The sequence below is a fragment of the Chenopodium quinoa genome, unplaced genomic scaffold (genome assembly GCF_001683475.1).
Source record: "Chenopodium quinoa cultivar QQ74 unplaced genomic scaffold, ASM168347v1, whole genome shotgun sequence".
NCBI classification, from domain to species: Eukaryota; Viridiplantae; Streptophyta; class Magnoliopsida; order Caryophyllales; family Amaranthaceae; genus Chenopodium; species Chenopodium quinoa.
Window position 1 is genome coordinate 678,015 of NW_018742656.1, and position 72,089 is coordinate 750,103.

At 36.1% G+C, this 72,089-nt stretch overlaps 2 protein-coding genes across 2 annotated transcripts; one reads left to right on the top strand and one right to left on the bottom strand.

The window, feature by feature from the left end:
- The first annotated feature begins 6,473 nt into the window (after nt 1–6,473).
- LOC110722261 lies at nt 6,474–7,916 on the top strand. The gene has a single exon (XM_021901537.1). The coding sequence runs from the start codon at nt 6,474–6,476 to the stop codon at nt 7,914–7,916; it is 1,443 nt and encodes a 480-aa protein (XP_021757229.1).
- A 25,575-nt stretch (nt 7,917–33,491) lies between these two features.
- LOC110722242 (MADS-box protein CMB1-like) lies at nt 33,492–49,497 on the bottom strand. Its single transcript, XM_021901514.1, has 9 exons — nt 48,955–49,497; nt 46,886–46,964; nt 45,987–46,022; nt 35,769–35,794; nt 35,394–35,493; nt 34,811–34,852; nt 34,670–34,711; nt 34,133–34,281; nt 33,492–34,019 (listed from the first exon to the last, which is right to left on the bottom strand). The coding sequence occupies exons 1-9, from the start codon at nt 49,137–49,139 to the stop codon at nt 33,920–33,922; spliced, it is 759 nt and encodes a 252-aa protein (XP_021757206.1). The 5' UTR covers nt 49,140–49,497; the 3' UTR covers nt 33,492–33,919.
- Between the last annotated feature and the right edge of the window lie 22,592 nt (nt 49,498–72,089).

Here is a 72,089-nt window from a genome sequence, read left to right on the forward strand (position 1 = left end):
CGTCCCTTGGTCGTAATTAGTAGTGTTTTTGGCTCTTTAGAGCCACTTTTATTACTAATCGGTGTTTTCCAGTGTTTTCGTAGTTTTGGTTGAGTTTTGCAGGGAATTACACCTTTGGAGCATTTTCCCGGGATTTTTATGAAGCAACTACAAGCATTGGAGGAACACGACCGTCGTTGAAGCCCAAGGCCGGCTAGAGCCATCGAGCCGGTGACTAAGGGCTTGGTGATTTGGATCACGAGGCATTTGGACCATGTATTCGAGACCCGAGAGGAAATATGGATTGGGCCGAGAAATCTAGCCCAATCAAAGTCCAAGCCTCGAAGGAGAAGACCGGGCCCGATCGGGCAAGCATACGCCCGATCGGGCGGATGCACGCAAGGGCAAGATGCGTGCTGGTGCGCAGCAAACTAAGGCGCGCCCGATCGTGCAAGGCTTAGCACGATTGGGCAGTGCTGTGAGAAGACCTGTGCGAGAAAAAAGGCGGGCCCGATCGGGCGGTCTCTAGCCTGATCGGGCGCGTGTTTCTGGAAGGGTCTTTGTACGAGCAATTAGTTTCTAATTAGGAGTAGTTTTTAGTTTTGTTTAAGTACGTTTTTAGGACGCTTAATTTGGAATCTCTTCTTCTTCTTCTCTGAACCTCTCTTCTTTCTTAGAATTTCTCTCTCTACCTAGTTCTCTCTCTCTTAATCTCTCTCTAAACTTTTATTCTTAATTCTTTCATTAATTCCAGATTTATTTTGGTAACGATTTCTCTTCCCTTAATCTTAGTTATTTATTTCATTCCTTTCATCATGATTTATTTTATTACTTTGATTCGTTTAGTTTTTAATATGTGTGAGTAGTTTAATTTCTAGGGTTTATGGGGATCTAATAAATAATATGAAGGGGTAATTTATTGTTGTTGAATTATCAATGCTAGATTAATTTCCTAATGATTGGATTAATGCTCTGTGACTAGATTAGGCCTTTCTTTTATGCATGAGTTTGACAATATTGATTCAAGAATCGAGAGATGAGAATTAATGTTTAGGTCTAGTTTCAATAGGCAAGTTAATTTATAAATGGTTAAGTCAAGATTCGAGAGATGAGATTTAATACCGGTAAATTAATTGTGTGATTATAAGAAGTAGCGAGAGCCCTTTACAATCTGGTTAATTGATGCATTGATGATTGACTATTATTGATTATTGGTATTGCATGATAATTTCTTATTGGATTGTTTTAATGTTTTACAATTGCGGCTTGTAAAAGTATAGCAATATTAAATTGATGAATCGAGCAGATGTTAATTTGATATTAAAGGCTATTTTCAATAAGAACTTAGATCTAGTAAATTGCGAGAGCCTGTTAGATCTATGTTGATTAATAAATTGCGAGAGCCTGTTAATCATGTTATTTATGCAATGTCAATGATTGATTACTATGTTTTACCCTGGAGTATTATTTATTGGTGAACCTAAGCCCTAGATCCCTTTATATATCGTTCTCTCCCTACTCTTATTCTTTGTAGTTTAGTTTCATACTTAATTATAAATATTGGTCACTTAAATAATTTAGATTATAATAATTTGTTAGAAGTAAAAAGACTTGTTTCCCTGTGGAGATCGACCCTACTTCCCTATCTACCTTAGTTAGTGATTTAGGTAATTATTTTTGATTAGGGGATACGACTTTACCCTGTCAGTGATTTCAAAAGATCAAAATAAAAATAAGAAAAAATAAATAAATAAAAGTGTACAAAAGGGCAAGTGTTCCAATGTCTTTGATATGAAAATATCTTCGATAAGAACACGTCTCAGATTGCGTCTCTTATCGAGTGCTCGGTACCGTGCCTGAGAAACATGAATGCCAAGTGAGTGATAGACCGCATGATCGAGATTGCTCACACTTATAAAAATGAAATAAATGCTAAAGCAAAAGAAAGAGCTAAAAAAAGAGTAGAAAACCTCAAGCATGAAAATACAAATATTCAAAAGCAAGGTTGCACACCTTGGGGGCTTATCTAGGGTCTTGAGCCTTTATCCCTTTTTTATATACCCTTTAGCCTAACCACGTTACAACCCTTAAAATACATTTTTGAGGTATACACACTTGTGCGAGGTTCGGCTAGAGCTACGTTCGGCCTGATTCCTAACGGATACGTAGGCAACTTCACATCGAGGTGCGGCCGTAATAAACATGCATTCATATTCACATTCACACACTTGCACCATGATCATATTAAAGGATATCTTACGCTCATCCCTATTTACTTAGAGTTAGACTTGGGGGCTTGATCCCTACATCATAGCTTACCTAGCCTAAGAGTCACCACCATTTGACTCTTTTAACAAATAACATCTTTCCACACACTTAGCCCTTGCGGCCTAACTTTAGTGTCACTTTCACACACCGCACAGATACATGACCAAATACTTCCCCTAGGAACCCTTTGTCATGAAATCACAACGTTGAAGCATGCTTTGTCATATCAACATCACTCATCAATCATAATTGTCATTACATAGGAGTATGAAGTGCTTAGCCTCCGTGCCTAAGTTACCTAAATGCTTTCATCATTGAGTCAACAGTTGAGATAGCCTAGGATGGATTAATCCTTGCACCTTGAGAGATAGTATCAAATGACATTTGACTAAGCTCATTCAACATGCATCTTCAAAACTTTGCTTCTTTCTTTTCCGCGTCTTTCTTTTTTGGGAGAAAGTCGGTACCCTCCACAAAAATGACGGAATTTTTTTGTTTTTTTTGCATTTTCGAGTCGCACGATCACATTACAATGCACACACGAGTCATGAGTCACACGTGTCATTTCACTTCGAGTCGAGTCAACCTCGAGTCAATCAGCGAGTCAAGTTATACCTTGAGTCGTGTCAAGTCGTTGAGTCAAGCAACATTAAGCCTTAGGTCAACCCTAAGATAATTAAAGAAATTGGCAAAGTTCTATAGTCAAAAATAAATACAGGTGCAGCAGAATAAGGAAGACCCTACTCCAATTCTTGGCGCCAGAGATATCTCAGCAACGACAGAGCTCGAAGCCTCCTAGAAAGGTGATTTCGACCTCATGTAGCAATTTCGGGTTCCTTGGTACGCCAGTTAGCCTCTATAAGCAATTTGACATGATTAGTAGTCGGCTCGATTACAATCGTAGTAAGTGATTGACCTGACAAAAAATCGTCTCACTTAGCTTAAGCGCCTAAAACACTGGCTCATTACAATCGGTTCAAAAGCAAGCACTTAAACGACAATATTTCCAAATATGGATTGTCGCGCATTCTTATTAAACGACAAAGTTTTCCAAAAATTGGATTGTCATCCCCAACTGACAATATTTCCAAAAATGGATTGTCGTGCATCTTCTTCAATGACAATTTTTCCAAGATTGGATTGTCATCTATGGCAAAGTTTCCAAGCGTGGATTGTCGTGCTCCTTCTTTGTTTGGCAATTTTTTCCATGTTCGGATTGTCATCGCTGGCAAGTTTTCCGAAATTGGATTGTCATACTCCCAGTTCCCTATGGCAAAATTTCCCAAAGGATTGTCGTAGATCTCTACTCATCATAAATTTTGGCAAAAGTTCCTCTACGTGGATTGTCATTTATTTCAGCAAGTGGCAAATTTTCCCGAAGTGGATTGTCGGTCGACTCTTTTTTTGCAAATGTTCCAAGACGCAGATTGTCAATAGTGGCAATATTTTCCAAAAGGATTGTCGCATAGTGCTGGCAAGTTTCCAAGGTGGATTGCTTTCAAGAGTTATATTCCAAGATGTGGATTGTCGATCGTAGCAAAGTTCTTATGAAAGATTGTTACGAAGCATTGGCAACTTTTCTAAAGATTGGATTTTGGAAAATTTTCCGAGGTACGGATTGTCGCTTCATCGTGGCTACATTTCCCAAGATGGATTGTTACGAAGCATTGACAACTTTCCCTAAATCGGATTGTCATACATCATACAAGAGTTGTGTTGGCAACTATTTCCAAAGAAAAGAGGATTTTCATCTGATGTAGACATTCTATACCATATTTTACCCTCATTTTATAGCTATGTTCGTATGATTTCTAAGCTCTACGGAGCTATTTCTCGCTAATATCCTCCTCTCTAGTGTGGCTTGGTCTATTTGATTGATTTTGTAGGTATATGAAGATTTTCGAATGATTTGGACTTGTTTTGGATAACCACGAAAGCTTATTAAGATGGAGGAGAATTTTACCCGTGTCCGCCCTGGAGGGCAACATTGCCTTGGCAGCCAGGGCGAAGAAGAAAAGAAGTAAAAAGTTCAATTCCCATCCGCCCAGACCGGGCGGCATTGCCCTGGAAGACCGGGCGAGCAAGGTATTGTGCGAGGACACGAATTGTTTGTCGCACCCGACCGGGCGGCTTTGCCCGGTCTGAACGGGCGGAGTTTCGCAAGGCCCGTTTTTCTTGTTTTTCGGGATTTCTTAATTAAGGGATATAAATACCCATTGTAAACCCCGATAAAACATACTTAGTTATGATATTCTAGCTTTTAAGCCTTCATTAGAACCCTAATATTCTCTCTAGATCTAGATTAATTTGCACTTTCAAGTTTTGATCTTTGTTCATCAACAATTGGTACTTTTCTTCATTCAAGCAATTGGTATTCATCTTTATTTCTTCTTTTACTTTTTATTACTTATTAATCATGTTTTCTTCATTGAATATTGTTTTTGCTTTCGTTAATATGTGTGAGTAGTTTCTTTATTCCAAGATCTAGCGGTACTCGAATATGATTGATGCATGATTTAATTCTTTAAATTCTCTAATGATAATTGCAATTGAATTGATTAATTGATTGTGCTCATGCCAATGCTAGATTAGGGATAATTAGTATTGTTAATAATCCATTGTTTTAATCACAACGGGAGTTGGGTTTTGACGGGTTTGAATAAATCAATTAAGGGTTTGAAGTTCATCACGGGAGTAGTTGAACGGATGATTAGGAAGTTAGAGTAATGTGCTCAAAGTCTTTAATTTGCATGATTCCACGGAAGTAGGCTTGATTGTGATTAGAGAAGCCAATGATAACTCGGGAGAGACCATTGGTATTTACTCATGGATTACTTTTCCTTGTTAATCAATTGAAATATATGTTAGGGGTAGAACGACTATTGCATTAATTGTATTCGTGGTGATGCTTGATCTTGGATGTTTTTAGCATTGAATTGTCATTTTACTAGATTTTATCGTTTTAATTGGTTCTTTAGATATTGATTCCCATTTATTTGATTTGGCTACTTGCTTAGTAATTGCTTGAGTCTATTTAATTAGTTGAACCATAGTCTCTTGGGATCCGACCCTTGCTTGCCCGTCTACATAGTAGTGGTCTAGTTAGGTTTATTTTTGTTAGGTACGCGACACGCCTATCAAATTTTGGCGCCGTTGCCGGGGACTAACGGTTTCATTCTAGTTATTTGTGATTCGTTTTACTAAGCATATATTTTGTTGCTTCGGCTATGGTTCCTTGTGTCTTTGATCTCCCATTTTAGTTTCTTTGTTGCATGAAAACTCGAAGTTCAGGTTCAGATGATTTAACACCTTTTGATTCTGAGATCGAAGCTATTGCAAGAAGACGAAGAGGTAGAAGAAGGAGAAATCGAAATATAAGAAACATGGTCGACCCAGGAACAAAATCTCTTTTGGAGTATGGTATTCCGGATACAACAACCGGATTTCTCTCCAGTATTGTTAGACCACATGTCACCGCTCAGAATTTAGAGTTGAAGCCCCAATTCATACAGTTCATCTCCAATGATTCTTTTGCGGGCTCATCAAATGATTGCCCTGTGACTCACATTGATAGTTTCTTGGAGAAGTGTGACACTTTGAAGCTCAACGGTGTCACTGATGATGCTATTAGACTACGCCTTTTCCCTTTTTCACTAAGGGATAGGGCAAGGGAGTGGCTACGAGATGAAGGTATTGGTTCCTTTGATACGTGGGATAAGCTTGCTAAGGCCTTCCTAGTAAAGTTCTTGGGGCAAGAGAAAACCGCGAAATTAAGGAACGAGCTATCTACCTTCCATCAATATCATGAGGAGTCTTTATATGAGGCATGGAGAAGGTTTAAGCGATTGCAGAGACAATGCCCTCACCATGGTATTCTAGAATGGATGTTGATCCAAACATTCTATAACGGTTTAACCCATGAGTTTCTCATATACATTGATGTTGCGTCTGGAGGTTCTATCATGACGAAGAATCCAACCGATGCGAAGGAGCTGATTGAGAAGATGGCGGCTAATGATAATTACCATCCAAGAGGAAGAAATGCTATCAACACAGGTAATAAACATGATGTTGATGCTCTAACCATGTTGACTAGTTCTGTGCAGGCACTAACTCACAAAGTCAATCAACTCCAAGCTGAGTCCCCTCGATCCTCGTTGGAAACTTGTCAGATGTGTGGATTGTAAGGCCATACTGCACGGGAGTGTCAACCTAATTATGATGGAATGACAATTGAGCAAGCTAATGCTTTTTATACCACAACCTCCACAAGGCCATTTGATGAAGGGTGGAGAAAGAATCAAGGGCTCTCATATATGAACAATCAGGCTCAAGTGAATCCTCAACCACCACCTGCTTTTCAAGCAAGGGCACCTTTCAATCATCAATCCACACAACTACCACCACCCCAAACCTCAAAATTTGATCTTGAATCAATTATGAAGGCTTTTACTACCTCCCAAATTCAACAACAAGAGCTTATATCAAGGCAATTTGAGCTACAAGCAAAGCAAAATGAGTACTTTGAAAACTCAATCCAATTGCTCACCGCTCAAAATAAGAGGATAGAGACTCATCTTTCTCAACTTTCACAGCAAGTGAGTCATCTAACAACTCTTCAAGATCAAGCAAAAGTCCAGACGAAACAATGCAATGCAATTTTCGTTAAGAGTGATGAATTGTTTACGGGTGGATTAGAAGAGAAAGTGTGCAATGTGGAGTCAAGAACTGAGAAGCATGAGAGAGAAGGTCCCAAATATGTTTCTCCACAAGAATATGAGGAGCCGATGCCTTTCCTGCAAAGGTTATCAAAAGTTGTGCTCGATAAGCATTTTGGGAAGTATTCCGAGACTCTTAAGAAGGTATATGCTATCATTCCTTTTTCCGATCTTGTAGTTCAAATGCCTCAATTTGCAAATTTTGTGAAAGGAATTCTAGATCATGATCATAATGATAAGAAATTAGAAAGTGTGGTAGTAAAGAAGAAATGTTCTGATCTTTTACGTGATAGGTTACCACCTAAATTGCATGATCCTGGTAGTTTTACTATCCCTTGTATGATAAACGAAACATATTTTGATAGGGTCTTGTGTGATTTAGGTGCTAGTGTTAATTTAATGCCTTCTTTAGTATATGACAAATTAGGTTTGAAAAACCTTAAACTCTCTCCTATATCTCTTCATATGGCTGATAGAACTGTTAGACTCCCTAAGGGTGTAGTTAAAGATGTATTAGTTGGGATTGGTGAACTTGTATTTCCAGTTGACTTTGTTGTAGTGGATATGAAAGAAGACCTTAAGATCCCATTAATCTTTGGTCGTCCTTTTCTTGCTACAAGTCAAGCTTTAATAGATCTTCCTAAAGGACAAGTGACCATTAGAGCTCAGGATAAACAAGTTGTGTTTAAGCTTTTCAATGACCATAATTTTACTTTTGATGGTGGTACTTGTTTGAGAATTGATGCTACTAACCCTTTGGTTAATAAGTGTGTTTCTAATAGAAATCATGTGCGCAAAAAAGACAATATTCCACCACATGATGGGTTTAGCTACATCAAAATAAGCTCGGATACAAAGCACATCAACTCTAATTTGAAGGAGTCGTTTGGAGGTGGATATATTTATGAGAAATACCACAAAGTATCTTCTCCTTGTGGTGACCCAGGTTGAGCTACTAAAGAGGGGTCGAGCTAAAGACCTTAAATAAGCGCTAAATGGGAGGAAACCCATTCTGTTTTTTATTTATTTTATTTTTCCCTTTATTTATTTATTTATTTTAATTTTCTTCTTTTTTTTTATGCCTTGGGGTTATGATGCGATGTTATTTTGAGGGCGGTCCCAGCTTCGCCCTTAGGTATGATCCCTCCTCTGTCAGTAGGGCCTAGTTTTCTTTTTCCCTTGCTTGTTCTTATTCGATATATGTTCACATTGAGGACAATGTGAAGTTTAGCTTGGGGGAGGGATTACTTTTGGCTTTGGGTAGTTACTTTGTGAATCATGACGATGAATGGCTAGTAAACTACTTCTCTGTGCCCCTATCCTAGATGATTTAAAGGTTTTTGGCTTGATATTGATTGAAAGACTTGCAATGCAGATTAAATGATCATGATCTGATATTGGATTGTCTTGGCCTAATGGAAATCAACTTTGTGCAACTGTGTATGAATCTGGAGCTTGGCTGTGTTAACTGTGAGGCTTGAGCCTTTATTATTTATTCATGTGTGTTAGTTCCTGGTGTGACATTGATCTTAGTTTTGTCTTGAGACTTTTAGTAGTGTGTCATGATACATTGCACATGCACGATGAGGAGGACGAAGGCCATGTTCATTAGGTAGCCTCCAGATGAATTTAGAAACGTCTGTCCCCTTCTTGCTTACCCATGTTGTAGCCTTGTCCATGTTTTTCATCTAAGTCACAAAATTAACCTATCGGCCCCAATTAGTAACTTATCCCAAGTCCAGCTTGGGGGAGCCATCTATCTTGGTGTTCTCTATGGTTTGTGATGATGTTTTGGAGAAGATTAATTTTAAGCTTGAAGGTTATTTTTGCTATATGATCTATTTTTTTTAAGCTCTTATAGTTTGTTATAAAAATAAAAAAATAAAGAAAGAAAAAAGAAAGAAAAAAAGAAAGAAAAAAGAAAAAAAAATCAGCTTCTTGAATGATAAATAAAAGAGCTTCAAAAATAAGAATAGTGCGATGAATTGATATGTAGGGTGAATAAGGTGGTAATTGCTCTTAATTCAAGTTGTGTTTGGAGTGTGTATTCTTGTGATTTAGTTCGATGGGATTTTGATTTGTATTGTTCATTTTTGATGGCTTCCCTGAGGGACTATATTTGCCTACATTTTCCAAATTTTTCCTACCCATTTTCACCCGACTTACATTACAAGCTTGAAAAAGACCTTATGACCTTCGTGCATAGTATTGTGTTCATGTGAAATGAGTCTTTTGTCAAAATGCTGGAGTATGTGTCACATTTCGATTCGACTTTAGACTAGCTTGAGAGGCATTATCACCCTTAAAACACGCGAGTGTTGTGAGATAAGGGGGGTTATCATCATTAGTGGGGATGGAGAGAGATCGAGCTCATTTTTAGTTCGCCACATAAAATTGTGCGGAGTGACCACTAAATGAGATATTCTAGTCATCGATTCCTTATGTGTACATGGTTGACTCTGTTTGGTGGCCATTCAGGTTGATTGATAGTCTGAATGAGGTGATTGGTTGGCTAAAAAGCTTGTGTGTCCGATTTTGATTTTGAGTATGGTGTTTTCAAATGTATTATGGGATGAAGTATGTTTATTTGGTTGTTGCTAGTCATTGATTGTCTTGCTTGAGGGCAAGCAAGAAGCTAGCTTAGGGGAATTTGATATAGACATTCTATACCATATTTTACCCTCATTTTATAGCTATGTTCGTATGATTTCTAAGCTCAACGGAGCTATTTCTCGCTAATATCCTCCTCTTTAGTGTGGCTTGGTCTATTTGATTGATTTTGTAGGTATATGAATATTTTCGGATGATTTGGACTTGTTTTGGATAGCCACGAAAGCTTATTAAGATAGAGGAGAATTTTACCCGTGTCCGCCCTGGAGGGCAACATTGCCCTGGCAGCCAGGGCAAAGAAGAAAAGAAGTGAAAAGTTCAATTCCTATTCGCCCGGACCGGGCGGCATTGCCCTGGCAGACCGGGCGAGCAAGGTATTGTGCGAGGACACGAATTGTTTGTCGCGCCCGACCGGGCGGCTTTGCCCGGTCTGACCGGGCGGAGTTTCGCAAAGCCCGTTTTTCTTATTTTTCGGGATTTTTTAATTAAGGGATATAAATACCCATTGTAAACCCCGATAAAACATACTTAGTTATTATATTCTAGCTTTTAAGCCTTCATTAGAACCCTAATATTCTCTCTAGATCTAGATTAATTTGCACTTTCAAGTTTTGATCTTTGTTCATCAACAATTGGTACTTTTCTTCATTCAAGCAATTGGTATTCATCTTTATTTCTTCTTTTACTTTTTATTACTTATTAATCATGTTTTCTTCATTGAATATTGTTTTTGCTTTCGTTAATATGTGTGAGTAGTTTCTTTATTCCAAGATCTAGCAGAACTCGAATATGATTGATGCATGATTTAATTCTTTAAATTCTCTAATGATAATTGCAATTGAATTGATTAATTGATTGTACTCATGCCAAATGCTAGATTAGGGATAATTAGTATTGTTAATAATCCATTGTTTTAATCACAACGGAAGTTGGGTTTTGACGGGTTTGAATAAATCAATTAAGGGTTTGAAGTTCATCACGGGAGTAGTTGAACGGATGATTAGGAAGTTTGAGTAATGTGCTCAAAGTCTTTAATTTGCATGATTCCACAGAAGTAGGCTTGATTGTGATTGAGAAGCCAATGATAACTCGGGAGAGACCATTGGTATTTACTCATGGATTACTTTTCCTCATTAATCAATTGAATTATATGTTAGGGGTAGAACGACTATTGCATTAATTGTATTCGTGGTGATGCTTGATCTTGGATGTTTTTAGCATTGAATTGTCATTTTACTAGATTTTATCGTTTTAATTGGTTCTTTAGATATTGATTCCCATTTATTTGATTTGGCTACTTGCTTAGTAATTGCTTAAGTCTATTTAATTAGTTGAACCGTAGTCTCTTGGGATCCGACCCTTGCTTGCCCGTCTACATAGTAGTGGTCTAGTTAGGTTTATTTTTGTTAGGTACGCGACACGCCTATCATCATCACAGCAAAAGCACCGACATACAGGTTCAAAGCAACGTTCAGGCACAGCGGAAGCAAAGTTCAGGCGAACTTTTAAAGATCGACAGGCGTGGATATTCGGTAATTTCCTTTGGAAAATTATCGCATCAAATGAAGGTGATTTCAAGAGAAGATATCTTTGACAACATTCCCTAGCTTGCGGAAAGTTGTCACAAACAACTGGAGATTGTTTCAAGAGAAATAATCTTCGATAGTATTCCCTAGGATTTGGAATATTATCAATGCGGATGGAGATTGTTTCAAGAGAAATAATATTCGATAGTGTTCCCTAGGATGTGGAATATTATCAATGCGGATGGAGGTTGTTTCAAGAGGAATAATCTTCGATAGTGTTCCCTAAGATGTGGAATATTATCATTGCGGAGAGGATCGTTTCAGGCGAAGCAGTCTTCTAATTTGGAAGCAGTTACAGGCGTAGCGGTTTTCAAGCGGGATGGCATTCTCTAGCTTGCAGGAGGTCATCAAAACAAATTGGTTACTTTCAGAGACGTGTGCTCAACGGTGCAAGATACGCGTTTCTTAACTCTTCTATCTATTTAACTAATGCTAGTTTTGCAGGTATCGACATTACAAGAGTGATTTAGGATCGCAGAACGTTTTGAATCATTCTCCGTCCCTATCGATACTTTGACTTTTGTTTTTGAAACTTGCGTTTCTCCAAACTCAGTCAAAGTGAGGGCTTCTGTAGACACCTATTTGTGTCTCCCCAAAACCAAACCCAGTGATGAGTACCTTTCACGTCGAATCATAATCGAATGAAACGAAAGTATGGAAAGGTCTAGTGTTGCGGAAAGTTTTTATTTCTTTTCTCTTCTCTCTGTTTTATAACAACTTTATTTTAAGAAAAACAGCCAATCCAGTTTGGTTGGTCCATGATATGGGTCCAATAGTGGTGTAGTTGGATGGGTCTTGCAAAGACCTTTCCAACGATATATTATAAGCCCAATTTTGATGAATATTGAGGAAGTTATGACCAATTTACTAAACTGGGCCCGGTTTGAGCTTTATATGCGGCCCAATGATCTAGGGGAGGGCCTAATATAATTTATCATTCCTAATGCAATTAGGAATGGTTTTAGTCTTCTAGAATCTTCTAGAAGGTTCTTTTCATTCTTAATTCAATTAGCATTGATAAGTTGACTTTCTTGACTTTTCAGAGTTTTAATCAAAATCAAATAGCATTTTCGAAGAAATTATATTATTTTATCCTCCAGTACGGTAAACTTATCGGATTTTCGAAAACGCGTTAAAATCAAGACTGGCGTCCAACCCCAGGCCTTGGCGCCTGGGACCAGGCCTTGGCGCCAAGCGCTAGCCATTGGTGCCTGGCGCCAGCTAGCCAGGGCTTGCGCCAGCTCTGTTTCCTGAGCGTCAGACTCTGTTTTGTTAAATTATCTTTTTTGGCTGACTTTCTCTATAAATATCGTATTAAAAACTCCGTTTTCATTCATCATCTACATCTATCATTCACCAATTCTCCTCATTCACAAGTTTAATTAGCATTCTTTAATACATTCAATTCTTTCTTACTTTGTTTTCATACAAAATTCCGCATTCGCAAGATCTAGAAACACCTAGCCATATTCGAAGTTGCCTTCGCCCTAGACGTGAAAGGTTTAATTTCTGAGGATTTGGTCCCAAATCTCTCTTTCAATTATTTAATTTAATTGTTTGAATTATTATTTTCCTTGAAGTTACTAACGTGTGTATTTTGTAATTAGAAAGAGGTACGAGGCATCAAAGTAAGTACTTTAATGATTTTGATATTATGATGTAGAAATCATGTTTAGATTGTTATTATGATATTCCTAGTATCATGTCTAGGGTATTTTTAATATTGAATATGATTCCTGTGATGCTTCCTATGTTCTTCCTAATATTTATGATTGTTAGTATCATGTTAGGGTTAAAGATTTGATTTTTATAGCTTAGTGACATGCTAGGGTTTGTTATTAATCTTGTTAGTATCATGCCTAGGATCTTGCTATTTTTATTATGCTTTAATATTAACATGAACATGATTATTATTATTCATGATTATTATTATGATGATTATGATTATTATGTTGCTTGATGATATTTATTTTTATTGCTTGATCACACCTTTTATGCATGTTTGAAGGGAATTGATACTTGTAATCACGCTTAATAAGATATTTAATAATCTTGTTTACGGTTAATTATGATTATAATTTCAAGTGATCGCCAATAATAGGTTTATTTGTGCATTAAAATTCAACCAACATAGATAAACATGTTTAGGGTTAATCTTATTGATTGCATGTTAATTAAAAAGCGCACATGAATACGATCAGAATAAAGTAGAGGCTTATTATTAGGGCAGGTTCAATCTCTTTTAGGTTGGATTTGTACCTTCATCCCCGAACCCTTATTTGGTTCTAGACCTTATGGAGTTGACGATCTCTTGGATCGTTAAGGGGTGTAACCTTCATCCTGTGAACGGTTTACAAGTTCCTTAAAAACTTGTTGGCGACTCTTTTGCTCTATCTTCTTCCCTTTTGGATGCCATCGTACTTTAGTGTATGATCATAGTGGGGTTCAAGCTAGTGGGATTAAGGCTTGAAATTATTCCCTACAATGGCACATTACTTAATGATTCAATACTTTGAGAAAGGTTGATGAAATTAAGGTTTTGAGTGATGATCCTTATGCAATATGCAAAGGATGCATCATGCATGTCATGGACTATACTCATCTATTTGATCCACATGTTTTAGAACAAGTGATGATAGATTTCAATCGAAATCCAATATAACATTGGAATACAAATTAGAAATTCCAGAGTTCTTTACGAAAGGGCGAAGGAAAATTCTTAGCGTATGGAGATGAAAATGATTATAATATTTAGAAATTGCAAAATTCATGTTTATTAGAATGTCTCATGAACTCTACTTAGTAAACCCCTTCCATTTCCAAAGCATGAGAAACATGCTAATGAAACTGGATTGAGGCAAATGATGTAATTAGAAGTTGTATTTGTTTTTGGAGAAAAACAAGTTACATGTGTAATACATTCATTTGCAGAATTATGTTTATCAATTGAAACAAAGTTTAAATCTTATTTAATCGTGGTTTCAAGATTAAATAAAATGTCCAAAATAATTATGGATTGATGGGCTCATCAGGTTAATTTATTTAAATAACCTGGTGAATGAAACCCCACAGGTGAACAAAATCCATACATTATTTTAGTTCCTAGTCTAGAGTCATTAAAGTGGACATAAATGATCTCTTTGAATGGACTAGCATGTAAGATTGATTGGATAGTGCTGTTTCTTGGGCTATAGGAGCGTAGTGAAGCTCGGTCAATCACATGGGTATGCATGAATGATGCATGATCGAACCATAGACCTACTTTGAAGTTCAAGCATAGAACTTCCGGATATATTAGTGGCTTCCTTTGACATGAGTGGAACATTGATTTCATTCAATGATTGATGTAACTGTGTACTTTCAAACGTCTTCCCGTAACTGGAGATTATAAAGGGTTTTTCCTGGTTACCTCATGATTTGAGTGGGAGCCTTGATTGCCACTACATTGGATTGAGTCTGCTTATTTAATTAGAAATGTGTCTTGGCCCCTTGAGGAGGGAGAATTCAGAAAATGTATGGCCGTACTCAAATGGATTACAAAGTAATCATTTGTTTTGTAATTCTAACTCAGTTTCTCAAGAAAAGATTTGTAGATTAATATGATCACGACATGAGATGCAATCATATTATCAAATCGACACACATGGACTTAAGGAATTTGAATATTGTGCACTTATCTCAGACAAGTGGGAGATTGAAGGAGTTTTGTCTTCGATAAGTGCAATTACTAGATATATCAAGGATCACTATTATGGAGATAATAAGTTCGTTCTTTTGGGTCGTCATTATCTGTTGCTAGACTATGATCATTGACCTTTGGGCTAGTTAAATAGTCCAAATCCCACTAAAATGGATCCTATGAGGTCACACAACAAAGGTATTGGGTTAAGCAAGTTAGAGGCCCATTTATGGGCCTCATGAACAAGTAACCAATCATGAATTGGATTGGGCTAGTATAGTTAGATTAGAGTTAGGATTTGGGCTTTGTCATGGACTCTTATTTAGAGATGAGATCTATAAATAAAGTCCATGCCTAGGGTTGTATAAAACAACACAATTAACAGTTAATTGTGCACAAAGCAACCAGTAATCCAAACCTCTCTCTCTCTCTCTGTCTGTACCACACGCCCATCTCCTCCCTTCGTAGTGGTTCGTGATTTGTTCGTTGCTCGTTCTACTCCATAGAAGGTCAATTGAAGGGTTCAATTCCAACTAACTAGCATTAGTGGAGGACTTAATCTGTGCATGTGGACCAAGTAGAGGAATCACGCTTGAGGTTCTTTGTCTCCCTTGTTCTTGTTCGATCGCACGTGAAATCACGCTTCAAAGGTATTAATTCTAATTCTTTATGTGTTATGCATGATCTTGGGATTAGGTGCTACATGAATATGATTCATGTTTTCCGCATTCGTACCTATAAACTCCTACAAATAATTGACTACTTATATGTAAAAATATATTAGTTGGGTTTATATGGAGAGTTATTATTGTTAAGAATTTTAATTGGAAGAAAGATATTTTAAATTATTATAAAATGATTTCCTTAAAGAATCTGCGTAAAAATGGAAAATAAAATGGGCGGGAAAATTGTTAATGAGATTGTGACAAGTGTCATTTTAGATTCGCTTTTAGTATATGTTAATGATGAAACACTTCATTTTCTTCCTTAAATTTGCAAGTTATAGAATGCATAAAGACTACTTAAACGAAAATATTAAGGGAGGTGACATGTGGCATATGGGGTAACGAGTGACTTTTGATGACATGTGTCATGTCAAAAATATTTGGTTTGTGTTTTTAAATACTAAGTATAGATAAAGATATACCGATATAGATATGTCTAAGAAGTGCAATTACGAATGTCTAGAAATTAGCTCCTTTTCAGCCTTCTCTTAGGCCCATTGCTTCCGCTAGGAGAATTGAAGTGTTAAAATGTCTGGTTGGTTGATATATCTTTTTGAATCGAGCTAACTCATCAATGAAAAAGAGAAATGAGTAGTTTTTAATCTTTTCCCTTTGTAATCGCCATAAAAAAACACACGCGTTTCATAGAAAAACTATTATATTCAACGTAACAAGATTTAGGGAAAGATATACCTAAAGAATGAGATTGAGGAGGGACAATATTTTATGTGGCTGAGTCTTCATTTTTAGTGATAACAGTGTTCGTTACATAATGGCGATGCCACAAAGGAGGTGTTTTTCATGATGACCATGACCCAAATTACCCGACGAACTCCCCCTTGAGTCTTAAGGAGAGAAAAAATTGTTTCATCAATAATAGATTGCTCAACAACACTACGGGATTGCACATCGTCACCATGACCAACTAATGACCGCGAACCCCCAAGAACATCCCCTCATTGCTAACCAACCGCTGACCTGAATACGGATATCCAAGCTTGTGCTAGCTAAGCTCTGCTGCATGCTACGAACTGTTATGCTGGTGACTGCTGACTCCATATCGTTGGCCTTGCTGCTGTCGAGTAGGCTGGGCAGTGGCCTGCACTGGATGGCCAGCCCTGCTGCCAGGCGGTACTAGAAAACCAGTGGACAGAATAGGGGGGAAGTTCCCTCCGTAGCTTGGTTGTGGCAAGGCTCGGTCTCCCGCGGCTGGGTTGCAATCTGGATTTTGGATGAGTCCCCCTAATTTGCGTCATTGTAGACACATGATTTTGTTTCCCCAAAAATCAAACCCAGTGATGAGTGTCTTTCACGTCATTGATTATCGAGTTAGGTGAAATGTTAAAGAGTCTTGTGAATTTCTCCTTTTCTAATTCTTTCTAAAATGTTTTTAATCAAAATAATCCATAATCTGGGTTCAATAATTGTGTAGTTAGATATGTCTTGAAAAGATATTTCCAACAATATAATATAAGCCCAAACCGAGTTATAACGAGGAAGTTATGGCCAACATACTAAACTGAGCTTAAACAAAGTTTGATATGCAAACCCAATGATCATGTGGAGGATCCATTAATATTAATTATATTTCTAAATCCATTATGATTTATCTTAAGCTTCTAGAATTATCTAGAAAGTTGTTTTAAGTTCTAAAGGCATTAGGATGTTGTAGACACCCAAATGTGTCTCCCCAAATTTCAAACCCGGTGATGAATACTTTTCACGTCACTTGATTATCGAATGAAGTGAAAGTGTGAAAAGTCTTGTGATGCGGTCGTTTTAAATCTTTCTTCATGTTTTCAAAAATCTACTCTATTTATGAAAATAGCCAGTCCAATTTAGCTTCTTCCATGACAAGGTTCCAATAATAGTGTAGTTGGGTCGTCCTCGTAAAGAGCTTTCCAATGATATATTATAAGCCCAATTCCGATGAATAATGAGGAAGTTATGGCCAAAATACTAAATTGGGTCTGAGATGGTTTTATGGCCCAATGATCTAGAGGAGGGCCCATAAATTATTATTCCTAAAGTTATTAGGATTAATTCTAATTCTCTAGAGTAGTCTAGAAGGTTATTTTGAATTCTAATGGAGTTAGGATTGATACGTATCTTTTGAGAAATAATGAATTTGATTTGAAATAAAACAAGTGTTTTATTATGATAAATCTGATTTAAAATTGATAAACACGGAGTTTAATTACTTAGTTATATTAGGAAAAGGATTCCGTACAAAGCGCGTTTCATCTTTTTAATTAGCGTCAAACGACAAGTCTGTCACCGAACGACAGACCCTGTCGCCAAACATGATGTTTGTCGTTTTGCGTCGTTGGGTCCTGTCGCTGGCAACATAAGCCTGTTTTATTCCGATTCAAATTCTATTTCTTTTCTATCGTTTTCGGACTATTTTCTCTATAAATAGGGTCGTATTTCCCCTTTTTAATCATCAACAATCATAAATAATTCTCTCAAGCAATAGCTTATATATTCTCCTCCCTCTTTCTAAACCTTCCCTCATACAAAATTCCGCATTCACAAGTTCTAGACACACCTAGCCAAGTTCGAAGTTGCCTTCGCCCTAGACGTGAAAGGTTGATAATTTCTGAGGGTGTGGTCCCAAATCCCAATTTTAATTATTTAAATTAATTGATTGATTTAATATTTTCCTTGAAGTTACTAACGTGTGTATTGTTTTGATAGAAAGAGATATGAGGCATCAAAGTAAGTTGTTTTTATTGCTCTATTTCTTTAGAAAGCATGTTTAAATTATTTTAATTCCTAGTATCATGTTAGGATGCTTTTATTGCTTTCTTGTATCATGTTTAGGTTGGTTCCTATTCTTTCTTTCTATCATGTTAGTATCATGTTAGGGATAAAGGTTTGATCTTTATTATTTAGTGACATGCTAGGATTTGTTATTAATCTTGTTAGTATCATGCCTAGGGTCAATATTATTATGCTTTATTGAGATTATTATGATGATGATTTGTTGTATCAATTAATTACTATGTTGCTTGATATTGTTGTTATTGCTTGATCACTCTCTCTCTCTCTCTTGTAGGATTAAAGGGAATTTGAACTAGTAATCATGCTTAATAAGATAATTAATAATCTTGTTTAGACTAATACGATTATAATTTAAGTGATCGTCAATAATAGATTTGTTTGTGCATTAATATTCAACCAACATAGATTAAACAAGTTTAGGGTTAACCTATTGATTGTATGTTAGTTAGAAAGCGCACATGAATATGAGAAGAATAAAGTAGAGGCCTATTATTAGGGCAGGTTCAATCTCTTTTAAATTGGATTTGTACCTTCATCCCCGAATATCCAGTCATAGTTTCAGAACACTATGGAGTTTGCGATCTCATGGATCGTGAAGGGGTGTAACCTTCACCCTTTGAACGGTTTACAAGTTCCTAAAATTTGTTGGCGACTCTTTTACTCTTGCTTCCTTTCCTTTGGACGCTACCATGCTTAATAGTATAATCACAGTGGGGCTCAAGTGTGGGATGCTTGATATATTCCCTACAGATGTATTATTATCTTCTAGTATATTCTAATTATCCTCTTTTTTGAAAAGATAATGATTAAGAATTTTATATCGGGTAAAACAAGTATTTTTAATATATTTAATTCTGATAAAATAAGGATAACTACGGATATTCAACTAACCCAATTTGATTAGAAATTGAATTCCGTACGAATATTATATTCTGAAAATCATCGCGCATCGATGGATCCATCGCACAACGATGAAAGTCGCACAACGATATCGCCATTGCGACGCGATGAATCCATCACTACGCTATGAAACCTGTTTTATTCCGGATGGAATTCAGATCTCTTTATGCTTTTCGGTCGTTTTTTCTCTATAAATAAAGGACGATTTCCTCCGTTTCATTCACCAACCATCATCATCTCTATCTCTCTCTAAGTTAAAGCTTATTATTTTCTATCCCTTGATTTTCTAAATCTTTGCCTAAACACATCACAAACACACACCATATACGTCCTTCACGAGACTAGAATACACCTAGCCAGGGAAGTTGCCTTAGACCTCGACATGAAAGGTTGATAATTATGACGGTTTGGTCCCAAATCCATATTTCAATTAGTTGAGAAGTCTTGTTGTATGTTGTGTGCTTGTAAACAGGTTGCAACACACGAGGTAGGTTGTGTGTTGATAGGTGAAAACATGTTAGTGTGTTTAATTATGCTTATGTACTCAGCTTTTCTGATTATGTGTTTGTGTGTTTGTTGGCCTTATCTTTACCTTGGCTCTATGATGACCCATTTTTAATGGAGAGTAGTGGAAACAAGTGGAGAGAAGTCTTTCAGGTGATGAAGCATATTCATGATGGGCATGAGTGAAGAGTGAATCTATCATGCTAGTTTCCATAAGTTCATGATATGTTTATTGCTTTAATTATATTATTATATTATGTTTGTGAGACTAACGCAAAGGTTTTGAATTGGTTCGATTTTGTTAAGGGCCTACAATGGTTTCAAGTTGTAGGTTGACTTTGTTTTACCTTGGTTTGAGTTTACTTTCGTTAGTTGACTTTTTAAGTTGAGTCGTTTTGAATGTTTTTAAAGATAGCCTTCCGCTGTGTGTCTTTGATAGTTGTTTTCACGGTGGCGGTAATGTCTTAGATTTTCCTATTTTGAGTTTTAAACAGAGCAAAAAAGTATTTTAAAAGAAAGGAATTTCTAGGGTGTTACAAAGATAGAGGAAAGAGAAAAGAGCATATAAGGGAGAAGGAGAAGGGTGAGAATGGAGAGAAAGGAGAGAGAAAAGAAATAAAAGAAAGAGAAGAAGTGGAGCGGCAATTCAACATAATTAGGGAAAGGGGGAGTTGGCCACTCATTTTATACTTATTTTTTTATTAAAAAATAATAATCCTATTAGGACCACTTAAAACGGTCGTAACTTACGACCTTTTTTGTAACGATCGCAATTACCGCAATTTGCGATCGTTTTTCGCAATAGAATTATTTTTATTTAGAATTATTTTACACATGTATTTTTTTTAAAAAAAATCTTTAAATACCTTTGTGCCCATTTAATAGCCCAAAAACAGTCACAAATCCGCGACCGCTTTGAAAACGGTCGCAGATTTTATATTTTGCGACCGTTTTAGTGGTATTCGTAAAAAAATGGTCGCAATTTGACCGAATTTTAGTAGCGAGCAACATTCATACTAGGCAAAGGATCACTCATTAACAAAGTCGAAACAATAGAACCAAACTTCTAAAAATCCAAACCAAAATAAAACTGATGTAACATCTCAGTTTCATGCAATTTAGCATATTATTTCGTAGCGAAATAAACAAGTACATAGGAAACTTCAAGTAACCAGACAACAAATTAATTCTACAATTTATTCAATTCACCATAATAAACTACAACAGAATAACCATTCTACTTACAATCAACAATGGGATGCTTGATTACAATAATACAGGGACCGTTACCATGAGAATAACGATCACGTAAATCATCCCATAATGTTTTTACATCACGAGGAATAATAGCAGTAGAACGAATACTAGCATTAAGAGTATAATAAATCCAAGAAACAACAATAGAATTAACAATACCTCACTGATAATAGTAATCATACTTAGCATCCGTCTTCTTGATCGTGCCATCAACAAAGTCTAGTTTTCTCTTAGAACGAAGATTGTTGCAGATAGACCGAGACCACTCTTTATTATTGTCGAATGTCAGCAATATGAAACAATTGATTAATTGAGAGCCTTCATTAAGGTGTAGGTAATAATCAGTAAATGGTTCATACTTCGATTCACCTTTCTCACCCATCGGAACAATAACAAGGCACCAAACACCACACACAACTTAACAGCACACACTACGTCACACTTCCCGCCACAACACAATAGCGCACAGTAGCAACGACACACACTAGCACGCTACGTGCTTCCGCACAACGTACACAACAAATATGCACAACGTAACACACTACTCCACATCAAATCAGTGCATCACATGTTACACACTACACACAACAAACAAAACCCTTGTATAACACCACGCACGCAACACCACACACAACAAACGCGCACCGTACAAGGTGCATATACACCATAAATACACATCACACCAGCGCACAACAACAACAATACACACACTAGCACGCTACGTGCACACGAACAACACATACAACAAACATGCTCCACACAACACACTACTCCACACCAAATCAGTGCACCACATGCCGCACACTACACACAACAAATACAACCCTCGTACAGCACAACACACGTAGCACCACATGCAACAAATGCGCACCGCACAAGTAGCGTACACACCATAAACACACAACACACCAGTGCTGCAAAAAAGACGCACTAAACGAACCAAGAAATTCAAGGAAAAAGAAACCCTAATTCCTAAAACACGTCTAAAAATTAAAAAAAATAATTTGAGAAGATGAAGTCCTAATCCCACAAATTGCGGTATAAAAAATGAATTTGATGAACAAAACAAGATCGAAAAAATTCTAAAAAAAATTAGAGAGGAAGTAATACCATGTTATAAAACTCAAGAGAGATTATTGGAGAAATCGGCTTAGCCTTGTATTGATATCAATGACAATATATATAAACAATAGAAAAAAAGACCTAACTTGCCTAAAATAACTTTAGCATTCACTTTTATTATTCCTCTTTATAACTTTTCATTTTCTATTTTATTAAGGAAAAATTAGAAAATAACACCACAAATTTCTCAAAATTTTGATTATAACACCACCTAATTCAAAACTTTTATTATAACACCCCATAAAAACCAAAAAAATTGATTTCACCACCATCTAATGAAAATCATCCAAAAATCGTTAGTGAGCCCCACAACAAACAAGTGTCACTATTCTATTTGGTTTTTTTAAAAAAGAAAAAAAAAAAAGAAAAAACTTCAAACCCTAACCCACCCACCACCCTCACCTCCGACATCCCTACAACCCATCGCCGGTAAGCCCACACATCCACCACCCTCACCGAAACCTCCTCCTTAACCTTCAAAATCACCACTAGCCCCCATAAACCCAATCACCCACTAGCCCCACCCTCTAGAGGTCCACAACCCCGAGTAATCGAAACCCTAGCTCCGACCACAACCATAAAAAAGGTCGTCGGAGCACGAGGCTAGAGAGAGAATGAAAAGAAGGTTCGTTATGGTTTTCGTTACTGGGAATCAGAGAGGGAGCGTGAAGATGGTGGATTGCGATTGATGGTTGTAGTGGGATTCGCGGTGGGATTGTGGTGGGTTTGGCTGGTGGGCGAAGGGGTTTGTCGAAGGTTAGGTGGTGGTTTTGGGGTTGTATTGGGTTCGACTGGTGGGTAATGGGGTTTAATTAGGTGGTGGGTTTCGGTTGGGCTATGGGGGTTAGGTGGTGGGTTCGGTTGGGCTATGGGGGTTAGGTGGTGGTCCCGAGGGCTGGGATTGGGTTGCCAACGGTGGGGTTAAGGCCGCCGGTGGTGGGTTGGTGGCTGGGTTAGAGTTTATAGTTTTTTTTTTTCTTTTTTTTTTAATTTTTATTTTAAATTTAATTTTCTTTTTTTTAAACCAATGTATTATTGACACGTGTCCCTAGTGGGTCCTACTAACGGATTCCATCCAAAAATCCGTCAATTGGTGGTGAAATCCAATTTTTGGGATTTTTTGTGATGTTATAATAAAAGTTTTAGAATATGAGGTGTTATATTCAAAATTTTGAGAAATTTGTGGTGTTATTTTCTAATTTTTCCTTTTATTAATGTATGAAGAAAAAACATATTTGGTGAATAGTTTTTAATTCTTATCGCAATTTTACTTTCAACACATCACACTTACAAAAGATTGTTTTTTTTTTTAAGTTAATAAGGTATTATGAAGGAATCATTTGGTGTTTTTAAGATACTAGGTTAAAATCCCGTGCAATGCACAGTTGTTAAATATTTTTGACAAGAATATTACAAAATATAAAAAATATAAAAGATATTTAGAAATATTTCATTTGGATATATATGGAATATATTTGTCAAACTGGAAATAAAATATCATAAGGTATAAATAGTTTATTTAAAGATTTTGCAAAAAAAAAAAAAAAAAAAAAAAAAAAAGTGAGACAGAAAAGCGATAAAGGCATAAATTTATTTTAAAAGGTTATGACAAGTGTCATAAAAAGATTTGCTTTTAATAGATGCTTGTTTTTTGACTCATTGCTCAAAGTTTCCAAGATTTCCTCTATTATTGAAATTGAACCCCTAGCGTCAAACTATTAATCTATTATAGGCCTATTACGGCCTACCAACCTTTTATGATTACCCCTAAAATTGGCTATAATTACTTTAGATGCAACTATATGGTGTTTTAGTGTATAGTATAATATATAACAACCGTGTTACTTTCATGTAGATGTACCTATTGAAACCCATTATAACCCATTTGTGAGTGTCTCACATTGGAGAAAGACAAGAGGTGGTTCCACTTTAATTATAAGGTAGATGAGTTACTTCTACTATTGTCAATTGATTTTAGTATAGAAACTTCTAAGCCTTGTTTGTGGACCAAACTCTCTTCCTCCTTGTTCGGGTTGCCCAGACCCATTTCATATAGTTTCGAAATTTAACAGTTTCTCATGAACAATAAAACTCTTCATACTTCCAAAAAAAAAAAAAAAAAAAAAAAAAAAAAAAAACTCTTCATACTTTTAATTCTCGTGTCACATTGACTTGAATGTCGAACAAGGGTTTTTTGTGGAGGACCACTTCATATCATTCTTAATGCATATACTATGTAGGACTGTAGGTGATCGAATGATAAATAACCTTACAGTCACTTGGTGAACTTATTGCAAGCTAAGTATCACTCTCAAGAAAAATTGCCTTTTCTACCTTGTAATATTTTTAGCAAAACCACATACAATATTGTTAGGTCATACGTAATTGCAACTTTGCAAGATAATTATTAAATCAAGACGACTTTTACTAGTAACCTTTACCATTATTAAGATCTCGAGAAAAAATATATGTGAGTAGAACTGTGGTTGTGGTCCTATAAGGGTCTGTTCTCATACGTTGAAATTCAATTCAGTTCAGTTTAGTTCAGTTCAGTTCAATTCAGTTTAATTCAACTCCTAATTTCCTTCTTTTATAAAATATTCAGTTCAGTTCAACTCAGTTCAATTCAGTTCAGTTGTGTTCAGCCAATGAGAACATGCCCTAAGTTAGATAATACGAGGGATATATTAATCATTTTAATCAGACAGTTGAAAAGACTTATCTTAATGATTTGTTTCTAATTAATTTAGGGCGACTTAGTATTTAAGAGACTTGCAAGTGGTACAAACTCTCTTTCGTTCCCATCAACAATGCGGCACAAGTCATATAACAAGTGATAACTTAACAATGTACGGAGATATGTACCATACGTAAAATCATTCTTTATTTTATATCTATCATTCATTTTAGTTATTTTTAGTAATTGGTTTAAAATGAGCTTGCCTAGGTGTGAGGCAATCCATTATGCTTGTGCTAGACTAATGTTAAAAATTAACATCCACGCATAGCCCAAAACTTCGCCGCTATAGTACGTTCATCCCGTGTCGAGCTTGCAATAGACTCGAGCAAGATGAAAAAAACGAGCCGAATCAAATTTATGCATAAAATTTTGAGGCCAAACCCATGTAATAGTGTCGAGCTTATTGAACAAAAGCGAACTTATTAAGATTTTTTGGGTCCAAAGAAGGCTTAGGTTTTGACTTAAAATATACGGGGTTTTCACCATATGCCCCCGAGTTTTTTGTTTATTCACCATATACCCATAAACTTTTTAAAATTCATCATATACTCCCGTTGAGTTTTCACAAAAATACACCATATACCCTTGATGACTAATGATTGTTAATTTTGTCAATCATTAGAGTTAATTATGAACCGAAACCACTCTAAATACATTCCCCAACCCCGTAACCACCTACATTTCTTTTGCCATCCCTAAAACCACCCTAAATTTCTTTTTCTCATCCTCAAAATCAATCATACGGATATGACTTTGGATATTTGGAGTGGTTTCGAGGGCTAGAAAAAGGAGATGAGTGGTTTTGTGATGAGGGGAAGAGATTTAAGGTGATTTCGAGGTATAAATAATCAAATTCCACTCATCTTATTCTTATTAGGGGTATGTAGTGAATTTCTGTAACAATTTAGGGGTATATAATGAATTTGAAATTTTTTATGGGTATATAGTAAATAAACAAAAAACTCAGAGATATGTGGTGAAAAAACCGTAACATATATTTTTATTTAGTCCGAGCCAGTGATGATCACCTCAATAATGATCCTATGTAGCATGAGTATCAGCCTAGTCTATAACCAATTCATCCCCACTTTTCCTCAATCCCGATGCATTAAGTAAAACTCATATACGAGTAAAAGGTTTACTATTAAAAGGTTGATGATATCAAGAACAACCAAATAGGAGGGCGACAAGCGTAACAAAAAGTGGACCCCAGAACTATTTATTTCGTTAAATAGAAAAATGGATTATAGTTTTATAGGATGAATGGACATAAATTCTTCAATACCTAACGCTAGCAACTTGGTAGTAATAATAACAATATCATACGAAGTAACATTCAATAATCAAAGCGTGCCAAAAGAAGTAAATATTGCTTTTTTTAATAAGTAACAAAAAGAATAACATGTGTTTGGCAACTTCATTGAAATCATGAATTCTAATAAGCTTAAAATGTTAGTGTAATATTATGATTTTCACGTGGCCTTTATATACTGAAGTATCAAACTTTTTAGATTTTGAGGATTGGAATCGTATTTCTGTCGTCTACCCTTCATTTGGAATCATGATTGACCAAATAAGGTTATCTAAGCTAGAAGAGTGGGGCATTATTTAACATTTGGAATTCTTGAAAGACCTGTTATTGATACTACACAAAACTAGTATTAAAAATCAAATAATATATACCTATCAAATATATAAAACAAATTAAACATTACACATACCTTTATACTTGATTCAAATGTAAAATATTATGATCCGAGCCCAACAAATCACGTTGTGTCCTTAAGACAATTTTGCTCCCTCTACGATACCCAACGTTATTAAGCAATTGTCTCCCAGGATAGAACGGGTTTCTTTTCTTATAAAATGGTATTGTAATTATAAGAAACCAGCGAACTGTAGGGAATAAATTTCAAGCGTCAACCCCTTGCTTGAACCCCACTGTGATCATACACTAAAGTGCGGTGGCGTCCAAAAGGGAAGAAGATAGAGCAAAAGAGTCGCCAACAAGTTTTAGGAACTTGTAAACCGTTTACAGGGTGAAGGTTACACCCCTTAACGATCTAAGAGATCGTCAACTCCATAAGATCTAGAACCAAATAAGGGTTCGGGGATGAAGGTACAAATCCAACCTAAAAGAGATTGAACCTACCCTAATAATAGGCCTCTATTTTATTCTGATCGTATTCATGTGCGCTTTCTAATTAACATGCAATCAATAGGATTAACCCTAATCCTGTTTAATCTATGTTGGTTGAATTTAATGCACAAACAAACTATTATTGGCGATCACTTGAAATATAATCAAATTAACCCTAATAAGATTATTAATTATCTTATTAAGCGTGATTACAAGTACCAATTCCCTTTAAACATGCAATAAAAGGTGTGATCAAGCAATAGCAATAAAACATCAAGCAACATAATAATAATCAATAATTATCATAAATAAAATAATCATCATCAAAGTAATAATAATAATAATAATAATAATAATATTCATAATCATCATAAATTATAACAATTATAATCATAATCATGTTCATGTTAATATTAAAGCATAATAAAAACAAGATCTTAGGCATGATACTAACAAGACTAATAACAAACCCTAGCATGTCACTAAGCAATAAAAATCAAATCTTTAACCCTAACATGATACTAACAATCATAAATATTAGGAAGAACATAGGAAGCATCGCAACAATCATATTTAATATTAAAGTTACCCTAGACATGATACTAAGAATATTATAATAACAATATAAACATGATTTCTACATCATAATATCAATAAAAGCCATTAAAGTACTTACTTTGATGCCTCGTACCTCTTTCTAATAACAAAATACACACGTTAGTAATTTCAAGGAAAATAATAAACAAACAATTAAATTAAATAATGAAAAGAGAGATTTGGGACCAAACCCTCAGAAATTAAACCTTTCATGTCTAGGGCGAAGGCAACTTCGAATATGGCTAGGTGTTTCTAGATCTTGTGAATGCGGAATTTTGTATGTGAAAATAAAGTTTAGAAAAAGAGAAAGAAAGAGAGATGAATGAATTAAGAGAGAATTAAAGAATTAATGATTGCGAATGAAAACTGATTGTCGATTAATTAAAACTGATTGTTGATGATTGTTCGTGAGAATTGGTAAGAATAGGTGAATGAAAACGGAGTTTTTAATACATTATTTATAGAGAAAATCAGCCAAAAAGATAAAATATCAAAACAGAGTATGGCGCACAAAAAACAGAGCTGGCGCCAACCCTGGCTAATTGGCGCCAGGTGCCAATGGCTAGTACCAGGCGCTAATGCCTGGAGTCAAGCGCCAGTGCCTGGAGTCAGGCGCCAAGCCTGTTTTTAACGCGTTTTCGAAAATCAGATAAATTTGTCGTACTGGAGGATAAAATCATATATTTTCCTCGAAAATGCTATTTGATTTTAATTAAAACTCTGAAAAGTCAACAAAAGTCAATTTATCAATGCTAATTGAATTAGGAATGAAAAGAACCTTCTAGAAGAATATAGAAGACTAAAACCATTCCTAATTGCATTAGGAATGATAAATCATATTAGGCCCTCCCCTAGATCATTGGGCCGTACATAAGACTCAAACCGGGCCCAATTTAGTAAATTGGCCATAACTTCCTCAATATTCATCGGAATTGGGCTTATAATATATCGTTGGAAAGCTCTTGTCAAGCCCCATCCAACTACACTACTATTGGACCCATATCATGGACCAACCAAATTGGATTGGCTGTTTTCTTAAAATAAGTTTTCAAAAACAGAGAGAAGAGAAAAGTAATTAAAATTATCCGCAACACTATATTTTCTACATTTTCGCTTCATTCGATTATGATTCGACGTGAAAGGCACTCATCACTGGGTTTGGTTTTGGGGAGACACAAATGGGTGTCTACACGAACAAACTAGATTAGAGTAACCGCAACTATATGCATGTATATCTTGAGAGAGTAAATAAAACTAATATTCTGTATCCATAAATGAGAACAAACAACAACTATTTATAGACAAAGAAACATGGATGAAAAGATGCAAGTAATGAAAAGATACAATTATCCATCATAACGAATGAATAGTAAATAATGAAACAATTCAATTATCCATCATAACGAATGAATAGTAAATAATGAAACAATTCAATTATCCACATTAACAATTACCAATGAAGAGTTACAATTATCCAAACATACAATCCAATTGTCATACAATTTGTCATACAACACTATTCTTCGTAATTCTTCATTAATACAAAAATATTTACATAAATATCCAACAAGACCAATTCAACAAAAAACTTAAGTTGATAGTTGAGCCTTAGGAATATGTTTTATACTTTATCACTTCTTCTCACATGAAAGACCCTTCAGGTTTAAATGGAGATGCAACACAGGCCCACCCATACCTGGTGCGAATTAATTCCACTTTAAAGGAGGAGTGGATGAGATTCGAACCCATAACCTCTATGTCACGTTGTCTCTAATACCATGTTAGAGGACCAACTCAACCACAAGTTTTGAGGATCCAAAATATGTTTTATACTCTAATAATTGAACTCTAACCTAAAGGTTGGAAGGTGACAATCTTACCATTAGACCAAACTTAGCTTGGTGGTTGAGGCCCAAGAATATGTTTTATACTCTATCAGGAATTTTATTAAAATTACCATAACTATATTTTGAACGGTGTTCTGTGACACTGACATAATAATATGTGTTTATGGTGCTATTAGAATTTTATTAGATTTACCTTAATATCATATTCGTTTAGATTATTGTTTATGTATAAGCGTTCTTTTAATTTTGGTACATAATGAGCATTGTGCATATGTTGAGTTGTAGTATTATTATTTTGGGAGATGAGTTCATATTAACTGATGTGTTAGGTAGGTTAAGTTGTGTGGTACTAGGTAATGAGGTATGCGCTGTAAATGGAGTTATGGATCGTAGGTGATCAATGCAATATTTATTATTCTACTCCATACCTTATTGGCATATTGTACTGTTATGGAGAAAAGGGGAACAAGGATTTCATGTAGATAAGAAGCAGAAGTTGAGGTTTGTTAAATAAGGAGGAAACACTGTGGAGAAAAAATTTAAGGGTAACATAACCAACGATGAGCTCAACTTAGGGTCTGCAAATAAAGCATAAAATTATACAATTCACTAATTTGCCTTTGACTTGTCTTTGATGTGAATAAACCATGTTTGATAATTAACTAGTAGCTAACTGTTATATATAGTTGTATTAATTGGTTTGACTAGATGATTGTATTAGTTACTCTAACTAATTGCAAATTTCTCCCACAACTCTTACCAAAAACTTGGTTGAGTAGGATTTTCGAATTAGATTATTAAATTCCAATAAGCTCAATCTTTAAGGTTTCTATTTTTCAAATACTTAAAATAGTTGATTTTATGTTCAAATCACCTAATTGCTTCCAAAAAGCTAAAATTTCATCGATCATCTATTTATTACATTGTTATTACATAAGGTTAATCTATAAATTTATATATTTCGCAAAATTACAAGTTTTTGTTTTTATTCTTCTATATATATGATTAATAATATGTAATCAAAACCAATGTATTAATCATGCAAAACGTGAAAATATACTATTAAAATATTACGAGTACATAAGAAATCAATCTTGGACTGTAATGTAAATAACAACTCAATTTTCATTGATGGGTAAAGTCCTATGATTGATTTTACCAACCTAGATTAACCAAAAGCTTAGGGGTCCATATATATGTCACATATAAGGCCCTGTTCTCTTCACCTTAAAAAAATAATATTAAGTAAAAATAATTTCAATTCAGTAAAAATAAGTTCAGTTCAGTAAAATTAATTTCAGTTCAGTAAAAATAATTTCAGTTCAGTAAAAATCAGTTTTCTTAAAGAAGAATTATAATAGAAAAACAGTAAAAATAATTTAAGTTTAGTAAAAATAATTTCAGTTCAGTAAAATTAAGTTCAGTTCAGTAAAAATAAGTTCAGTTCAGTAAAAATAATTTCAGTTTAGCAAAATTAAGGTGAATCAAACAGGGCCTAAATGGGTATAAAATAAGAAAGTCCTATTGTTTTTGAAATAGAAAATGAGATACGGAGTAGTACTTTGTACTCCAAGGGATAAGCCTTTAAAACGAGCCAATTACCTTAGTCACTTTGACCCGGTTTTAATCCCATTAAAGATTCCACCGACGAATACAAGTTTAGTTATGCATACTTTTATTTGCTTTGGTTATTTTTTTATTTGTGTTAGCAAGTCCTAATGGTATTGATTAAACATCGAATAGTGCTCAAACCGTTCTTAATAAAGAGTAGGTGATGTCAGATTTAGGGCATGTTCTCATTGACTGAACTCAGCTGAACTGAGCTGAGCTGAGCTGAATTGAACTGAACTAAAATGAATATTTTATAAGAGAAGGAAATTAGGAGCTGAACTGAACTGAACTAAAATGAATATTTTATAAGAGAAGGAAATTAGGAGTTGAACTGAACTGAACTGAAGTGAAAATAAACGTATGAGAACAGACCCTAAGATTATACTGCCTCCGTTTTTTTTAAAAGCTAGAGTAACATACCCTAAGACTATACAGCGTCCGGTTTTTTTATAAGCTAGAGTTGGAAATTTACACTATTCATAATTTCATATGTCATCATTGACTTAATTTTTTACCAATATATAATATATAAATATATATAAAAATGATCATATAATATATTGTTGGATTTGTCATAAGTCTACTATTATAAATTAATTTTTTTCATAATTTTTACTAATCTCAATTAAAGATATTGATGGTCAAAGTCGTGTCTCGACAAATGTGTAAATCTAATTTCAACTTATAAAAAAACAGAGGAAGTATTTAATAACTCCTTTCACTTTGCTGAGCTATACTCAATTACTGTAGTACACAGCTATGAAAACTAAGAAAAAGTGAAAATGAGTACCTTTGTATCTAAGAAGAAAGAGATAGAGAGTGAAAGATCTCAATATTAAATAAAATTGAGCATGTAAATGAGGCTGTGAATGATTATAAAAGCTGTGAATGATTATAAAAAAAAAAGGGGGGGGGGAGACTTGTTATAAAAGGAAAAAATCAATAGCGGGTAGAAGGGTAGAAGTTAGAAAAGCGGATGAAAACGAAAAATGAGTACAAAAATTGAGAGAGTATTTAAGTAATTTTAGAAATATAATTTATCTGATCCATTTTGTCATTTGATAAGAAGAGTGTTACATCAAAAGTTTCTTTTATAGATAAATTTGTAGCTTTGCATTTTAGTTGGAATAAACTTGGAGAAAGGATGGACTAAAGAAACCATGGCTTAGCCTTCTCTGAATAAAATTTCTTTGCTTGAGTAGGCCCAACTTAGTTCTGGGGATCAATAAAAAGCCCATTGTTTCCTAAGCCCAATGAAGAAAAAATATGGACCAAGATTATTACCAAAAAAAAAAAAAAAACCTACTCGTATAAGGTGACCCAAAAAAAAAAAAAAAGTCCCTCTTAATTTTAACTTAATTTTAATTGAGTGTGTATAAAAAAATTTAATTGAGAAACATCAAAAAAAATTTAAGCAAAAATTAGTAGTCCTCAAATTTAGTTAGATTGGCAAAAATGTAAGTAAAAGAAATACTCATTTAGAGATTGCTTTCGATCATTTAGAGTTAGTTCAATACTCCCTCTATTTTTAATAGCCTTTGCCCTTTGATACTTCTTTTAGAGGAGGGTATTCGAGAATATGAATGTACACATAAATATATACTACGTATGAAGTAAGCTGAATTTATCACCAATTCACCCTCTTATTGTTGTATACGAAGTATATAAGTTGTTTTGATCAAATTGAATATTTATATTACACTCTAAACCCTTTGTCAATGCCCTCAATAGGTTGTGTTGCAAGTATTTTAAAATAACATAAGATATAAAAATATTCCGTAGTTAAAAAACGAAGGCCAAGTAAACATGATCAAAGAAAATAATCAGGATCAAGTGAGTGATTGATAATTTTAGAGGGCCATATAATAGCTAGCTTATGAATGAGACTTAGCATGCAGAGAAAGAGAGAATGAGACTTGCGAGGTATAGTGAGTGATTATGACTAAAATTGGCTTTGAAGAAGTGTAGGTCAGAGTATGTTAGGGTTCATATATATATGCCTTATTTAGATATATGAATGATATAAACTAAAATTACATGGTATATTCTCACATTTTTTTGATGTAAATAAATAGTACATGACGACCTTGCAACAAAGGGTTTTTTTTTTAAAAAATGTATTATGACTAGAAAAACCTTAAAACTTATGGAGCTCCTTATATCTAAATAGTACTTACTCTGTACGTTTATCAATGCATGCAGAACTTTAATGATTAATTGTATATATAATTTTCTTTTTTATTTTTATAAAGTGAGTATGATAATATTGCAAAAATTAAACTATTGCAATGTCGTATGATCATATTTATATCAATATTAGTATATTACTCTTATAAAATGAGTAATTAATAATAATGATAAATTTGCTAGCTAGAGAATAAGATTACCTATTCCAAGCATAACTTGGTGATGATTAAAAACCCCTTTACAATAATCCCATCCATAGCTACTAGTAGTAAGCATGCAATTAAGCATCTTAACATATCATATAATATTAAATTCGTGCGTAGTTACAAAAATAAACATACATACGTTTTTCCGTTTACATACAATTATAAGCAAAATAGTGTTAAATTGGGGTGAATGCCATGCTCTAGTCTATCATTATACTATTTGTTCGAGCAGCAGTTAAGATTACATTCTTTATGTCATTACATCACGGACAATCGTATGAAAATTGCCCTCGAAAACTCGATCATGATAAGTAAACATAGAGTCATACCTTAATCTAATTAAGCTTAAGAAACAATCCAAAATTTACCTTAGCTTGAAAAATATACATATAATCTCTCAAGTCATACGTACGTACGCAATTTGAACTTATCGCGTGCGTGCATACGTGCTTAATTTTCTCAAAGCATCCATCCATGGTGACCATGGACATTATATCCATTGACATGTTGCTGGCTTGGTGTTGCAACACTCATTTCAGTCGATTCCAAATTATTGTACCTATTAATTACATGTTATAAATATTTAAAGTGAAACAATTAGTAACAAAAACCTTGTAATATTTACAATATTTGATTTGATCAAAAGTACGGGTTTAGAAATTGAAATTGTACCCGATTTGGGGAGGAGGATTGCAATAAAGAGGTTGAAAGAAGCCCTCGGATGGATGAGGAATGCGGCTGAAAGGTATATGTTGTTGATCTTGAGTGTTATCACCTTCCCATGCAAGTCTTTGAGGGATTTGAGGGCTACAATGTTCCAACTTAATTGAAAATGCAACATCAAAGCGACTTAGAACCAACTTAGAAGCAATGGAAAAAGACTAAAATTAATGTCAACTATACAAAAGGATGCAAAACCTACAAAGCAAGTAGTGGTATTATTAAATAATAATCACTTATAGTAAGATGGATCGACAAACTCATAATCGATCACTTTAATTGATTTCAATAAAAAAAAAATGATTACAAGTCTGTCTCATATAAGATTTTGCGATGTACTCTAACCTTTAGCTAACCATTTAAAAGTGTAAGTGTGTTGCATATTATATGTAACCTTTGCACTTGCATGTAATATAATACATGCGTTTAGCCTAATGATAATATGTTGAAGTAGGGCAAATATATATTTACATAGAAAGGAGTGTATACCTTCTTCATCAAGTTCCTGTTGTTTTCAATTAAAGCTTGTTCCTACACAAATGGAGAAATAAATTCCTAATTAATACCTATCAGGTGGATAATTGCAATGAACATCATCCGATACGATTATGGAAAAATAAAAACACATACCCTTCTTCGCAGTTCTGCCATTTGATCCATCAATTGTTGAGTCTGAAAATAGAACACAATATCATATATCAAGCTTGCTATAATTAAAAACAAAGCGTGTTATGTTAAAATTAACAATAATCTACATCTACTAGCTAGTTCTTACATGCGACCGTCTCACCTATAAGAGAATAGTAGCGTTGTGATGAATATCAATTGCTAAATTAGTCGCTAATTGCTAGAATTGTATAGAAAAAAGTAACCCAAGTAAGTCATGCAATCGCTTTGTACATTTGGTGCATTACACATACAATAACACAAATTTATATTACTCCCTAGGAATGAAGGCAAATTGATCTTCCTTCGACATATTACATTATAAATTTATCATTGAGGTAGGATAATGTTTTTTTATTTTTTATTTTTTTTATTTTTTTTTGTTTAACGGGTAATGAGAATTGATCCCAAGATCTCCTGGAATCGAAAAGGAAGTTCTAACCATTTGAGAAACCCCTCAATCTCATAATGTTATGATTTTACTATATGAATGAACTCTTGTAAATAAACAACAAATGATATTATAAAGCGAAATTGGAAAAATGACCTTGGTTGATCTAATTTGCTTCAGAGATAACTCAAGTTGGTGCTCCAGCTGTTCTAGCTCTTTTATAGCCAATGGTGCCAAGTCTTCTCCCAGCAAGTTCCTACAACATTATCACACTCTTAAGGATATCAAATATAATATACTTTACTCTAACATTACGTCTACAACATTATTGTACCTTTTATTAGATAGTTGTCATCTTGTTACATAACAGGCTAGTTTAAATTACGATTACATCATTATTAATATGACAAATTGATAACTAATTCTAGATGGAGCGTGAGTTCGTGTCGATCTTACAACTAAACTAATTAATAAATACTCCTAAGTTACGACCTACGTACTTAATTGATTATACAAAGCAATGGAAATTACCTCTGAGATTGCTGCAGGAACTCCACCCTTGAAACTCTAACTGGCTAATACAAGAGGGGGGGTGAATTGTATTTGAGGTGAAATCTAAAAACTTTTTGCGGAATTTAACTAAATGAAATAATGACGAGAGAAGATATAGGCTTTTCTAAATTTCCACTATGTAATCAAACTCTGTACAAGTGAAGATTCAAACCCGTTAACAAGTTCCCCAAATTAGGAACTTGTTCCCAACTCTCACAGAAGACTTCAGCAACGAAGCTTCCTTAACCTCACCTTACAAACTCACAATCCCAACCCCAAAGTACTTGTATACAATCTGTGATTACAAATACCTATTGCACTCAAGAATATATGAAGGAAAATAACTCTCTTTATGTTATTAGATGGCTACTGGAATTTTTATGCTTAAGAGTTATGTTTTTCTGAGATAGTTTGCACGAGTATTTATAGAGAAGGCTTAGTCATTAACCTCCACCATAATCACGTCCACATGTCAACAACCCACTAACAACTTGTGGAGTTATCTTGACAGATTGTGATCATGAAGAGGTTTCCTAGCCTTATCTAATTAAACCACTATCCTAACAACTTGATAACCATTAGCCGTATAAAAGATTTTCTCACAGAAAAACCACTTGCTAACTTTATCAAATATTTTATTTAAAAGATTATCAAAAGTTTGTTTAAAAAGATTTTATTTGAAAAGATAAATTTATTATTTATTAAAACAACTAGATAATTATCTTCGATAATTATCTTTATTAAAACTTTTACAAATTATCTTTTCTTTAAGAAATTATCTTTTAAAACTAACTTTTATTCCAGTAGTCTTTAACATAAGTCATTGAGTTCCTTTCCGACTTTATATTATTGAGTGCTCACAATTAAAACTAGAACGTGAGATTTGCACGAGGCTTTTTAAAGAATGCTACTCCGCATCCAAGTTCCTACTCCGGAACGAACTTTGCTTGAATCCTTTATTCACCAAAGACTCAAAACATTCATTAGTCGAGTTTGTCAATTTGTCCATCAAAACCAAAAGGCTCAACAAATTCCCCCTTTTTGATGATGACAAACATTGACAAACTTAGGTAAATAAAATCATCCAGGCATGCAACAAAAATTTAAAGTAAGACATGAAAACAAAAAAACAATTAAAGAACTTAGAAAAATATTAAAAAGTATTTTTTTTTTTTTTTTTTTTATTATTATTTTTTTTTTTTTTTTTTTAAAAAAAACTGAGCAAAAGAAAAATTAACAAAGACTTTAAAAACTGAACTTAGCAAAAGTTTGTACCTTCGATGTGTGAGTTCCTTGGTAAACACCTTAGCCGCCATGAAGTTTGTCTTTTTCCCCCTTTTGGCATTATCAAAAGATTGAAAAAAACATTTTGCTATACTCCCACTAGACTACGTAGGGAATAGTGAGCTCAAATAATGCAAGGCAAAAATAAGTTAGGTACTAAATCATCAGCAAACACACACAATCATATGAAAAATACGAGCCAAGTTCCCATAGACGAAAATCAAAAGCAGGAAAGAGTAGCAAAAGTTATGAGTTACAAACTGAAATCCGAATGGAACAAGCAAAAACAAAAGAAGTAAAAGTGACAAGTTTGAAATTGCAATTATGGTGAGTAAGTAGGTTCATCAGCTGGGGTTTTGGGGTCATTGGAAGCTTCCTCCACCTCTTCAAAAGCCACCCTGTTAATCGTCTCCAATATCTCCTGAGTGCTGTGCAGTATGTTCTTCTCAGCAGCATCAACTTTGTTCTCCATCCCAGTAAAACTGGTTGCCTGAGCATCTGCCACAGCCTGCACTTGGCGTTGAAGAGAAGCCAGCTGCTTTGCCATGTCCTCCAGCTTTGTGCACACCATCTTTACCAGCTTCTCCATTTCTGCTTTCACCTGTTGAATATCAAAAACAGAAGCATTTGTTCCAGAGAAGGCAGCAAAGCCTGTAGGCTGTGATGTAGGAAAAGCTGGGGAGGGAGAGGGAGAAGTCTGTTTTGGTGAAACAGGAGGGGAAGAGGGTTTAGCTTGGTTTGTGGGAGAGGCAGGAACAGGAGATGGCTCGGAGGCAAAAGGAACTTGTGTAGGGGTGAAATCAGGGTCTGAGTGATCAGAAGAGCTAATGTCTTCAATGATCACAGGCTTTAGAGTAGAAGTAGCAGGTTTGACAATTTTCCTCTTACTCCGCCTTAGTCCTCCTGTATAAGGGAGGTCGAGACTCTCACTTTCTGAGCTAGATTCCCCCTCACTCTGAGTCTCCTCTTCTTCCACAGAAACTGCCTCCTGAGGTTCCCCCTCTGAAATTGCTTCCTCTCCTTTTTCTTCCTCTCCTTTTTCTTTATTTTCCTCTTTTTCAGACTCACTTTCCTCCTCTTCTGACTCACTTGTATCTCCCTCTACAACCTGTGTTTTCCCTTTTCCACGATTTTTCTGCTCACTTCCTCTCGTCAAGAAAGTAAGTGTCCCACTCTCAAGTTTAAGGCTCAGGCGAAGCAAAGATTGCTCCGAGAGAATGTTCTCAGGTTTAATATAAGTGGGTGACTCACTTTCAACATCAATCCCAAAAGACTTAAACAACACAGTGAGGAGAGATCCATATGGAATAGTAGATTTATTTGCATAGAAAGCCAAATGTTCAATCATCAACTTTGGAAAGTTTATTTTTATTTTCCGAGCAAGACAAAAGATGATGGTTGCATCTAGTAGGGATACTGTGCTACGTTTTTGCAAACGAGGAACAATGCCTCTCCATGTGAAATTGAACAATAATTTGTGAAGAGGGGTGAGTATGTTATGATGCGAAGTCTTGCTTTTCGGGTTTCCACCGATAAATTTAATAACCCTATTCTCATCATAATGCCCAATTTGCACAATTTGCTTGTGTTTTAGGTATGAACTATAGCCAGAGGTGGGGACTTGAAACAAGTTCCCTAAATATGCAATATCAAAATGAATGTGAGTATCTTTGACCGTAGCCGTGCAAACACCATTGTTGTGTTTGAAAGTATTTTTGAATTCAAACAAAAGCTTAGGGTAAATTGGATAGTGAGAACAATTTTGGAACAAATGCACCCATTCTTGATAATCAATTAAGGAGATGAATTCGGAGAACTTACTTGCCGTACACCAGTCATAATTGATGTGATAACCGTGAGTGTAATTCCAAGATGGAGACTTTTGAGAGCTTTGCCTCTTTCTGTCACCTCCTTTCACGGTTGTAGCCTTTCTCTTTGTCGAAGCTTGAGGGTGAACAACGGCAAGTGGGACTGGTTCAGGGGAGCCGCCAACAGAGGAAGGCTTCCGGGTTTTTGGTTGTTTCGGGGTTGAGGTTAGGTTGGTTTTCATGGTTATGAGGATGAATTGAAAGGAAGGAGAAGATGAATAGTGTGAATAGGGAGGAGAGAGAGTGAGGCCGGTTATGGAAGTTTATGGGGAGTTTAATTGATTTGATGGGTGAAGGTGGAGTGTTAAAGAAAAAATTTAATTGGGAAGGGTGAGAAAAAGTGACGGTTTGTATGGTAAGGTAGTAGGGTAGTTTTAGGGGTAGTATGGGTTTAATAGGATGTAATAATTGCATCTTTCAAACGTATCACAATAATAAGATAGATAAAAATACGGAAGTTAAGGAGTAGTGAATATGTTAGCTCCTTATCTTACGTGAAAAAAAATCTTTTTGTATTTTTGAATGTTATGAGGAATAGAAAAATTGATCATGAAAAAATAAGGAAGGAAAAAGATAAGAATAAAAAATAAGATAGAAATAAAAGATAAGAAAGAAAATAACAAGAAGAAAAACAGATAAAAAATGAAAAAGATAAATAAGAGCAAATTGATTGTAAATTATGATGATAATTTACGTGATCATGATACAGAGAGTAAAGAATGATGAAAAGGGAACTTGAAACAACATGGCTCAATATTTTTAACATATTAAGAGTATGTATACGTGACTTTTCAATACTTCACAAATCTTTCCCCTGGGTAATTTCAGCTGTGTTATGCACACAAGATTGAGCATAGCATCGTTAGTTACATCCGATTTTACCTTAGGGGTTCCAAACAAAAGTCACTTGAGCCGTAGCATCCCCAATTCCACACGCATCTTTTCAAACTTGTCTCTGCTTAAAGGCTTAGTTAAAATGTCAGCAATTTGAAATTCAGTAGAAATAAAATCTAGCTTAATTAAGCCCTTTTCAACATTATCTTTCAAAAAGTGATGCCTTACATGTATATGCTTAACTTTAGAGTGTTGTACTGGATCTTTAGAAATGCAAATGGCACTTGTGTTATCACAATGAATAGGAACGCACTCTAAAATAATGCCATAGTCACGCAACTGTTGTTTTATCCATAGCAATTGAGAGCAGCATGCAGCAGCAGCCACATATTCTGCTTCGGCAGTGGATAGAGCAACAGTGTTTTGTTTCTTGGAACTCCAAGAGACCATGCAAGAGCCTAAGAATTGGACCATACCTGACGTGCTTTTACGATTTACCAAATCTCCTGCATAGTCAGCATCAGCATATCCTCTTAGGTCAAACGAGTCACTTTTTGGATAGAACAGACACAAGTCTTCCGTCCCTTTTAAGTATCGTAGAATCCTTTTGACGGCTGTTAGATGCGATTCCTTTGGATCCGATTGAAATCTTGCACAAAGACCTACACTAAACGAAATGTCAGGTCTGCTAGCAGTTAGATATAACAAGGAACCAATCATACCTCTGTATTTTGTTTGATCCACACAAGTTCCCTTGGGGTCTTGGTCCAACCTTGTGGTTGTTCCCATGGGAGTGTGGTTTATCTTTGTGCTTTCCATACTGTATTTTTTTAATAACTCCTTCACATAATTCTGCTGATGGATCATTATTCCTTCGTTAGTTTGCTTAATTTGGAGCCCAAGGAAGAAGTTGAGTTCCCCCATCATGCTCATCTCAAACTCACTGCTCATTAAATCAGCAAAGTACTTGCACAAGGATTCATTAGTTGCACCAAAAATAATATCATCAACATAAATTTGTACAATTAATAAATGAGTTCCTTTTGATTTTAAGAACAAAGTTTTGTCAACTTTTCCTCTTTTAAAATCATTTTGTAAAAGGAATTTTGAAAGTCTTTCATACCATGCTCTTGGAGCTTGTTTTAATCCATACAGTGCTTTATCGAGCTTAAAAACATGGTTAGGAAAGTTTGGATCCTCAAATCCAGGTGGTTGTTCAACATAGACGTCTTCCTTTAAAAAACCATTTAAAAAAGCACATTTGACGTCCATTTGATAAAGTTTAAAACCCATAAATGCAGCAAATGCAATTAAAATACGAATTGCTTCTAATCTAGCTACAGGAGCAAAAGTCTCCTCAAAATCGATACCTTCCTGCTGATTGTAGCCTTTAACAACCAATCTTGCCTTGTTCCTTACAATTGTGCCATGTTCATCTAGCTTATTCCTGTATACCCATTTGAGACCAATAACCTTTTGATTCTTTGGTTTAGGTTCAAGGTGCCACACTTTGTTTCTTTCGAATTCATTTAATTCCTCTTGCATGGCAACAATCCAATCAGCATCTTCCAAAGCTTCTTTGTGATTTCGAGGTTCCAGTGTTGATAGGAAGGCATTGAATGCACAAAAGTTTTTCAGTTGGGATCTTGTCTGAGTTCCCTTGCTTAGGTCACTTATAATTTTATCCAGGGGGTGTGACCTTTGATGTTTCCATGGCTTTGGTTGGAATGATTGAGCTGGTATAAAAGTGTTATTTTGAGTTGCTCTTTCTTCCATTTCTTCATGGTGTTCTGCTTCTGCATTTGCTTCGCCTTCTGTATTTTCTGTTTCTTCTGTATTTTGATCAGAGGCTTCAGTATTGTTTGGAACTTCAGTAGGTTCCTTATCAGCATTTTCAGTAATTCGAACAGGCTGCTTTTTGGGAGTTAATTCTTCATCTTGGTCTGTTGAACGAGTGAGACCAATTTCGAAATCTCCATCTTCATATTCCTGTACACATTCATAATTATTAGTTTCATCAAAAATCACATGTATACTTTCTTCTACACACATAGTCCTCTTATTGTAAACTCTATAAGCTTTACTATTAGATGCATATCCTAAAAAGACTGCTTCATCACTCCTTTCATCAAATTTTCCAAGATTTCTTTTATCATTATTGTGAACAAAACATTTGCATCCAAAAGCTCTTAAATGAGCAATATTAGGTTTTCTCCCTTTTAACAATTCATAAGGTGTCTTGTCCAACATTGGTCTGAGCATGGCTCGGTTGACGATATAGCATGCTGTGTTGACGGCTTCTGCCCAAAAATTCCTTGGAAGCCCACTTGCTATTAGCATTGTTCTTGCCATGTCTTCCAATGTTCGGTTCTTCCTCTCAACCACACCATTTTGTTGTGGTGTTCTTGGCGCTGAGAAATTGTGACTTATTCCCTGTTCTCTGCAAAATTCATCAAACTTGGAATTTTCGAATTCCGTACCATGGTCAGTTCTCATATGAATAAGTTGATTACCTATTGATTTTTGTGTCTTTTTCAAGAAAGTCATAAACATATCAAAAGTTTCATCTTTACTATGTAAGAATATGACCCATGTAAATCTAGAATAATCATCCACAAGAACTAAGACATATCTTTTTCCACTTCTACTTTGAATTCTAACGGGACCACACAAATCCATATGAATGAGTTCCAATGGTTTTGTGGTGCTTACCATTTTCTTTGATTTAAATGATGATCGAACATGCTTTCCTTTGATGCAGGCTTCACAAATTTTGTCATTTAGGAATTTGATAGAAGGTAATCCGATTACCAAGTCCTTTGACCTTAATTTGTCAAGCAATGAAAGACTAGCATGTCCAAAACGTTTATGCCATAGAAGTGGATCATCCTCAATAACACTTAAACAAGATAGATTGTATTTTGGAACTTTGTTAAGGTCCACGGTATATGTGTTCCCTTTACGAGTTCCTTCCAAAACGATTTTACCAGTGTTATTGTTGATGATTTTGCATTTTTCAGAAGAAAAGCTTACAGAGTTTCCTTTATCACAAAACTGAGAAATACTGAGTAGATTATGCTTCAAACCCTTGACTAAAAATACATTGTCAATTGCATGGGAACTTGACCTTCCTACTTTGCCAACAGCAACAATGTTGCCTTTCTTATTGTCTCCAAAGGTCACTGTTCCCCCTGTATAGGCCGTCAGTGAGAGAAATCTGGATTCATCTCCTGTCATGTGCTTAGAACAACCGCTATCGAGGTACCACTGGTTGTTCCCCCTCACTGCGACCTGCAAAAGAAATTAAGGGTTAGTAGCAGGAACCCTTTCATTCATGGGTTCCTGTGTTGACACATTTAAATCAGATTTCTTCTGCCAAACATAGTTCACATTCTTATTGTACAGATTTGCTTTCTTAGTACATTCTTCACTGCGATGTTCCTTTTTACCACAAAAAGAACAAACGGTCTCACTAGGTAAGTTCACATATTTCTTTTTCTTTCCAGTGGACTTCTTCTTATGAACATAGCCTAGACCTTCTGTTCTTTTTGTCTGAGCTTCCTTTACCCACTTGGGAACACCCGTGCTTGCTGTATTTTTACTTTTTCTTGCAATTTCTAGGTCCTTTTCTAGTTTCTCATTTTTATCATTGGTTTCCTTTATCTCTTTCTTAACATGCTCTAGTTCATTATTAAACATGATTAAAGGAACTTCAGTAGACCTGCAAGAATCAATGTTAGTACACAACATTTTATATTGAGTCAATTCAATATTCAGCATGATATTCTCACTCTTGACTCTTTCAAGGGATTCTTTTAGCATAATATTTTTATCTAACAATTCAAAGAATCTGCCTTGAACATCATTTCTTAAGCTTTTCAGATACTTAACATGATCTCTACAAATTCCAGTTGCCTTTTCGGCTTGCCTTAGTTTTGCACATAATTCTTTATATTCATCTAAGGTTTCTAACAATAAAGAGATTAATTTATCCTTTGAGAGAGATTTCAAATAACTAGGTTGAATGACTACCTCATCATCATGCTTTGCCATTAGACAGAGATTGGCTACTTCATCGTCTGTGTGTTCCTGTTCCTCTTCTTCGGAACTCGATTCTCCCCACGTGGAAATCATTGCTTTCCTGAAATTTGTTTTAGAAAAGTTAGGCTTGGAATTTCTGCTTTGATCAGTTTCTTTTCCCTTGCCTTTCTCAGATTCCCATAATGGACACTCTTTGATGAAGTGGTTGGTGCTTCCACATTTGTGACAAGAAGACTTGGCTTTGGGTTCCTGATTTCTTTTACTGTATCCTTTCTTCTTGTCTAAAAACTTGTTGTTACGGTAGAATTTTTTCAGCCTTCTCACCAACATTGCAGCTTCTTCTTCATCGATGTCAGACTTCTCTTCGGATTCTTCATTAGCTCTTAATGCTAGCCCTTGACTTTTGACAGTCTCCTGAGTCCGATTGTTCGACTGGATCTCGTGAGTAATGAGGGAACCCGCAAGCTGTTCCAGATTGAACTTGGTGAAGTCTTTTGATTCTTGCACCGCTGCGACCTTTGCTCTCCATCTGTCATTGTCTGGAAGACTTCTTAAGACTTTTCTGACCTGCTCATCTATAGGAATTATCTTGCCAAGACACGTTAGTTCGTTAGTAATACTTTTAAATCGAGTAAACATGTCTTTAATGGATTCTTTGTTTCCCATTTCAAAGCGCTCATACTGAGACAAAAGAATGTCTATTTTGGAACGTTTAACATCTGACGTTCCTTCATGTGTAACTTCCAGAAGATCCCAAATTTCCTTTGCGGACTTGCACCCTTTGACACGAGTATGTTCATCGGGTCCAAGTCCCCAAATTAAAAATTTTTTGGCAGTAGCATTCATTTCAAGTTTTTCAAAATCAGTTTTTTCATACTCATCCATAGGTTTAGGGATTACCTCATTATTAGCATTTGTTTTCGTAATTTCGTAATCTCCTACTTGTATAATCCGCCATACCTGATAATTCTCTGCTTGGATAAAGATTTCCATCTTATCCTTCCAATAAGGATAAAATTTGCCGTTGAAGTATGGAGGCCTTTGAATGGATGTACTCCCGAATTCCTTTTCCTCTGTGTAAGCCATTTTCCAGGAACTTACTCAACAGGGTTGCCTGCGTGTTCTGAGTTCCCGCTCTGATACCAACTGAAACTCTAACTGGCTAATACAAGAGGGGGGGTGAATTGTATTTGAGGTGAAATCTAAAAACTTTTTGCGGAATTTAACTAAATGAAATAATGACGAGAGAAGATATAGGCTTTTCTAAATTTCCACTATGTAATCAAACTCTGTACAAGTGAAGATTCAAACCCGTTAACAAGTTCCCCAAATTAGGAACTTGTTCCCAACTCTCACAGAAGACTTCAGCAACGAAGCTTCCTTAACCTCACCTTACAAACTCACAATCCCAACCCCAAAGTACTTGTATACAATCTGTGATTACAAATACCTATTGCACTCAAGAATATATGAAGGAAAATAACTCTCTTTATGTTATTAGATGGCTACTGGAATTTTTATGCTTAAGAGTTATGTTTTTCTGAGATAGTTTGCACGAGTATTTATAGAGAAGGCTTAGTCATTAACCTCCACCATAATCACGTCCACATGTCAACAACCCACTAACAACTTGTGGAGTTATCTTGACAGATTGTGATCATGAAGAGGTTTCCTAGCCTTATCTAATTAAACCACTATCCTAACAACTTGATAACCATTAGCCGTATAAAAGATTTTCTCACAGAAAAACCACTTGCTAACTTTATCAAATATTTTATTTAAAAGATTATCAAAAGTTTGTTTAAAAAGATTTTATTTGAAAAGATAAATTTATTATTTATTAAAACAACTAGATAATTATCTTCGATAATTATCTTTATTAAAACTTTTACAAATTATCTTTTCTTTAAGAAATTATCTTTTAAAACTAACTTTTATTCCAGTAGTCTTTAACATAAGTCATTGAGTTCCTTTCCGACTTTATATTATTGAGTGCTCACAATTAAAACTAGAACGTGAGATTTGCACGAGGCTTTTTAAAGAATGCTACTCCGCATCCAAGTTCCTACTCCGGAACGAACTTTGCTTGAATCCTTTATTCACCAAAGACTCAAAACATTCATTAGTCGAGTTTGTCAATTTGTCCATCAAAACCAAAAGGCTCAACAACCCTGGACTTAAGCTTCAAATATTCCTGGTAGGTTGCCTGATTTTAACCAATAAAAAATGACAAGAGGACGTCAGCACATTTTATATCTACGTGTATAATAGTCCTATATTTGCATAGGGCTTTGCATACATTGGGTCAATGACGTTATATAATCATCAAAGAATACATTTATTATACAAATTTATGTCAAAAATTATAATACGGAGTATATAATTCGTTACATATCCTAGCTATCCTATATGCATGGGAGCTATGTATAGTGATCTGAATCAACAAATTATTTACATGCATGCATGCTCAAACTATGAATGTGTATTCTATACTTCTCGTTACAAATTAATTAAAATTCCATCAATATATGTAGGATTACTTATGACATAATTTTACTATAAAATCCTTTATAATACGGAGTAGCTTAGGTGTTTTTTTTTCCTCAATCTACATAATCACGCGTCCAATTTATTTTAATTAGTTGCTAAATTTATATATATGCACTTGTTTCGAACATAATAAAGTAGGTGAAAATTTGACTATTGTTTGAAGTGGTACATTACTACAAGTATAAAATATAAATGTATATGTTGCAGTGTACTCAACACATTATGTTTAGAAGTACATTAAAACTCCTTTGGCATCCGAATAAATTTTGAATTTCTCAATAAAAAAATAGTACTGTCATAAATACGTACTTTTTTTTTTTTTTTTTTTTTTTTTTTTGGTTCGACATAATAAGATACATGTCGCCGAATCCAAATAGAAAATTAATGGGGGTCGAGGGAGTATACACATGGCAATAATCTAGATTAATAGAAAAACCATAAACAAGTATGTATATTAGCATTGTAAATTTAGGATATTGATCTGATCATAATGACACAAGAATAAAATTTGGAGACTACCTCAGAATCATTGAGAAGCCCATTTTCTTCAAGAGAGCCATAGCTGCATCTTTGATACTTTTCAATTGTTTTCAGCATACTATTACCATGCAAAGTCCACATTCAACCAGGTTTATTAGAAAACCAACTAATTGCCAAAAAACATAAAGTGTGAGGAATTGAATGTAAATTTTTAATAAGGTGATTAAAATTACTATATAATTAGGTAACTATTTCATTGTTAATTAATTAGCCATTAGCAATTTATTTAAAATAAAAAAAATATTAACCATTAGCAATCATAGATGCATCACCATATGCCAATGTGTGGTGTTATTATGAGTGTTTCAACCCTTTAAATTCTCTTGTTTATTTTTTCCTTTTTCTAGTTCAAACTTCCTTTTTACTTTTTTTAACGATTACACTAGATTAGCATCATAAAAAGCAGAGTTGATGGAGGAGAAACTCAAAACAATAGCGAGGAAAATATACAGTTGTATACATTTATCATTACAAACCAAATCAACAAAATCATCTGAAACTATCAAATAAAGGGAAAAATGTAACAACTGGAAGAATAAAACGTGGTAATATTGGAATCAAATCTATGACGAATGATATATAATTGATCTTCTATATCTTTTTGGAACTTCATGGATGTATCACTAAAAAGTACATGTTCCAACATAGTTACAAGAATTAGAGAGGAAGTTAAGAACATCCAAACAATCATAAACATAATTATATGAAACATCGCCACACCTATCCAAAATACTAATACAATTAGATCACCTCATGTTGAATTTTTCTTGCAAATCTTCCCAATGATTTTTCAGATATATTTAGAGAATTTTAATATAGATAAAACTTAGAGAATTAACTTCCAATTCCACACCAATGAACAAAGGATGATAATTAAAAATTAAAAATAAGTTAATAATTGAGCCTTTAGTTAAATTCTTATCTAACAGATAAAATAATTATTATGATCATAATGATGCCGATGCTTTAATTTATTTGAAATCCACATAAAATTAATTCAATTTAAATTTTAGTAGTGTCTTTCAATTAGATCTAGTTTAACTTTATTTCCTCAAAGGGTAAAACCCAAAAATTAGTTATAAAAGAGTGCAAAATTAAAGCTGCAAAAGAAAGACAAGAAAATTAAGAAGATTGAATTGGAAAAGATGAAAAATTAATTGGCATTTGAGGATTGAAGATAAATCAGACTTTGGAACCAAACAAATTAAAGCAGCCTTTGTCTATTTCTCTATCTTATTCACAGTTTTAACAAATGAACAGCCTTCTTCTGCAAAACATCACATCTCTGCCCTCAAATCTCAACAGTAACAATGAGTAGTAATATTTTTTTTTCTTTTTATATAATTAAATTAATTTTCACAAAGCAAAATATCAGTTAAAATTTTGTACAAGAACTTTATTTAATTTTTAAATCTCATGAATACCTTAATTTATCACTATGTAGTATGTATAATTATCATTAAGGAAATTTTTCATTAAGATCATTGTTTATAGTTTAATTTATATCATAAAAATAAAATTTCAAGCTAAACAAAAAAAAGTACAATAATTAACTAACAAAGCCCTTACAAAAAAGATTAACTACTTGGACTTGCATTAAACAAGGATCTAGCTACCAAATTAATTATTATATACATCTAAGAAACCTAGTTTTTTACCCATTTTATAATAATGATAAATCCATTTTACTAAAGTAGAAACAAATCAACTCTTCAAATACTATAGAAGAAGTTGAATCCAATTAGTACATATTAAGTAATGTTGAAAATCATCAATTTTGTTGGTACCACTCTAATGTAGTAATTAGCCTACAAAAGAAAATCATTTTGCTTTCAAATCCCTTATTAATCAAAACATAGGTAGGTCATAGATCTTAATAAAACCGATCCAAAACCCCCTAAAAAAAAGAAAATCACAAAACAAGATCGATCTAGAAATATAAAACCATTTACATTCAAACAGAGTCGTCGTATACAAGACCTAGCTACTAAATATATTACATTACATCACGACTACATATAAACCGAACAAGAGAGGATAGAACAAACCTCGACGAGCTGCAAAACTCAAAGAGTTTACCACGATTAGAGAAGATGATAAGAGCAACTTCAGCATCACAAAGAATAGAAAGCTCATAAGCTTTCTTAAGAAGTCCATTTCTTCTCTTAGCAAATGTAACTTGCCTATTGATTTTGTTCTCTATCCTCTTGAGTTCAACTCTTCCTCTACCCATGATTATTAATTGTATTATAATTCTTATCTTTTCTCTCTCTTTTTTTTTAAAAAAAAAGAAAAGAAAACAACTTAACTATATTTACTCACTGAAAATACTTTCTTTGGGAAAGAGTTAGGTCTCTTTTTATGTGGTCTTATTGTCCTAGGGTACCATAATTGTAAACAACTTAACATACAAATATATAAATAGAAAAACCCTGAAATAAATAAATAAAATAAAATAATAACTCTTTTTCATAACCTTAGGGTATTTTTGTGCTTCTTGACATATACCCTCTTTGGCCTGGTTAAAAGAGTAATTCCCTCTTTTTATTCCTCTTTCTTTTTATGTGGCTTACATAAAGTAGTCTATAATAATCTTACACGGAACACAAAGAAATGTGGATTTTTTTGTAGAAAACTATGTCCTTGTACTAGAAGGACGGTTGATATATTTTTTAAAAAATCATATGGACCAACTAAGTACATATGGACCATTTAGTCACCTTTCATACAATAAATCATGTTTTTTCATGATTAATTATAAGGCTTGTTTATTTGTTCTAGTAGCTTATCCTTCACATTTACAATAATTGTGCATGTCATTTGAATTAATTAGTGAATAAATGGTGTTATATATGACCTAGACCAATCGTATTATTTGGTCTTCATTATTGACTTATATGGCTCTATATACAAAATTAATAATACAGGTTGTACATATACTTGTATAATGGTTAATTATGTTTAATCACTATTTAATCCCTTCTTGTAACTAATGCTTAGTTTAAATTTACATAAGTAATTATGCATGTCATCTTATGTTAAAGGCCTAACTAAATTGATGATTGTATCCCATGATTGATTTATATACTCTATTACACCCACTCACATGAGAGCCCTTTGGGGTTCAAAATGAGGATGCATATGCAACATGGTATAGACACCTAAAATTGTCTCAAAAAACAAAACCCGATGATAAACAACCTTTCACCACCAATATTGGTTGGGTTGAGTATTTAATCTTGGGGGTGCTTAAAATTCATGTTTAATCCAATGCATTACATAAAACAATCCACACTTTAGTCCAAACATTTAGTCAATCTTGTCCAAACTTCATTTCTAGCCCAAACAATTTTTATTCCATTTCATTATTTATTAATTGAGCCCAATTAATAAAATTACAAAACCCTAAACCTGAAAATGGCTTTGGAATAATAGAAACGGCGCCTAATTTATCACATGTTTTGTTTAAAATAAAATAAAATGAATTTTAATAAAGAAGTTTCAAGGAAATTGATGTGCCGCACCATGGCAGGAGTACACGGCAGGAGTACCGTGCCACGATGCCCGGTGCCGAGCCGCGACACTGTTTTCACTCACTTTCATCTTTTCTCACGCGTTTTTGACTTTAGAAATAGGGATGATATTTACCGCCACGCCACGTCACATGTACCGTGCCACGGTACCTGTGCTGGACACAATAACTGATATCGTGCTAACTACACTTAGTGTCGTGACGCGGTGCCTTTTTTCTTCCACAAAGCCTCATTTCTAGGGTTTTGGATCTCATTCCTCATTTCCCCTCTATAAATAAAAGGCTCATTTAAAGTCTTGGGGCACCAATTCATATACTCTTTCTCTCTTATGCTCTAGACTTATACACTTGCCTTCCTAATTACACAAGTCATCCCTTAAGCACTCCCTGAAGTCCATACTTTTCCGAAGTTTGGTACTTAAGCCAAGGCATGAAAGGTAGAACTGTTCGAGAGTTTGGTTTTGGGGAGACATTTTTGGGTGTCTACACATGAGCCTCCTTATAATCAACGCAAAATATTTCACTTGAAAAGAGGGGTTGATGAGATTTGAACCCATGACCTTCTTGTCGCATTTACTCTTAATACCATGTTAGAGACTAATTCAATCAAAAACTTAAGTCGATGGTTAAATCACATGATTAATTTATATATTCTCTATCATATAACATTACTCGTAAATAAAGGGTGGTACACTAATATTTAAGACCTAGATTATACAGAGTATTACGTTGTCTTTCTGATTTTTATGACTCTCAATACAAAAATAATTAAATGCTTGTAAGTATGAATAATTATGCATTTGAAAAATGTACATCATCATTAACATCAATCAATATATATTAAAAATCAATGGCAAGGATTATAATCTTGCCACGTGTCGCCAATCTCGCCACGTATTGCCATGTCGCCTATTATTAATAATTATACATCAATGTTTTCTCATAAAAATTTATAATTTAATAGCATTAGTATTTGAACCCATAACCTCATATTCATTAAAATTATACTTTAACTAACCACTGCTCCAATGACATCTTATGATGATAAAATAGTATTAAAAAGTGTTGTTCATGTTCATAAATTCTAAAATTTTAATTGTGAACTTATATGTGTATATTTTAAGAACAATATGATTGCAAAATTAATTTCATTTCTTTGATTAGTTACTCAACCATAATTTATATAGGTTATAGTTCATTAAAATATATAACCCAAAAATGCAAAATAATTTTAAATAATTTTTCATTTTAACCACAAAATATGTTTATTAGAAGGAATTTATTATGATAGTTGAATAATTAAAAAAAATTCCTTTAACAAATAAAACAAACTAATACAATATAGCATTTAGGTTGTTGCATATTAAATTATGAATTTTGATGTTCAATTATATTTAAAATATTTAACAAATGATATTATTTTTATAAAGCCAGCAATTTATATCTCACTTGCTTTATTTTGTTATAATAATTTATATACAAACAATGACCCGGGTCATTGCTCGAGCCAAAAACTAGTTAGCTTTATTAATTTAATTTGACTATTGTTATCCTCCACTTGTCAAGCTCGAGGTTTGGGTCCAGATTGTTAAGAGGTTTGGGTATCAAATTAAATAATCCATGTCGAGAGAGATGCATCCAAATATCCAATATTGTTAGAGTTGTGTCCATGGTGCAGCTAGGTCGTGCTCCTGTAGTCCTGTGCATTTGTGATAGAAAATATTAGAAAAGATAGAAATTTCTTTAATTCACATTATACAAAAAATTCTTATGTGGCTGGCCACGTACACGGTGTGGCCTAAGAGTTACTTGGTTAGTTATAATAGATAGAGCCTTCTATGACTTCCTTTTCATTTTGCAAGTACTTTGTTTATTTTAATTTTCCTATCAGAGTGGTTGCATACTTGCATAATCATTAATCAATTATAGTTTTTCAATGTTTTTTTTAGCAAGAAGTATCAGGTTTTGATTTTTAAGAAAATACATACATAAAATTTTATCTACTTTTTGAAGGTAGGTAATCTTAAATAAGATTCAAGCTAGTACGTACTATCTATAACAAGGAAAACAAATGCCCTTCCCATTTTCAAAATTTTTTAGAGGACGTTCTTTTTCTTATTTTGGGGAGTTCTAAATTTATATTTAGTAACTATGAATGTGCTATAAAATGAAAGTATGGATTTATAAGAAAATTTTTTGGTTTGAAATGTAACAATGGAAATTACCTCCCTCTATATTTATAAAATACATACCTTCCTAATTTCCTTTCAAGCATGTGGAGTAAAATAATCCTGTTTTTGCTATGTTTTGATTTTGGCATGGACATTTTCGTTGACACGTCACATTATCAACAAATGGTGTGATACGTCCACATTAAATTTAAGTTTTGTAGGCCAATTCAACCTAGTAAATTACTACATAAATTTGATGCGCTTGCATGCTTGTATCACATAAATAGATCGAGTTGGATCACTAGTTTGACATATAGATTTGAATTGTTACCAAGAATTACACTTTTTTTGGTGTGGAAATATTAGAGATTATATTAAACTCCAAAGAATGAAATTGAGTGAAAAATAAGATTAATACGAAGTACAAAAAAAAAAAAAAAAAAAAAAAAAAGCAAGCTTTTCCATGAACTATCGTTGAGTTTGAGCTTAGGATTTTATTTCTTGGAGATACCTGAGGAAAACAAATCATGAAACAATAATTCAATTCTTGCCATAATAATAATAATAATAATAATAATAATAATAATAATAATAATAATAATAACTCGTACAATTATTTGCTAAGCTTGATTAAGGGCCTATTCTGATATGACTATTTTCAGTTCTGTTCAGCTCAACTCAGCTCCTAATTTCCTTCTCTTATAAAATATTCAGTTCGGTTCAACTCTAATAAATTCAGTTGAGTATGGCCTGGTGTGTACCACCTTGCCAATCTAATATATATATATATATATATATATATATATATATATATATATATATATATATAATATATATATATATATATATATATATATATATAGTGTGGCTGTTATTTAGTGAACTTCGCCCTCTTTTTGCTAAGGTTAACCTTTCATGATACGAGATATATCATTGAGTTATCGTTTAGCTTATAAACATCGGAAATTAAATGATTTCAAGGCTCTAATATACTACCTCCGTTACAGGTTATGTGCAACGATTTGACATAAAGCAGAGAGGAAAAATGTCTAATCGTTGCACATAACCTGTAACGGAGGTAGTATTACATTATTGCCAAAGAATATTTGTTTGAATGGTTGCAAAACATATAAGATTCCCATAAACAAATATATTTATGTAAAGATATGACTATGTTACTTAGCGATCGACTTCATTAAATTTGCTTTTGTCATTCAAGCAATTGGACAAGCTTTCATTTTTCAAGCAAGAACTTCAACTTCTTAGTTCTTACCAGCCTAGTAACCTTATGTAGTTATGTCAATTACACAAATATCGAGAATAGAAATAGAATCTATTTGGAAAGTGTTTGGGTCCAATTTAGTCCAATTGGGCTTAGGCATTAAATGATCCAATTAAAAGCCCAAGGTCAAGGTTCATCTCTCCAATTGTGCTAAAGTCAAAGATCAGTCCTCAAGGCAAGCCAATTGGGCTAAGGCCCAACTTCTCCATGTATGAAGAGGTATAAAAGCCATCAATATTACATTTTTACATTCATTCAAGAAAAGCCTCAAGCAACTAATTCTCTTGCATAGTGTTCTCTTTCAACACACTGTATTGACTTTAGCATCGGAGGGGCCTTCCTCGGCAACACCCCCGAGGCTAGTTTACGTGTGTTTACTGTGCAGGAAACCTTCGGCCCAACATTTCTTGGATCGAATCTAGTCTTCACCACTTCATCGGACCTTCGGCAAGGTCCCATTGTTTTCACCCGAAACAATTTGGCGCCGTCTGTGGGGAAGACTTTCAAAAATCTTTAAGCCAAATTTCTAACCAAGATCATCTTGCAATAATCTTAGTAGCAATGGCTAAGAACCGCAAGAGCAAAGGCCTCCGTCAAGGAGCAGGAGAAAAGCCTAAAACCCCTACACCATCACCCTCGCCGGACCGGAACTTTCCCGAGGGTGCCAGCTCGGCGGGAGGATCATACAAGGAGGATTCCCTTTCTCCCGTAATTCATAACTCTCATCATAGGCCGAGTCACTCTCGCTCTAGCAGGGGTGAGTCCGATCATAGGACACATTCAGTGCCCCAAAGCCATTCATCGACTGTGCGCCCTCATTCCCATACTCGGCCGAGGACCCCTTTGACGGGGCCCAGCTCGGAGGAGGTGGCAAGAGCGCTGGCAGTGCTCATGGAGGCAATGAGGGCACAAAATATGCCACCACCTCGTGATCGAACTCCTCCGCATACCCGGCATCAGCGGAGGAAGCTAGACCATGATGGTGGGAAGCTTCCTTCCTTCCGGGAACTGGAAGAGTGGGAAGAGGATACCTGGAAAAATGAAAAAGAGAGGAAAAAGAACCCTCAATTTTTCAAAGGATCCTCATCCTCCCGACCAGAAACGCATAAGAGCAGCAGCTCAGCTTCTCGGCCAGAATCTACTCACCGAGAACAACCTGAGACTGTTCGCCGAAGCGTCCTTGACCGACTCGGCGGCAAGGAACCGAGCGTGCGCAGTCGCCTCTCGTTCCCTGCGGCCGAGGCCCAGACTTCCCAGCCAGGGACGAAAACCACTCCTACCTCTCTAAGAGGGCGGAGCGCGGTCCCTTCGGCCAGGAACAAGGGCAAGGCCGTTATGCTACCCGCCAGTTCGCCATTCGAGCAATGGATACTGGAAGAGCACGTGCCCACGGTTAAAATACCGTCGCACATCACATATGACGGGACCTCGGATCCGAAGGACCACGTGGCCTCGTATGAGACTCATATGCATCTTTGCCCCAGATCCGAAGCGACTTGGTGTAAATATTTCCCAACCACTCTCAAGGGGGTCGCGCAAGCGTGGATCTCCAAGGGAGTAAAGAAAGGCTCCATAACAGGGTGGGATGATCTGTCCTCCAAATTTAGGAGCAAGTTTTCCACGGCAAACCGCCGAGAGAAGACTACTGCAGAACTCATGAGTCTGCAACAGGGGGAAACCGAAAGCCTCCGAGACTATCTGACCCGTTTCAGTAACGAGTCATCCAGCGTCTCTCAGCTGGAACAGGGGCTAGCCGTTTTTGCAATGCAGAATGGACTTCAGCCCGGGAAGTTCCTAGACTTCATGGTCATGCATACCCCGCAGACCTTGGAGGAAGCTCTGAATGCCTCGGATAAGTTCATCCGAGCCGAAGAATGGAACAAAGCGAAAACCCAACCTCAATTCGGGGGAGGGAAACAAAGACAAATACCCTTGTCTGAAGGCCAAGGCCATAAGGCAAAGGGAAAGTCAAAGGCCTTGGAGCAATCTTCGGCCAGCGACCCAAAGAAGGAAAAATCTGCCTCATACACAGGCAGATACGAGTCCTACACTCCGCTCTCTCTTCCACGCGCCAAAATTTACAGCGTGACGAAGGAGGAGCAGAGTTACCGAAAGCCGAGACCACTCCCAGAGTGGTATCAGCGAAAAAATAAAAATCAGTGGTGCGAGTTCCACGAGTCTCCAGGACACAACACTGAGGAGTGTATCCAACTGAAGGACCAGATAGAGGACATGGTCCGGAAGGGATATTTGAAAAAATACATCGCGGATTACCGCGAGAAAAAAGAGTCCGAGAAGTCAGCAAAGGACTCTCGGCAATACCTCGACTTCCCCCGGAAGAACAGTAAAAAGCCGGAGGGGAAATTCTCTCCGATCAATGTTATCTCGGGAGGAATATGCTCTCGGAGGGAGCACAAGCGACACCTTAGGGCTTTGACTCACCAGGTGAACAACGCTGACATTCAGTCTCCCCAATCGCCGGTGCCGAACATGACGTTCACAGCCGCCGACTGCCGGGGGATAACGTTCCCTCACGAGGATCCGTTGGTGATCATCGCCACGGTGGCAAACCACGACGTCAGTAAGGTCCTTGTTGACGGTGGCAGCGGAGCAAACATTCTGTTCCGAAAGGCCTACAATCAAATCAAGCTGAAACCCAAGCACCTTACGCCGGTACCCTACCCGGTATCCGGGTTCAACGGGGCTTCAACTTATCCAGATGGGAAGGTGACACTTCCTATCACCATCGGCTGCGATGAGGCAGCCAGGAACGTCATGATTGAATTTTTGGTCATTGATGCTCCTTCAGTGTACAACGTGATTTTGGGGAGACCCATAATTCATGAGATCCAAGGGGTCGTCTCAACTTATCATCAGCTGATGATTTACGTCTCAGACGCTGGCTTCCCCGAAAGGATACAGGGCAACCAAAAGGACGCCCGAAGGTGCAACTATCTCAAGCCATCCAGTAGTCGCCCAGATGACGACAAGGATGAGGAGGAGAAAGAAAAAGAAAGAGAGCTAATCACAAAAAAGCCGAAAGGCCTAAGTGCTTCGGCCCAAGGATCTGTGCCCAAAGGTAAAGGGCCCGAAAGGGAAAAGGCTAGCTCTTCAGCTGAACAGCAAGACTCAGAGAGCCAGCCGAACAACAAAAAGATTGGGACACCTGCTGACATAGGCAGCAGGCCAGATTATGAAGAGTCCAGTCCATCAGCAATGGACATGGACCAACAGACTGAAACAGTTGAGTTGGCCGAAGGAGACGTTGAGAAATGTGTAACAATCGGGATGGACCTCGATCCGAACACCCGTTGTGAACTTATTCAGTTCCTTCGGGACAACAGAGATGTGTTTGCTTTCTCGGCAACTGATATGCCCGGGATAAGTCCAGACCTCATCTCCCATAAGCTTAATGTTGACCCAACGTGTCGACCAATTAAGCAAAAGAAGCGGAATTACTCCGCTAATAAGAACCGAGACATCGCAGCCGAGGTCAAAAAATTGCTGGAGGCAGGCTTCATCGAACCTTGCCAATATCCAGAATGGCTGGCAAATGTGGTGATGGTTCAGAAGGCCAATGGTACCTGGAGGATGTGTGTTGACTTCACGGACGTAAATAAGGCTTGTCCGAAGGATTTCTATCCCTTGCCGAGGATCGATCAGCTAGTCGATTCGACAAGTGGCCATGCCTTGCTTAGTTTCATGGACGCATTCTCGGGGTATCATCAGATCTTCATGCACCCCGACGATCGAGCAAAGACAGCATTCGTCACGAACGCTGGGGTGTACAATTACAAAATGATGCCCTTCGGATTGAAAAATGCGGGGGCAACCTATCAAAGGCTGGTGGATCAAGTTTTTGCTGATCAAAAGGGCCGAAACATGGAAGTCTATGTCGACGATTCGATCGTCAAAAGAAAAAGACCTGAGGACCATGTTAAGGACCTGGCTGAAACTTTCGCCACCTTAAGAAAGCATCAAATGAAGCTGAATCCGAAGAAGTGTGTCTTCGGCGTGAAGTCAGGGAAATTCCATGGGTTCATAGTCAGCAAAAGGGGGATTGATGCCAATCCCTCCAAAGTCAAAGCAGCGCTCGACCTTCCTGAGCCGAAAGCAAAGCGGGATGTTCAGCGGCTCACCGGAAGAATGGCAGCCCTCTCGTGGTTCATTTCCAGAGCTTCGGATAAGGGGCTACCTTTCTTCAAAGCCCTGAAACTCCCGAAAACAAAAGAGCTCGTTTGGGAGGAAGAGCAAAAAGACGCCTTTAAGCAGCTTCGGGAGCATTTGGCTCAACTCCCAACGCTGGCTAGCCCAGCAGAAGGAGAAACTTTGTACCTGTATGTGGTCGTTAGCCCAGCCACCATCAGTGCAGTACTGCTGAAGGAAGAAAGTAAAAGTCAGCAACCGATCTACTTTGTCAGTCATACACTGACGGATGCCGAGACTCGCTACCCACTACTCGAGAAAGTCGCTTTCGCGGTAGTAGTAGCTGCTCGGAAGCTGAGGCCCTATTTTGATTGCCATCAGATAGTGGTCTTAACTGATCAGCCGTTGGAAAAAGTTCTCGGCAAGGTTGAAAAATCTGTTAGGCTAGCCAAGTGGGCTTTTGAGCTCACCGAATTCAGCATCAGCTACTGTCCGAGGGCTGCCATTAAGGCTCAAGCTCTAGCGGATTTCTTGGCCGAATGCTCATACCAAGAAGCGCTGGACAATGAAAAGAAAGTCTGGACCGTGTTTACGGATGGATCTTCCACCGAAAAAGGTTCGGGGGCAGGAGTAGTGATAACTTCTCCCGAAGGCAAATCCTTTGAGTATGCACTAAAATTTTCTTTTAAGGCCTCGAACAACGAAGCCGAATATGAGGCAGCAATCGCCGGCCTAGAATTGTGCATATCCCTGGAAGCCGATCATGTCTGCCTGAAAACAGAATCTCAGCTAGTTGCATATCAGATTAGCGGCAGCTACGAGGCCAAAGAGCCCTCCATGATAGCTTATCTTGCCAAGACCAAGTCAGTCATTGCAGAGCTGAAAACTTTTGAGGTTCAGCTGATCCCAAGGGGTCAGAATACTCAAGCCGATGCACTCTCCAAACTTGCCAGTTCATCTCTTACCGAGCTGAACAGATTTGTATATGTAGAAGTGCGTCGAGAGAGAAGTGTCGACGAAGCACCTGAAGTGTGCTGCGCTGACCTAGAGCCTAGTTGGATGGACCCCATCCTAGCTTTCAAGCTTCGGGGAGAAACCCTCGAAGATAAAGCTTTGGCCTCCAAGATGAAGAGAACCAGCTCAAGGTTCATTTTCTTCAGGGGGAGCTTCTAAAAAAGTCCTTCTCAGCCCCATTGCTGAAATGCGTGGGACCAACAGATGCAGATTATATCCTACGGGAGATTCACCTCGGCATCTGTGGGAACCACATTGGGGGAAGGACCTTAGCCCACAAGGCATTGAGGGCTGGATATTACTGGCCCACCATGATCGCAGATGCTAAGGAGCTGGTCCGGAAATGCGAAAAATGTCAAAAATACGCTCCAGTTATCCACCAGCCAGCAAGGGATCTTCAGCCGATCCTTAATCCACTCCCATTTGCTCAATGGGGACTGGATATACTAGGACCATTTCCAGAGGTTGTGTACCAGAAAAAATGGCTGATAGTTGGTGTTGACTACTTCAGTAAATGGATCGAGGCCGAAGCAGCTTCGAACATTACAGAGCAAACTGTCAGAAAATTTATCTGGCAGAATATCATTACTCGTTTCGGCATCCCGAGAGTATTTGTCTTCGATCATGGGAGGCAATTTGATAACTTACCGTTGAAGCGGTATACAGATCAGTTCGGCATCAAACTGGCATATTCAGCGGTATGCCACCCGCAAAGTAACGGACAAGCCGAAGCTGCAAATAAACAGATCCTAAATGCCCTCAAGAAGAGGGTCGAAGATCAAAAGTCCAAGTGGCTGGAGGAGCTCCCTGGAACCCTTTGGTCCCTTCGGACAACTGAAAAAGAGGCAACGGGCTATTCACCTTTTGAACTGGTGTATGGTGCCGAAGCCGTTCTTCCAGTGGAAATTGGCTCTGAGAGCCTACGAGTGCACCACTTCTCGGCTGAGAATGAGCGACTGATGAGGGAATCTCTCGATTTCCTCGACGAAGTAAGAGACTCAGCCCGAGACAGAATGGCCGCTTATAAGCAGAGAATCAGCAAATTTTATAACCGAAGGGTCCATGCAAGGCCTCTTAAAATTGAAGACCTTGTCCTTCGGAATGCTGCTGCAGTTCAGAAAGGCCGAATCCATGGGAAACTCTCAGCTGCATGGGAAGGACCTTATGAAATCTGTGATGAGCTTCAGCCAGGGACATACCGACTTCGGCAGTTGGATGGAACTGAGTTGAAAAATCACTGGAACGCTGATGTACTGAAAAAATATCATGTGTAAACCCTTCGGGGTAGAACAATCTTTGTAAGTACATTTTGAACTAATGAAAGGCCTTGGAGCCGCCATTTATATAAATGTTTACAACTTTTTATCCTTTCAAAGTTTTCTCGGTTCTATCTACTCTTTAAGGGTTTTTTATTCAGCCTCGTCTGAAACCTTCGCCTTCGGGTAACTAGGTTTCAGATTTCTGACAAAACTCGTCTTTTTAAAGAACACTGGTCTTTCAGCTGAAGTCAAACTTTAGTAAGACTTGTTCTCCAAAGACATAAGTCCATGGACAATTCTGGGATATTGCCTTAACTGAGCCTTGCATCCCAGAGAGTCATTATCAGAAGCATTGCCTTCAGTTGGCCCTGTGTTTCGGATATCCATTTTTCAATGATAGACAGAAAATCAAGGATAACAGCAACAGTTGGAAATTGTTTATTCAGCCTCGTCTAAAACCTTCGCCTTCGGGTAACTGGGTTTCAGATTGCTGACAAAACTCGTCTTTTTAAAGAACACTGGTCTTTCAGCTGAAGTCAAACTTTAGTAAGACTTGTTCTCCAAAGACATGAGTCCATGGACAATTCTGGGATATTGCCTTAACTAAGCCTTGTATCCCAAAAAGCCATTATCCGAAACATTGCCTTCAGTTGGCCCTGTGTTTCGGATATCCATTTTTTAAAGAACTCTAGTCTTTCAGCTGAAGTCAAGCTTCAGTAAGATTTGTTCTCCAAGGGCATGAGTCCATGGACAATTCCGGGATATTGCCTTAACTGAGCCTTGTATCCCAGAAAGCCATTATCTGAAGCATTGCCTTCAGTTGGCCCTATGTTTCGGATACCCATTTTTAAGAAATAAATAAATTGTTTATTCAGCTGAAGTCATACTTCAATTTCTGGGGGGGCAAGAAGCACTACCAGTACAAGTTTATGTTCAGCAGAATTGAAGAAACATTAAAGCATTCAAAAACAAAGCAGCTGAAGAAAAGAACATCAAATTAATAATTTATGCTCAGAAATTGAGCTACAAGTTCAAATAAGTTAAGAAACTATATCGGCAGCCGCCCACAAGCGGAAAATAACAGCTGCCGAAATACGTACAGAAGCAAAAAATTAAACTGTTTTGTACGACAAGGCAAGCTGAAGCAAAAAACAAGGCAAAAAAAATCAGAAAGCGGCAAGTCTAAAGTTGAGCGCATGATGAACCGCAAGATTCTGAAGACGACTGCCCGAGTTCCTATGCTTCAGCCCGAGGATCAGACTGGTCAGCATTGTTGAGCCCCATGGTGGTCTCAGCCCCAGCAGCAGAAGAAGCAGGCTTTGCACTCTGCCGAGCCTCCCTTTCCCTCTGTTCAACCTCCAACTCCATTCTCTCAGCTTCTTCTTCGGCTTCCTCAGCCTTAAGGATTTCAGCTTCGACTGGAGTTGCATACTTCATATGAGGGTCTTCGGGATTCTGGACCCATTCAGCACATTTGGACCAGTCCAGCTTCGGCTCAGCATGAAGGCAGACTCTTCGGCACACTCTGAACCCGTTTCTGAAACCCATTTCATATTCTTCCTGGGTATAGACACGGACTTTGAGTAGAGCCTCAGCATCAGCCAACTTCTTCTGGGTCTCCTCCAAGTCTTCCTTGGATTTCTTCAGCTGATCGGCGAGCTTGGAGGAGGAACCTTTCAGCTCATTCAGCTCCTGCTGAACTTGGGAAGCCTCTGTTTGAGCCTGGGCCACTTCTTCCTTTTTGGCCGTCAGCTGATCCTCAACTTCTTGGAGCTTAGCTCTCTGAGCTTCAGCAGCAGCAGCAGCCTATGAGAGTTGGACATCCCTGGCTTGGAGCATCTCTTCAGCAGCCATTCTGCTGGCTTCAAGAGCTTCTAGCCGTTGCTGCACTTCAGCTTGTGCAGCAGCTCCTTCCTGGATTCGGCTCTCAATGGTAGCCTTGAATTTGGAGATGTCCACTCCCATGTGCTCTTGGAGGAATTTTTCCCCTTCCATCAGTGGGGGAAAAACTTCCTTCTCCATAGCGTCGCAGAAGGTTTTGAAGGCTTCAGCAGCTTTTTTCTCGTATTCCTCACCCTTCTGCTGCTTCTCTTCAGCTGTTGCTTGCTTCAGCTTAGCAAGCTTTAACTCCTCTTCGGCTACCTTTTTGTCGTGCTCGGCAGCGTCTACCCTATCTTGTAGGGTATCTATCAGCTCTACAGTGAGAGTCTGATTGTGCACGAACTAAAAACAGGAGCACAAGTTAAAATAAAAAAAATAAAAATAGAGCTGAATTTTAGAGGAAATAAAGGCAAGGAAAATCACCTGCATCATCAGCAGTTGGTTAGACCTGGCTGGGTCAGGAACTGATCTGCTGGATTCGCCCATCCCAGCAGTGGCCTTCAGCGACCAGATTCTTGCCCTATCTACTTCGGACGTGCCAGCAAAATCGCCGAAGTAGGCTGCAGCACCTTCTCGGTTCTGACCCCATATGAGGTCCCAGATGTGATCTGGGATTGGAATTCGGGGGGCCGAGAAACCCATTTCTCCAGATTGCAGAGTCTGGAAGGAAGGAAAGGATGACGACGGAGCTTCTTTAACTTTGGATGGCTCAACATCCTCCTTCTCAGAAGAGTCAATTATTATGACCTCTTCTTCTTCAGGGGTGAGGACGAAAGCCTCAACCTCTCTTGCAATGTCTGCCGTGAAACCCTCAGCACTGGGCATCACGGCATCCTCATTCTTGTGCTCAGCAGCACTCTCCTGAACTTCTTCTTGGACCCCTCCCTTAGATTCGGGAGTTTTCTGATCCACCTCCATCTCAGGAGGTGGCGGAGGGGTCTTTGGAGGTGATTGAGGTGGTGGCCGGGGAACCCTCGGCGATCCATTGCCTTCCTCGGGTTCCCTTATTTCAACGCCGATGGTCATCGGCCTCCACTGAAAGTCATGCGGGCCGATGATGGCCATTCTTCGGCGCCTTTTCTGAAGCGGCTGCTCGTCCATGTCTGAGTCTGAAGACTCTTCTTGTATCTGGTCTTCGGGACGAAAAGGGGCTTTCCCTTCTCTGTGTCTGTTACTCTCTTCAGACTGTAAAAGACAGGGGGGAGGAAGAGTGTGAGTACAAAAAAAAAAAAAAAAAAAACACTGAAACAGACAAAGTTAAGTCTGAAAGCTCACCGAGGTCTTCAGCAAAGCCTCGTCTTTTTCAGCTGCCCTAGCAGCAGCTTCTTCTTCAGCAGCCCAGGAGGACCCTTCTCCTCCTTCACAAGCTTCAATAACCCGTGCAACCTCTTCGGCCGTACGGGCAGCTTCAGCTTCTTCGTCCAGCAGCTGAAACCAGGGATCTCTCTTCTTCCACCAAGGCTTCTGCCTCTGATACAGAGCAACAGCCTCAATTTGGAAGTGGGAAGAGTCTAGATGAACTTCCCTATGCCTCGGTTCAGTGATAGAGGGGGCCCGATCAGTTACAACTCGTTCTCGGTTGGCGCCGAGACGAGTGTAGTTAATGCCGACGTTGGTCTCGTCCCGCTCTGAAAAAGAAAAGGGGAAAGGTCAGTTCAGTTAAGTTGGCACAGCATAAAAAAGCGAAGTGAGAGGAGAAAAAGAGATAATTAAAAAGCCTCATCCCCAGCCGAAGAAGCTTACCATCCTTAAACTTTCGGCTGAGGCCGACAGCTGCTAGCATGTTCTCTTGGAAAACATAATGCGTATCGGGGAGCCAAGTCTCCGGAATATGCTGCATTCGGCCGCTGCCCCCCCCCCCCCCGATTCGGCAGCTTGCCGAAGATATTCTGTTGATTAAGGTTTGGATCTGGGCCGTAATCTGCGGGGGGACCTAGACTTCCCATGTGGGGATCAGGCTCAGCAAGGTACCGGGGAGCGCTGAAGACGCAAGGGTGGCCCGGGTCCGTGGGTGCCCTAACCCAAATCCATTGACCTCTCCAGTCCTTGTCTGAAGAGTCGTTCGGCCACATGGTTAGGTACTGGGGCCGAGACTCAATCCGGTACCACCCAGAACCATGACTTCCGTGCCCACTTTGAATATTTGGCACTAGCCGATGAAGCTTTTTGAAGCAGTGCAGGTTCGGCACATACCTGAAGAACTTGCAGACCCATAAGTATGTCATCACCCTTCGGGTGCTAGTAGGAGTTAGCTGACATAGGGAAATATTGTAATGGATCAGCAAGTCTCGGACAAATACGTCCAAAGGGAACCTCAGCCCATACTGAAGTTATCTTGTGTACACCCCCACATACCCCGGGGGTGGACGATGGATTCTATCGGATGCCACGGGCATTCGGCACCAATACCCATCAGCTTCAAGGATGCCGTAATGCAACTCAATTTGTTCGGCAAACCGATACTGTTCGGCATTCTCCACCCACCATGAGTAGGGGCGGTTCTTTATCATGGCCGAAGCTACTTCGGCATCCTCCCACTCTGAAAACCCGGGGAGGATATCCCAAAGGACAGCGGGAACTTCATCGTCCCGCCCAGAAGGGCTCGGCCCCTCCGTTCTCTGAGGAGGAGCCGAGGAAATTGGAGTCGCCCTAATCCCTTCAGCAGGGTCAGACTCTGCTCTTTGTCCATTCCAGGTCCCAATCCTAATCCTAGGATCGGGAATTGGCCTTGCTCTTCTTGGAGCACGGGCTCTACCCCTAACTCCTCTCGTCATTGATAATTTTGAAGAAAAAAGTCGAAAAAAAAGGGAAGGAGTTCGAATTCGAAGAAAAATAAACTAAAATCAAAGGAATTTACCTTAATCTGAAGCGAAAGTTGCCGATTTACGAATTGGTAGTGGCAAGTCTCAGTTTCTAAGCTTAATGCTCGGGGAATTTGCGAAGTTTTGATGCGGGTTCTTGGGTTCTCTCGAGAGTTCTGGGTTTGTGTTGGTGAATAAGTGAGGAGAGATGACGCGCCTCTGATTATATCTCCAGAAATGGGAATACGGGGAGTCCGCGTTTCAATTTCTCTTAAATACCCGACTAAGTAGCCGTTAAACACACGACCTTGCGATTAAACTGCCCATTATCCGTCCAACTTCCACAATCATCCGCCTTAACCGTTGTTATCTCATTAATTACGGTTTAAATTCAAATTTTTGGATTAATTAAATCATTCACTTCCCTCCTTTTCTGATTAAATCAAACCCGACCCGTCATCCTTCCAAATCGGGTCTGGGGGGCAAGTTGTTTGGGTCCAATTTAGTCCAATTGGGCTTAGGCATTAAATGATCCAATTAAAAGCCCAAGGTCAAGGTTCATCTCTCCAATTGTGCTAAAGTCAAAGATCAGTCCTCAAGGCAAGCCAATTGGGCTAAGGCCCAACTTCTCCATCTATGAAGAGGTATAAAAGCCATCAATATTACATTTTTACATTCATTCAAGCAAAGCCTCAAGCAACTAATTCTCTTGCATAGTGTTCTCTTTCTACACACTGTACTGACTTTAGCATCGGAGGGGCTTTCCTCGGCAACACCCCCGAGGCTAGTTTACGTGTGTTTACTGTGCAGGAAACCTTCGGCCCAACATTTCTTGGATCGAATCTAGTCTTCACCACTTCATCGGACCTTCGGCAAGGTCTCATTGTTTTCACCCGAAACAGAAAGTATGTAAATAAAATTATTTATTTGAAGTTATGATCTTTTTCAAGAGTGCATTGGTGAAAACAAGTCTCATGTGGTACTCCTTTACCCACTCTATCTCTAAAATTTTATCTTAAATTTCACTGCTCAAATAAAATAAATTGTAACCAATTTAGTGTAACAATTGCAAAACTACTGAGTAAATTTTATTTCGAAGTACAAACAATTCAACATGATACATAAACTAATTGGAAACTAGTGCAAGTTGATCAATGACCTACAAGTAACAAACTACAAGCTTTGCCTATAATTATGACGTACCGATCCATAATTTATCCCAGTACAACAATTTGGAAAGAGTTTTCTATCAAACTACTTGTATGTCCTATCTCTAATCCTTATTTGTTATACACTTATACTATGTCAAATATCTATCTACCCCAAATCAAAACCCACGCACTTCAAACCCTACTCGAAAATTTGGGTGTATTTAAAACAAATTTTTTTGCAAACCTGAAATATGACCTAATTTAAACTCACAAAACCCTAAAATAGTACTTTTCAAAAAAAAAAAAAAAAAAAACCCTAAAATAGTATATGAAGCAAACTATCTTTGACCCTGTGTTGACATGTATAAAAGACTATGTTCAACCTCAGAACACATTATAACAAATGTCTACATAACTATACATGTTAAATCTTTGGCAAATTTGCATTGGTACTAAGATTGATCGATATCCTACAACATTGAAGGAAAATTCGAAATCTCCAAGTATAACTTCAAACATAAATAAATTCATTGACTTTTGTTTTTTAATTTTCTATAAATATTCAAATGAATATAAATGGTTAATTGGGACTTGAACTTTGATTATTGAACAGGTCAATGGTAGGGACAAAAGTAAGGAGGCGCCGATAAGTTTTTATGGACTTGTAAACAATTGTCAGAATCATAAGAATAGGGCATAATTCTAATAAAACAAAAGAGGTCATGGATGTAGCAAGGTTAACCATACTTGCTCAATCATAGATCCTTAAGAATTATGACTCCATGCTCGTGGTCTTGAACTAATTATGGATTTAGGGATGAAGGTACGAATATGATGACTTGGAGTCTTGGAGATAGTATTCTCTACTCGATTCTTTCAATGACATTTGATAATTGCAATTGAATATAGCTCATAAATACAATATTAACAGCCTAATAATCAATGCCAAAATGATGTTGAATTAGCACATACTGCGTAAAAGATTGATAATTAATTGTGGTAAGTAAATTTTGTAAAAAATCATTTTCAAAGGGATCTAAATCATTTTTACAAAATTTGTCTTATTCGGCGTTATAGCAACTAATCAGTCTTAGTATTATCAATAGAATAAGATGATTACATCAAATAATAAATAAAAGGACAATTAAAATATTCAATACTAATAACAATATAATTTAAAAAAAATATAAATCTAATCAAATTAAAAACAAAAACAAAGTAGGGAGTACAAACATAAGTTTTTCATCAACATTGTTAGATTGCACTACTTGAACCGAAGGAAACAATACCCCCAATTATTGAAGGGTGAATAAGCTAGAGAAGAAATTGAAGAGGTGAATTTGGGTTATTTTATTTTATTTTATTTTATATTTAATTATTCACTATACGTACTACTACATCCGTTACACATTATTTGCAACGATTTGACATAAAGTAGAGAGAAAAAATGTCTAATTGTTGTAAAATAATATGTAACGGGGGTAGTAGATTACTAGTTAGGACAAGATTATATTGAGAAGTGTAATGTTGTTTATCTTCTTTGAGAAAACACATAAATGCAGTCTTTAATTGTGTCCTTTTTTTGTTTTACAAAGTACTTCCTCCGTTTTTAAATATTTGTTCCATTTCTCTATGCGCGGAGTTTTAGGAGAAATTGGAAAAAACAATAAAATATGGAGGTAGTGGGGTTGGTGAAAGAATAAAAAAAATTGTAAAAAACAAAAGTAGTGGAGAAATTGGAGGTGAGAGAATATGAAATGAATAAATTATGATATTTGTTGGGTCCACTAGGTGGTAGAAATGAATTAAATATTGTAAAAACTTTCCAAATAAGGAAATGGAGCAAGTATTTAAAAACGGACGAAAAAAAAAGTGAAACAAGTATTTAAAACGGAGGGAGTATAATTTTATTGTTCGTAGTAATTTTTAGTTTTTATATGACAAATTGAGAAATAAGAACATGCACGTTAGTAATCATGCATGCTAACCAGTCACTCTCTGATATCACATCCTTGCCAACTTTCTCTCCAAGATCCGCTATACCTTCTAATTAGAAAAATTGACGCAATAAGAAATACCACAACTCAAATTTGACCTAACTTTTAAGAGTGTTATATTCTGATTTTCGCATATTTGAACTTAATTTAGATAATAACCACATTAACACTTTTAAGTACTAGAAATCATCAATTATTCAACTTACTAACTCATTTTTTCTAAAATTAGTAAAAATTTGGTGGACAAATTAGGGCCTAAGTATTTTACATGCACACTTAGATAACTCAATTTTGTTCTTAATTACTCCCCTGTTTTAAATTATTTGCAACGATTTGACACAAATCGTTGCAAATAATAAAAAACAGAAGTTGTAAAACCAAAATAAATCTTATACTCAACATGGAGTATGCCCAACGAAATAAAGTAATTTGGTTCAATTCTAACCCAACTCAAATGACTCATCTTCTAAACATGATTTAAATTGAATCAAGTCAATCCGAACACTTCATATACTAGTATATACCACCACCTAAATTTTTTCTTTCTTCTCCACTGCACCTAGATAAATTCAATGGAGCTTCTTTTTTTTTTTTTTTTTTTTTTTTCTCTAAAGAAATTCTACTCAAAAAGGATCTGGAAAATGTCAGGAAGGGTAAGACTTGACCTCATCAGCTAGCAAAAAAATTACAGTATCACAGAATTTTAACAGCAGAACAAAAAAAAAAAAAAAAAAAAAGTGGACTGACATAATAATTACTATTAATAATAAACCAGTGAAATAACCAGCATGTTGAACACCAAAATGCCCGGATTTAATTGTGGGCTATCTTATCCGTAGTTGACACGTGTGAATAATAATGCAATAAAAGTGAGTTGTTCTTAAAGATTGTTGGTGAAATCCAGCAGACAATATAAAGGTATCTTCAATATGCCATGTTAATAGTGTTAGTGTGATTGTGATTGTACCACTCGCCTCTCTATCTATCTCAATATAATCGTGACAAAAAGTAAATTAATAATTACTCACGTCTTTACTTTTGTTGGACTATCAGTTTCACTTACTATGAAGTCTTAATTAGTAGTGCTTACTTTAGCCTACGTCTTATTATTACTCCGTCATGTATACTATTTTGAAGTGTTCAAGTAAAGTAGCCAGATAGATAAAGTTGGTTAGAAGTTTGAAGCCCCGACAACAAGAATCGAAATCATTTGCCTGGCAAAAATGCTAGATTGTTCATTTATTTTGATTTAATTAACTCATCATAATAATACGTATTTAAGATTAGAGTAAAGAGATACAGGTAGTAGACATGCAATGAAGTCTTATTAATTCATTAGTAGTAGGCCTCAAGTGAATGCTTATAATAACGTCACGCTTGATTCCAAAATTACAGCCAGTTTAAGAAGAGCTAGAAGAATAGTTATATTGATAAATCATCAATTAGGGTATTTTTTAATTAATTTTACTCGATTAACCAAAGCATAATTCTTACTGAATTTGTAAATTTTATGTTCTAATAAGCATTAGAATAATTCTTAAAATAGAAGTCCTTCGTGCTTACTTTCAAGCTCTTTTTCGTGAAAATAAAATTTTGAAAATTGTGAGTGTTTATTTATGAACCGGAAAAACGTGCCACTTATTACTGTTTTTATTTAACTTTAAGGAAATTAAATAATTATGTAAGAAACTATCACTTTCAATTTAAGAAATTAATGTAGGGGAGTGAGTGTGACCAGACCACTCATCGAATAATCGTATTCATCAAATTGCACCAAGTTCTGAAAGTGAGATTAAGAATATGACTTTTCATTTAATTTTACTTATTTATATATTTTATTTTTTTGACAGAAAGAATATGACATTTATCTATGAGAAATAGAAATAATAATAAGAAGAAAAGAGTTATAGAGTTTGTACAATGGAGTGGAACAACACATCACCCTCAATTAGGTTCCCGTAAGATTTCTCATTTATGATGTCGGTTATGTCAATTTCAACTTTTAATCCATGTAAATGTTGATTTTAGGTCATATGATAATGGTCTAAAACGTAAGTTATACTTTATGTTGTTTTATCAACGGGTGAATGTATACATTAAAGAGAATTTTCTAGCTTAATCCGACGGCTCGGGTAATAGAATATGACAATTATTAGTAAGAATGCAACAACACATGTTAACATAGCTTAGCTTCTGTCGAGTTAATTGGACTTTTTTTTTCGAATGAGTCAGAGTTTAGTAAGCAGTTGAAAATGAATACCTATAGGAGGTATACTTACATAAAAAGATTATAATATCTTTGAGATCCAGTCACCCAATAGTAGTCATATCAACAACTCAGGGCCTGTTCTCTTCCGTTGAAATTCAGTTTAGTTCAGTTCAGCTCTTAATTTACGTCTAATGATATTGCTAATGATATAAAGCCAAATTTCATTCTTTTAAGCTCTTATTACAACGACAACAACAACAACAACAATAATAATAATATTAACAATAATAATAATAATAATAATAATAATCAATAAGTAATAAATAATAATAATAATAATAATAATAATAATAATCAATAAATAATAATAATAATAACAATAATAATAATTGAAATAATAATACTAATAATAATAATCAATAAATAATAATAATAATCATCAATAAATAATAATAATAATAATAACAACAATAATAATAATAATACTAATAATAATAATCAATAAATAATAATAATAATCATCAATAATTAATAATAATAATATTAATAATAATATGTACATTTGTATATACACATATGTATAGTAATAAATAATTAATAAATAATCAAAGATCACTAATCCGTAGTTAAAAATCACTAATTAATAAGTTCAGTTCAGTTCAGTTCAGTTCATTCAATCGGAACAGACCCTCAATTTGATATATGAAAGCTACACAAAAAGTTGAAGAATAAAACAAATATATACTCGTATGCATGTTTTAAACTCCAAACTAGGATGGAACCACGCATGTAATATATGAATTCTTAACAATTTTGCATATCTTCTTAACTTCTTTTGTATCGTTTTTATCTAATACAACCTTCTACTACCATTATGTTTAAGTGTTTAACAATTCACTTTTTTGGTAGATTTTGATTTGTTGTGATCGAATGTTAAAGTAGAATTGGCATTTGTTTTCAACAAACCAATATAACTGAAAAGAAATCAACATGTAGTGTCTGTTTACATTTACTAAACTGAACTGAAATGATTGGAACTAAATTGAACTGAACTGAATATTTTATGAGAGAAGGAAATTAGGAGCTGAACAAACTGAATTGAAGTGAACTGATTGGAGCTGAACTGAACTGAAATTAAGCTGAAGTAAACAGACTCGTAGACCCCGAACTCTCACAATGCAAGAAGAGAAGTAATACCCTAAATAAATGGATAGCACCACGAAATTTTCTTCTGACTTAGATGAATAAACCTCCCAACAATCTTAATTATTCATCAAAAATGTATTGAATTGTTATATAGAAAACAATGCTTGAGAATATAATTCTAACCACTTTATATCCATAAGAAATATATCATAATTTTACTAAAACTGATAAGATGTACCGGCTATGTTCGATAACACTAACTAAAATAAGGTTGGAACTGATAAGTTAATTGAAATGAAAAAGGTGATAGCTGAAATTGATAAGGTGTCAATATTAGTGAAATACTTCGTAGCTTATTATTAAGGCTTTAATTTGTTTATTACTTCAACTTATATTTATTATATTGAAATTAATTAAATTGAAAAATAATTTTTACTTATTATATGTTCTTTTATTTTATTGATTTTTACTGGTTAAAATTTATTTTTAGTGAATTAAACTTATTTATACTGAATTGATCAAAGATATTTTATTAATTTAAATTATTTTTACAGAATTTTTGGATATGAAGATAACAACTTGAATATGGTATTT

Excerpts from the sequence above, each read along its gene's own strand:
- LOC110722261 (XM_021901537.1), top strand. The coding sequence starts at position 6,474 with ATGACAATTGAGCAAGCTAATGCTTTTTATACCACAACCTCCACAAGG.
- LOC110722242 (XM_021901514.1), bottom strand. The coding sequence starts at position 49,139 with ATGGGTAGAGGAAGAGTTGAACTCAAGAGGATAGAGAACAAAATCAAT. Across the intron at positions 35,795-45,986 it reads ATTTGAAGCTTAAGTCCAGG|GTGGAGTTCCTGCAGCAATC; the intron begins GTTGTTGAGCCT and ends AGAGTTTCAAGG. Across the intron at positions 34,020-34,132 it reads AATCCTCCTCCCCAAATCGG|GTACAATAATTTGGAATCGA; the intron begins GTACAATTTCAA and ends TGTAATTAATAG.